This window comes from Gordionus sp. m RMFG-2023, chromosome 1 (assembly GCF_954871325.1).
Source record: "Gordionus sp. m RMFG-2023 chromosome 1, tfGorSpeb1-WG-v2, whole genome shotgun sequence".
Lineage (NCBI taxonomy): Eukaryota > Metazoa > Nematomorpha > Gordioida > Chordodea > Parachordodidae > Gordionus > Gordionus sp. m RMFG-2023.
The window spans coordinates 8,896,494-8,968,582 of record NC_088775.1 but is presented as its reverse complement, the minus strand read 5'-3'; the positions used below and the strand labels follow the sequence as shown (position 1 = coordinate 8,968,582).

Genomic DNA, 72,089 nt, shown 5'->3' with positions numbered 1-72,089 from the left:
CGCATAGTATAAGAATATTTAAAATTTTCAAAGTTTTTCCTTTTATATATTTTTTGTATGTCAACCAAACGCTCCAAATGTTAAACTTTTTGAGCTTCGACGCAAGAACATTCCAAATATGCTGGGATGGTAAGTTTATATTACTTATATTTTATATAGTTAATTCTAACTTCGTTGTTCTTATTATGTATAAATAAATGGTTCTAGAGACACCCACTAATCGACCTTCACCCCCCCCCCCCCCAACACTCCCGATGACTAAAAGCACTGTTCCTCTTGTCTTAAAGTCAGCCGCTTTTTTTGGCGACATGCCAAACTTAATAAGTTGACCGTCAAATTTTTGATTTCCATCGTTTTCTCAATAGGATAGGCACTTTTAACGTGGATGACAAGCGTCTTGATTTTATGTATGGGATGTGTTAAGCGTTACATCATTTCTCCTTCTAATTGGAACTCCTCTTATCCCATAGGCATAGCCAGGAATTTGTTAAGGGAGTAGGTAGCATTATTAGCTTAGTTTTTCTTACAATTATGAGATATCTTTAATATAATCTTGTAGCAGGCATTTGGCTATGTTACATCTTTTAAATAATAGTTTTGGGGTATTTTTAAAAAAAATTTGTATAGTAATTTTTTTAAATAACAATTAATACTTATTTTTCCTTTAAATTATTGTTTGATATTATTCAAAATATTTTTAGCGGAGAGAAGGTTGGAGTAGAGGGAGGGGGTGGGGGTGTAATGGAAAAATGTTTAATAGCTTGAAATGATACTTAATAAATTTTTGAAGAGAGGATATCCTCTTGCCCTCACCTGGCTATGCCTATGTCTTGACCTGTTAGATTTTTTTTTAATCTACGTTCCCCCTAATCTTTACGTTTTGAGAGATCCCGCTCCCCAATCCATCCATAAAATTCTTAAATATATTAGGCAGGAAAATAGCAATAAGGATTGTCAAAAAAAAGGAATCCCCTTTTCTAAAAAAGCCTCAATGCGAGAATCTAATTGAGAATCACAAGGGCTTCTTTGAAACACTTTCTTATTCGACTAGTATTTTAATTGAATATATATCTTGTTCGGTAAAAAAACGTAATCTATGTTTATTTCTAAGCCATTTTAAAGTTAAAATGTCTACATTTTTAATTTTTTTAAAAAAATTATAATATTTAGTAGAGATCTGCAAATGTAGGCCAGGCTTGTACCCAAACAGGGTTCGGGCCGGGCCTATTTTTTAAAAATAAATTTCGGGCAAGGGTCGGGCCTAATATTTTTTAAAAAATCTGGGCCAGGTCGTTTCGGACTTTAGAATTTTTTTAAAATATATCTAAATTTATCAATTTTATGCTCAATTTTTTATGTAAAATAAAAATATTTAATTGTATTTATAAAATTAGACGCCATATTACATATATCTTTGATTTTAGGAATACTAATTTTTATATAATTATAATTTTTTTAAAAAATTAATTTTTATATTTATATAAATTCGGGCCGGGCTGGCAAATTTTTTCTTAAAAAATTTTGTTCGGACCGGACCGACAAAATTATTAAAAAATAAATTAACTTTCGGGCCGGACCGGACTTTTTTAAAAAAAAACTCGGGCCGGGCATGAATTCATATTATAAAATAAATAAAATATTTCACAATGAATAACATCAATATCGGCATTTTATACCTTCACCAATGAATTAAATTTCATTATTTTATTTTTAAAATAATTTTTTTGATGCGCGTGCTCACACCTGGAGCATCAGACAGACATTTATAATCTTTCCATAAAAAATAAAATAATAAAATGGCATCGTAAAAAAGAAAGAATTGTTTAGTTTTTTGGTAAAAAAAATTATTAAAGAATAAATACAGGGTTGTTAAAAAAACCTCGAGATTTGCAAATAGAGGTCTAACCATTTCTGTGATCTATGAGCAAAATGTCAGGTTTACCTAATAAGAATTGACTAAAATAATCTGACTTTTTGACAACCCTTATTGTAGAATAAACATGTGTTTTTAACAATCACGTCAATCACTGTATTCAATATAGGCTGGTTTATTTTATTCGAATATTCATCAATGTTTTGATAGTTTTCTTTCATAATTTATTATACTAGTTTTAAAATAAAGTGATATTAGGCTAGTAACTCTCCCCCCTCCTCCCCTTTCCTCGTAAAAATAAAACCAATACCTTAGAGGTGTTACCTTGCATTATATAAATATAATAATGTAAACTTAGCCGCGAATTCCCACTAACCTTGAATGCAAGGTTATTTATGTAAGAGCGAGCATAGCCAACGATTTTATGGTAATTGTCACCCCGCAATTTTATTTTTATTTTTTAAATTCATTTTTAAATCCCGCTAGAATCTTTGTTGACTTACAGGGCTCAAATTAGTATATATATATATATATATTATAAACCACAATTTTTTTTATTAAAATATGATTTCTTTTTTAGAACTATTCTTTTTCATATATATAATTATTTCAATTTTTAATGTATAAAACATTACTTAGAGGGAAATAATTAATGTTTTGAAACTTCGGAAGAGAATTATTTTTATTTATTTAACTTTTTATTCAACGTGAATGCGACAAAATTTTCTATATAATGATTTTCGGAGGAGAGAAGCCTTCATTTCTCAGCACATTTTAATTCGAGTGTATTTCAGAATTTACCGAAATCGATTGTGGAATAGATTAAGAGAAATAGGGCGGCTAATATTAGGTCCATGTACAAATATCCCAAAGCCTACATTTCAAGAGCCTCCTCAAAATATTACAAAATTAAATGCCGATATATTAGCAGATGATTTAGAACTAGATCGAAAACGTTTATTTAGGGATACTCAAGCATCAAAATCCTATTTAGTTATAGTCAATAAAAAGGGGGTCGAAAAAGTTTTATCTCGTACAGACATGATGCGAACAAATGATTCGCGCGAAAGTATAGAATATAATGTAGCATTTGCCAGTTCTAAGATTTTAAATAATTCGATTGATCGGAATGAAGAAGATGGAAGCTTAAATTCATCCTATTTTAATTCCGTTAGTGATGACACCAATTCCACAACAAATGTCTCAAGTTTACATTTTTATAGGAACACCAAGCATTCGCAAACGGAAGGTCCTATCCCTAATTATCTAGTTAACAAATCATATAAAATATGTCATAATAAAAAAAAAGACCCAAATATTAATCAAGATGCTCCCCAGAAGTCGATAAATATCGAAGCAGGTGGCCACGTTTCCCCTCCTGTCTTAAATAACTTTTTAAATGAATGCAGGAAAAGTTGCCAGAGAGAAAAAGAATTCTATAAATCACCAATGGAATCAATGAAGAATTATAAGAATTCTCCAAAAAAGAAGTCAAGCTTTTGGAATTCAAAATTTTGGCGTCAATATGTGAATACTGAGAAATGTCAAGATAATGATGGAATCGATTATGTTTATTGTTATAAATTAGACAATAATGTGATTTTTGTTAACCCTTATAAATGTATACACATACCTGATTGATTTATATAAGCATATATTCGCTAAGAAATGGTATATTAATTAAAAAAAATATATTTCAGCTAACTTATTATAATGTTTAAAAAAAAACAATTTGCAGGTTATGTTTAAAAAATATTTGAAATAATATCGCTAAATGAGAAATAAAATAAAATAAAATTAAATTAAATTTTTTAGTCGTCTAAACTTTAAACTAAGCGTTGTTGAATAATAACAGTGCTCTCCTAAGATTTATGGTGTGGATAGGCCATTACTAGGGTACTATAACGTAATTCAATACAAAAATGATTGGAAGAATATATTTTTGTCAAAATTTTTTATTTTTAAAATAATTTAAAAATTTACACAAATATCAATAATAAATGATTTTTAAATAAAAATATATAGTTATAAAATCCTATTAGTTGTAGCGAATCTTTTTTAATAATTTTTCCAATATATTCTATTATTTACTTTTTATGGCGCGCAAGGATACTTTAAAAGGAATTTTTTGAAGGAAATGCAAAGTCTTAATGAAATCAGAATGCACATTATGGAAATATTTGTATGACATTTTAAACAAATTCTTTCTTTGTCTCAAGATACGAATTCGAGTGAGTGACTATTTTAAATTAAAATGAATCAAGAAATAACTCGATTTTTTGCAAAATAAGTGACGAAATAATTGTCCGCATCTGTGACAAATGTCCATCATAATATTCTACTTTCGAAAAGGATGGGTAATTTGATTCATTTCTCCAAAGAAGAAAAGTTAGAGGAAGATTTTAATTTAAGACGTTCTTCTCGTCTTGTTTAGCTTTGTATGAGCTATTTATTAAAAGATAATTTCTGCAGAATTACGATTCTTGAAATCACATTATTCAAAAAAAAATTAATCTAGTTATAACCCCGGGGATATGTGATAGGAATTGACAGGTCATACCTAATTTCGTTAAACTGATCGACTTGAGCCGATTTTTAAAAACAGCTAACTTAATATTTTATATATACGCAAACCTGAAGATTTTGATCATAAATGACACAAAGGTTTGGACATCTATCATTGAAAATCTCCAAGCTTAAGCAATAATTTTATGGCTAAAATATTCAATTAGACGTTTTTAAAAATTGGCTCAAATCGAGCCGTTTAAAACTCATATCAGGGACTTTCCTGGGTCTTAATTTTTTGACCAAGCCCGGCCAAGGCCCGCAATAAAAATTTTTTAGGCCCAGGCCCGGTCCTGCCTGACCCATATCTAATATTAAAAAAAATTCCCAAGCCCATAATAAGTTTTAAAAAAATTTCACACGCCCAACCCAAACCAATATCCAACCATATAATTGTATTTAGGTAATAAATTTTGTTTACAATACTGAAATTTAGCAACTGTTTTAAATAAGCTAAATTTAATTTAATAATTTTAGTCCCATCCAGCCCAAGCCCATTAAAAAAAATTATAAAAACACAGGCCCGCTAGAAAATATGATATTAGCTGCGGATGGTCTCTGACTCATATCACTCTCAATTTTTTATTTGATTGAATTTTTTAAAAAATGTCTCGAATTACTAAGTCAATTTAAAAACAAAAAGAAACAAAGTTGAATGGTTATCGTAAATATATTAAGTCCCTCGTGTGTATACATGTATAATTAATTTTATTTAAGTTTATGCCCAATTTATTGTAAGAGCGACTATAGTTATGGTTAAAAGACGCCATGATCACAGCTGTTATATTAATCATTATGATTTATTTTGCCATTTAAAACTTAGAGAGATTTCCCGGTTAATATAAATGAGACCGTTTTAGCTCTAAACGTGAAAAAAAACGAGAAAATTAAAATTTTATTGTATAACCTTTGAATTTATAACAAATAGAACACACCTTATTCTAGATCTTCACACCTTTAAAAAAAAATTTTAATTTATTAACTTTTGAAACTTTATCGAAAAATAAGAAACAATTTTTACTTTATTTTTTAGTATAAAAAAATAAAAAGATGTCCAAAATATATTTCTAGAAAATTTTTAAAAATTTCAAAAAATTTAACATACGATTTCATTATTTCGAATTTCTATATAAAATTTTGGCCGCAACTTAAAAGAAAAATTTATCGACAAAAAAATCAAATACCATGAACCTTTGTTATTTAATTATTTCTGCATCTATATTTCATTCCACGAAGGCTCAATGCATATATGACCAAAAAGGGAATGGCGTTTGTGGAGATTTAAGCAATATCATGACGGTTAAGATTTTTGTAGATAACTATACTAGTTCTCTCAACTATTTATATTTGATAGGGGCTAATATGAGCCATTTGGACGAAGACTTGATGGTAACAACGAACATGACTAAATTGGTGTTTAACAGGGTTAGACTTTTACTTATCCACCCTAAAGCGTTAGCCAAATGCCCGAGATTGCACCAACTAGAATTTATAAACTCGCTAGCAATAAATATGCCCATGGATTTTTTGATATTTGCCAGCCCAGTTTTAAAGATTTTAGTACTCAGACACAACAATATAATCTCGTTTTACTTTGGCTCTTCCTCCGGTCATCTCGTTAATACTCAAGTTTTCACCGGAATTGAGATTCTCGATTTGAGAGACAACGATTTGAGAACACTCAAAGTCGACTTGATATCCACTTTTCCCTCAATGAAATCTTTCAAATTATCTGGTAATCCGTTGGTATGCCCTTGCAATGATGTAAACAGCCCTCGTCTTAACATAATCAAATGGATTTCGAACATGGAATATATAGATCCTAGCGGTTTATGCATACATATTATTATTTATTTTTTTATTCCGTCACGATTATGAATGTTATCACTCATTCCAAAGAAAAGGTATACATTCATAATTAATAAATAGAATACGCCATATGTATAGTAACTAGTAATCAATATTTTTATAAATATGGGAACAAATAAATGATCATGCCCTAGCCTTTGATTCTGATTATGTTCATTAAAAATTAAAAAAAAATACATGTTTATTAAAATAACTTTAAAAAAAAAGTAAAGGCAGATTTAGCCATGGTTACCTGTAGGAGTCCACAATGTGGAAATCGGACTTACCCAATGTTGACAAGTTCATTAGACGTCTGTCCTCACACCTTGCGCTTGGATATTATGAGCGAACATTCATTCAATCATGTGTACATCATATTTTCTTTGCTGCTTTGTTTAGTGGCTATTAAAATAGTCTACACTTTGATGAGAGCTCTTAGTAAGTTAACCTTTATTCTTTCTTTCTCCCGTTTTACTCGCATTTTTATTTCTACATGCAAATTTCAACAAAGGAAAGGGCCATTCGAAATGGCTTCGTTATTTATATTAATAAACGAGTTAGTACATTAGTTAAGAGAACAATATCGCGCTATTTCTGGGTTTACGCTGCATTTATAGTAAACGCGTTATCTTCAAGCATTACATTATTTAACGCAGCCATATCACAGCTGATTTAGTTTTAAAAATTAATTTAAGATAAAACGAAAATAAATCGCTATTATTTTTATAATCGTATTGCATATTTTATTATCAACGCATCGCAACATATGTTTTTCAAATTTTATCATAACGTTATCATCATAATGTTCCATATTTATAAATTTATACCTATTTATTGGCTTTATTTTATAATAACGTAACGCTTGAACAAAACACGTTTACTAAAAATGTATCCTTACTATAAATGAGGCCATTACATTCTTTTTAAAGAAAAATATTTATAAAGGATGAGTCTTATTATCTTACACTCTGTTTTATTAATTTCAAAAAATATAAATATATTTTAGTTTATCTTTTATCTTTTGTTATATTTGATATGCTAAAATTCCAGGAACAAGTAGACATAATTCCGAAATAAAATTTCGAGATATAGAGGAAAAGTACAGGGCATCTTTAGCTTCTGATAAAGATCTTCAGAAAGAGGGAATATAAATGTGAATTGGAACCACGAAAAACCAATTAGAATCAGAGTTTAATACTATATATATTTTATTTATTGATCCCATTATTTTAAATTGTCATGAGAAAAAGTATAATAATTTTTTTGTGTTATATAACTGTTTATATGATAACTATTTAAAATCATTTTTCAGAGTATAGATAAAAAAAGATATTACGTTTACAGTTGACATATTAGTAATATTGAATGTTAAGTTAACAAAATGTAAAATTGTCTTTTAAATGAAGAGTTTTTTTTTAAAAAATTACATTTTAAAAGTTGTTAAATTATTTCTAGGCAAGTCCCACATTATTATACATAGGAAAAACAATTGATAATCAAATTATTTTCAGGTACATTTATACCTAGATATCAATTTTGTAATTATAACCCTGTTTCAAATTTGTTAATCTTGATATAAATATACCTATCATTAAAATAAGACTATTATGATAAAAAGATTACATTTTCTATCCCCTCCCCCTTCAGATCCTAAATACGCCACTGGCAAGTTTTATCATGTTTTATTCCATATAATCATATTATTTTGAATAATAAAAAATCTAATTTTTATAAAGTTTTAATTTAAACATAAATTTTGGCATTCAAATTAGTCTAGAATAAATAAATATTGGATTTTCAATAGCATTATTAATTATCTTATTCATATTATTGGTTTTTTTAAAACTTAATATCTCTTAATAGTCAACAAAACAGACCAAATTGCCATTAGGCTGTGTCCTGATTAGAACTCATTTTGGTATTTAATGCTGTTTAAGTTAAACAACCTTTGAATGAGGACATCCTACTTTGGTTTGTTTAGTGTTGTGGCATCGTACTCTTTCCTGCTTTCTTTCTTTTCTTGTTTTTTTTTCTCGTTTTATGTTTTTATTTTAGTTATTTAAAAATTTTTTTCCTTTTGACACGGCCCCAGACTATTCGAATTTTAAGCCAGATAAGAATAGGAACTCTCTTACAGATCTAATTTTAGAGGTTTAAATTTAATATTTATCTTCCTTTTTAAAATATGTGATACACTCCTTGTTAAATTTTATAATATTTTATAAAAGGAGGATATTTACTTGAGTTAAAATTGTATTCAGTATTATAACCTTGCTTTACAATGAACCCTGTGATATAATAAAAACTTATTACTGCGATTTAAATTTTAAAAAGTCTGGATAAATGTTCAAATTTCCCTATAATATTGAGGAATTATTAAGATGTTGCAAATTATTATTAGATTTGTAATACATTTTATAAAAAAGAATACTAATTATTGTGAAGATTATTAAATATAATAGAGGTGTGCAATGGGCGGATTTTTAGCTTAATAGGCGGGTATGGACGTGTTCTCTAAAATATTTCAAACAGCAGGCGGGGGGGGGTGGGTGGGTTAATAAATATATTTAAAACAACGGGCCGGTAAAATTTTAAATATTTTTCAAGCGAAATAAGGAGAACAGACTTCTATTTATCAAAAATTCTTTTTTTTTATTTCATTACATAGCATAATTTATAAGTTTAAGTAATAAATATACAATAAAACAAAAAATAAATAAAGAGCTAAACCAACCATTAAAATTATTTTTAAACATTGAGCAGACTAAAACAAAATTTTTAATGGTGGGGGTTCTTAAAGCAACTCACTATAGAAATAAATGAAAATTCCCTTCATCCTCCCATCCACCGCAAAAAATTAGGTAAAATTGTGAAGATGATTGATGACCTCTGTATTCACTGGTAGCAATTTTACTTATATGATTGTATTCTTATTTTTATTTCCCACACGAAGCTAATCTTTGAACTTATATATTATAGGATAATGTATATCGATCGATTCGAACTTTAAAAAAAATGATCAATTTCGAATAATTGTATTTAAAGGAACAACATTACAAAATAATCGTATATTATATAACCTAATCTTAAAGTTCTATTAAAAGAAGCATTATGCTATTGTTTAGAGATCATAATTTAAAAAAATTGTTTTAAATGCAAATATTATTATTATTATTTTCAGGACCTTGAGCTACTCTAGCGCCTTTGAAAATCACGGATTACCACGTAATTCATCAAAAATTCCGACATGCAAAAACTTATGAACACAAGTAAAAAAGTTAGAGTAAACACTTGAATAGCATATATTGTTTTCAGCCTATCCTTGACCGTTCTTTTAATGTAAGTTGTCCTGCTCTCGTCTATATCTGATCTAGCTCTATCAGCCTTCCTGTACACTTTCTTCAGCATATCTCGGTGTAATCTAACCGTTTCCAATTCTCGGTCAGCAGTCACTAAATTTCTTTTAAGGACTTCTGGGTCCTTCTCTCGCAGCATATGATCGGATATGGATGAAGACAGGATAGGCGATCCGGGGTAATCCATGATATATTCTTTATGCTCATCTTTTTGTTCTCTCTTTATTCCTTTCTTTTTAGAGAGTTTATCACGGGATGATGAAGCACCAGAGCCAGGTTTCAATATCACTTTCAAAATTTGATCGAAATGGCTTTCATCTCTTATTTCGTTCTTGTTTCCAGTTTGGAAAGCCGTGACTTGAATGCGATGGGATTCTTCATCTTCCCATCTATATTCGAAGGGTAATAACTCAACCACTACATCCACTTTATTAGAGGTAGATATTTCACCCTCAGAGGGGTGAATGGAGTATTTTTCTGGATCTGTAGAAGTTATTTTAAATTTGATGGGCATGGGTGATATATTCTGGATATTAACATATTTCTTTCGGGGTTGATCGAATGGTCCTTGAAAAGAAAGAGTCCTGTCGGGTGAAATTGATATCCAGTTGTTCATAGCTATAACTAAAAGTTTTAATAAGATGTAATAAAAAATATTTCGTGAAAAATATTTATGTGCGCAAAAATTATCCGGCCTGTGAGAACTTGTTTTAAAGGTTTAATGATTTATTAAATCCCGACACTATATTTACTAAAATTGTAGATAGAGTTTGATTAAACATTTTTTTTAAAAAAAGATTCATATCTTAGACAGAGAAATAATAAATAATATCACAATTGGTAATGTTATATTTACTATGTTTGCGTAATACGTTGTTAATCACGTTATAGATCTTCTGATTGAATATTTATATGCTAAAAATATTATATTAATCTTGTTGATCTTATCTCTAAACTAATTTAACTTATGAATTAATTCCATCGATTCTTTTTAAATATACCACCTATTTAAAAAATGAATTTTATTATTGTCATATTGTCATATTGATTAAGTTATTATAGTATATTTCATAATAAATTATTTAATGGGGTATTATTATAAAACTGATTTCAAAATTGAATAATTTGACAATTTATTTCTAAGTGCCATTTAGAATTTAGGGAATTTTAAACTAAAGTCTCAAACTGTTCCTATCAATGTCAATAATTTAAAAATATAACATTTTTACAATAATTTTAGCAATGGCGATAAACAAAAGCTAGCAGATGATGCTGCGGTCTCGTGGAAAATTTTTTCAAGCTCTCATTTTTATCTGTGGTTTCTATGGGTAATTGCTATATTTTTAGCTGGTTAAAAGGCTAAACCGAGTTTTACGTTGAAGTTATCACTTTGGCCTCGAGGTATTTAACAAAACGATAGCAGCTTAAATTTGAAAGAAACTAATACAAATTAAAACGCCTTAATGTCAACAGATTTTCTCCAGCATGTGCATGTAGATTGAGCTAGGCTTTGGTCATCAACTGTAGTAACTTCACCCCCATACCACCTATATGCCAGCTAGCCTGCCTTTAATACTTTATTTCTATTATTCATGGTATTTTATTTTTATTTTTGGGCAAAACATGTCTAAAGGGTAACTAAATTTTTTTTTATTATTATGATATGATAATATATTTTATTATAAAAATTTCACATTTAATCACGCTCATTGCACAGTAGATAAAAATAGATTATAACAATCGCGCATATAAAATAAAATATATATTCCAAATTATAAGATCCTATAAATTCCACATATAAAATTATTACTTATATTACACTATAAATTCAGTTATTGTTTAAAAAAATAAAATTGAAGTAGTCTACGATCCATAATTAGAAATCAATATGCAACTTAAATATTCAATAATCTAATAAATATTTATTCGTTACATATCTACCTTCTCCCGTTCCATTAGATCCTTTATTTTATTTTGCAAATTTAATTAATAGACAAAACAAGAGACGAAAAGGATGTTTTATTTGAAAGATTATCATTTACAATCCTCAAAATTATAATCTTTGATTGTTATGATTCGACAATAAGAACCATCTATATTTTATTATATTGCTAAAATTTTATCGCATTTTTTTATTTTAATTTATTCTTATATTTAAGTGACTGAAAGCTTTTTGTAACCTTTATATGTTTCTAAATAAAGGTAACATAACTATTATCTTTGGTATATGAATTTCATGGACATATTAAGCATTGTTTACACATGTTATTGCACCTAGCTGAAATCATTAGTATCTTGTGTTATTTCCTTTTCATTTATCAGATTACTCAAGACCATAAATCATATCAGTATATACATTTAATCCGACTTTTAAATCTTTGTGTGTATGGGCAAATGAAAACAATTAATGTCGTAATTTCTCAATGAATACTTTTTCTAATTGCGAAATTTTTAAAGTACCTTCTGATATTTATTTTATTTATATACCTCGGATCAAATAATTCACATTTTATAAGCTCTTCGCCGAAATCCGTTCGGTCAAACTATTTATGATTTGATAAATTATAGCACATAGCGATTTGCATTCTATGCTGTACACAGTGACTTCATTCTTTAGAATCCCAGGAGGCTCAAATTTTTTTATACTATTACCACTTTTTTTAGTGGTTTTTTAAAAAAAAATTAATTTTCAGGGAGCTCTTAAAATTATTCCAGTGACTCGAAACCTTAGGCCACCCCCCCCCCCTCTTATCTACTGGCCGTGCATTTTCCTTGTTCGGTTTATTCCCTTTTTTAAAGTATATCCTTTCGTTCCCAGATGCTATCTGGCAGCTTGTAATGTATTTAAATAAATTGATTTTTTATATTCGCTTAAAAGATACAATTTATAAAAATAAATATATATATAGCTGATATTAAATCATTTTGTAACTTTACAATTTTACAATAAATTAAACTAAACATTTCACAGCTTAAATCTGGAATATTTTTATTCAAATTAGTAATAATTTTTATAGCTTTATATATATAGGAAAGTTATAAAAGATACAGAAGACTTTTTATCCTCACCTATTTTCCAAGTTGATGAATATCTATTTTCTTAATTAGAAAAGATTTCCAAAATAATTGTTGCTGATTTAACATTACACAAATTCGCAATCAAAGATTTAGCTACTAATGAGGTTTTCGCTACAAGCGAATAATTATATAATGTAGCGCACTTGTAAATGGCTAAATGTCGGCCAATTCCGTTCAATCTAGAGGTGCCTGTAGGAGAAAATTTGTTAATATTAAGACGTTTTAATTTGTGTATATTAGTTACTTCCTAATTTAAGCTACTGATGGTTTTCGGTTAAAACCTGGCTAAAACCTTGGTATAGCTTTTTTAGCCGGCTAAAAATTATAATAAACGGCTAAAAATATAGTATTTGATTCTCCAAGAAGCTTATATCTTTGTCGTGTTTTGATAGGGTATAATGATATTATTATTAATAATAATATATTATTTTTAATAGAATATAGGAGAATTTATTCATCTCCCCTTTTTATATTAAATTCTTAATTTTAGCGCCAAAAGGAGTATTATTAAACAGTTGTATTTGACAACAAAGATATTAGATAATCTCTTCTCTTTTCAATTTATTGGAAAGCTTCAGATTTCCTTTTATAGGTTTAAATAGCCTTCTCTATAAGTGATCTCTGAGTTGTTTTATCATTTTTTGAATATCAGCTCAAGGAAATTCCAATAATTCAAATTTTCAAAATTGTCAGGTGTTTCATTTGTGGTGTCTGATTCTCTATGAGATAAGTTTTACATATTTAAAACCTGTATTATCTCAAATATTGATTGTTAAACATGGATAATTATTTTATTATACTGGTTGTTATATAGCGCAAATTTTTATATGTCGCATTCATTTAATTAACACAATTTATATTAACTTCACTTAATAGTTTCATTTAAATAATTTAATAGATTTTATTTATTAAAGAATAAATTCATTGTATTTTTTGGTTAAAATATTATATATATATTTTTATAAATAAAATTTTAATTTTTTTAGTTAAATCTTGTCTAACTCCCTGCCAACCTTAACATTGATATTATTGTGAATCCATCAATTCTTTTCATTCATTATTTTAAACCAATAATTCTAATTTATTAATGAATTATAAAATAATGTATAAAAATGTAAATTAATTCAGAATGGCTTTAATTTAAACTGAATCGCTTTTTTTTGAAAAAATATGGCACATAAAATAGCAATGTCTAAATGATAACATCTATACTAAATTTAAAAAAAAAATATATGAAAATGATAAGAGAAAATTTATATTTAGGATTTTAAAAATAATTATATTTTTTTCTTCTCATCTATGGCTCAAAAAATCGACATTATACTATTCCCTTTTATGATCCTCTTTTATTTGGTACTGCTAGTTTGAGAATATGCTATTATAATATGGATATAAATGGTATACTAATAAATATAAAAAAATATTCGCTAGAGCATAGATATTAGCACTTCTTTCTAAATACCAAAACCTCTAACTCGATTCAAAACAGATTAGTTGAGAATTAAATATTTCCTGGAGTAGAAAATATAAATAACAACTTTTTATTATGCCCAGAAGTTTTAGAACTATTTTACAAAATAAATGCCTATAAATTTGATGAAATCCTATTAATTAAAAAATTGACTAAGAAAGAATGGCATTGCAAACCTATTGCTAGAACTTAAGATTTTAGAACTCCTCTCTAATGCCAAAACATTCAGCTAGGCTAGCATAGTGTTAGAAATTATTATTTATTTTTTTGTAGAGAATAAACAATCTGCAATAGGGCTAGTTATTTTTTTCAATCTTTTTTTTTAAAAATTTAGAATTTTGTTTTTGAAAGTATTAACTTTTTTATTTATGTGATAAAGATATAAACAAACAGCGCGTATTGTTATTTAACGTTTTAAATTTATAGTATATAACAAAACAGTATTCCAGAAGATTATTTTTGTTGTATTAATTAACGTCTTAATTTTAAATTAAAATAAAATTACCAACATGCGCGCATCGACAGGGGCGGACTGGCCATACGATCATGTGGGCAATTTGCCCACGAGGCAGCGAGAAAATGTCAATTTTTGAGGCCGATCAGAGGAAAATATCATAAAAGAGGCCGATTAGAAGAAAAATATATTATTATGTTCACATTATTTTCTCTTATCAATTATATATTTTTAATGATATCTCTATGATGAATATCACATTCCTTGACAAATGTCATATCGTTTATTATAATTTAATGTATAAAATATCAGTAACGTCGCTTGACGCTATACATCATTGCCACGTTCTTTTCTTTGTTTTTTTTTTCAAATGAAGTAAAAACGCTTCCGTTTGAGTAGAGTGAAAGCTAAATTTTGATTAATTTATTATATTACATTTTTATACATTGATTTATTGTAGAAATAATATAGCCAACTGTTAATAATTCATTGAAATCAAATAAAATCCAGGTCGGTGAATCAGATAAAAGGATGGATGCTTGGGTGAAACATAATAATTCATCTGGCCAAAATAGGTTGAGAAGGCTGCAAAAGGTGAGATAAAGTGGCGGACACATGAAAAAGCCCTTAGATGGATATTTGGTAAAGAGAGCTTGCTCCCAATAACGATAAAGGCACTTCAATTTATAATAGATAATAAATAATTTGAGACAAAAACTTGATAATTTATATAAATTTAAGACACTAAGTACAGCTATAATATATTTGGAAATTTTTAAAATAATGGGGCCACTGTCATATCTTCAAACTAAAAAATTAGGTACTTTGTCAGCTTGAAAAATGAAAGAAATGCTAAATCTTCTATATCATCGATTATTACATCGATTCAAAATAAAGAAATAAAATGGCTGCTAATTTAAATGAAACATTTTCATCTCCCGGAGTATCGAGTACAAAATGCTCTGTAAAAAGATCGAATAGGACGAGGATATATATAGTGCAAATGCTAGATGAACGTCCTCAAGAATCGATTGACCTTTATAGGTTTGAACTATTTCGTCCTACAATTGATCAAATTATAAACAGCTTGTCGGAACTACTTTCTGCGAATTGAGAGCTTATCTAGAATTTGCAATATTTGCATCCAAGACATTTTGATGAAATAAATAGTAAAGGTATTTCTGAAAATGCCGAAAAACTGGCACAATTAGCATATATATTGAGTGTTAAATTTCATAATGATATATGTTCATTTGACAGTGTATTCAAAGATTTGGTAGCAGAATAAAAAGAAACGGACGATGATATCGCATGTACAAGTTTGGAGTCAAATGAAGAAGATGGAATATTACAATATGATAATAAATCAGAGTGTGATAATAAATGTAACAAGTGTTTAATATGCGTGTATGAAATTATTAAAAGATACAATATGCATACAAGTGACACTAATTTATTTTTGGCATATGAATACATTTTAACTTTATCATTTACGCAGGTTAATTGCGAGAAAGCATTTAGTAAATTAAAAATTATAAAAATAAGCTGAGAGCTACAAGAAAAATTGCGTTTTTAATGATGTCAGTTGAACGAGTACTATTAGCGTAGATTGAACTAGATTTTTCTGTATATTTGCGCAAAGGTTCAAAGTTAATGAGAGATTTTTTAACGTAAAAATTATATATTTTCTTAATTCTTTTATTGATATCTTATTAATATAATTTACAATATGATCGGTGCCTGATTTTATAAAAGTGCAGCAAATTTATTCTCTGTAATATCGTATAACTGCAATAATATTATATTTATAATTAATTGATTTAATATATTGAGTATGTATTTTTTTATATTTAACATGTGATGTATGATTTGATTTTATAGTGCAATATCGTTGTAAATTTAATATAAAATATATATGTGCAATGAATATTATTTTATATAGGTAATGAATATGATTTTAGATGTGCATTTTTTTAAACGATAATATATGATTATCGTATAATACTATTCTTTTTTTACTAAAAAGGTAAATCGTTTGAACTTATTTTCAAAAAATAAGAAGTAATAAAATCATCTAAATCAAAGAAGCTATTTAAGGGAACCCGGTCGAAGACCGGGCAAAAACGGGCCTAAGGCCCGCACGCCCTCATATAAATGAGACCGCTATAAAAAATGCCCCAAGGCCGTAGCGTCGCCAGTCCGCCCCTGCCGTAAAGCGATAGGTAGGTGTCTAAAGCAAATCGATCGTGGGATAGCATTCATACTGATATTTTTGATTTTGACAAGAATAACTATTTTTTGGTAGTAGATCCTTATTCATAGTAAATTGAATATGAGGAGGTCCATGGTTTAACTACACAAATTGTAATTAGTGTTACAAAATTTATGAGTAAGGTTCGATATAATGGAGACCATTTTGGATGAAGGTCCAGCTTTTTTAAGTGAAATTTAAACAATTTTGCAATACCTTTCAAACGTGACTTATGTTAGTGCCACTCTTATACTCCAAGGAACAAGCTCAGAGGATAGCATAAAGTATTATAAATCTCATATAGGTTACCAAAATGGTGTGTCACGTGATATGATCTAAGCTGTTTATATATAACAACACTTTAAAATGCATTATCATGAATGGATCTATGTTACGCAACAATATTTATTATAAGATAATAAATTTATTAAATAATTTTTTACATTAATTTCTATCCTACCTCTCTTCTACACCTCATATATACTTACCCCCTACCCCCTTGAAAAATTAAAAGAAAACTGCATCTACCCCTCTCCTCCACTAGCTAACTGATTGTATGCATTTTATCTAAAAATTTAATTGAGCCCTTTCCTCCACGCCCACTATCTAAAAAAATTCCCCTTCCCACCTTCAATAAGGTTGGAAGACTAATGAGAGTACTAATACATATGTTAAATCATTTGATAAACAATGACTAAATTTAAAAATTATCAAAATACCACATGCTTAGATTGTATTATCATATGCCAAAAAAATGATCACCCACCCCCTTCCCAATATTCTATTTTAAAATATTCTCCTATTTAAAAAAAGTAATAATTGATTATGTCTAAAAATATTATTTATTAAAAATACCGCCCTCTATATTAATATAATTGCCAATCCAACAGAATGCATTTTGCAGGCTTATGTATTCTTAAAATGTAAATATTTTAAAATATATATTCTATGTATGTGCCCTATAAATTAATTAAATTATTTTTAGACTACTATTTTTCCTTAAATAAGTTAATGCTTCTACGGTGATTGATGTTTTTTGATACTAAAATTTTATGGTTTATATTTTTATTTAAACAACTGCATCTTTTAATATTTTCCCAAATTTATGGGAAAAAAATGTTAGTTATTAAAGATTTTATTTCTTATATAATATCTAAATGTATAATAAAAAATATTTTTATTAATAATCTTAAATTTTTATTATAGGCTTTGTTATAGTTAATTATCATTTCCTTTTACTTGGTAACTATAAATTCCATATATTAACTAGCATGCTAATCAGTAGTGTCATTAGCAAGGGGAAAGTGAAGGGGCTTTAGCATCCGAAAAAATTTGAACAGCAATTTGAATTATTTATATAATACCTAAATAAAACAGTCATTTTGAAATTGTTAACTAAAAAAATATCCAGAAATTAAAATATTTTTTGACTTGAGATTGTAAAGACTACTGATGCTTACAATGTTTAAGATCTATTGAAGTGTCTATTTTTTATGTATTAAAAAAAATAATATACTCATAATTTTTTAATATCTTTGAGATAAATATAGTTGCATTTTAATATTTAATTCTTTTTATTTATTTTTTTAGTTCCTATGATACTCTATCATTCTACCATTACTCTATATATCCTTCACAATACCTCAAGTATGTATATTCAGAATATAAATATAAAAAATGAAGCATTTATTTTAATCAAATATAATTACCCTCATGCTTTCCATAAATCACAATCAATAAATATTACATGATAACATCACATAAAAAATCAAAACAATCCATTAATCCAAAACCCCCAAAATCACCTAAATCAGATGCAATAAATAAAAATAACCATGATTCCCAAAGTAGATCCAGGATACAATACCTAGCCAAAAAATTTGAAGAAGGTAAAGAAGCTGAGCTTTTATCCATCTCTCACTTATCTACAGATTTTGAAGAAGACTCACTATCTCCTAGTGTCTTGTCCTACCTAAAACCTTTACTCCATCCCCTCAGAGATCTCACTGATAATTGGAATGTTGACATATGTCAATACCTTGAATCCTATATACGTGATATTGAAAGTCCTGAGCAGGATATCACTCATTTTGATTATCTCTCACAAGTTGATGCCATTAACAATGATAGTGATAGTCATATCAATTCACCCATCGACCTAACGTTCACAGATTTAAGCTCAATTTCATCCAGCCCTGGCACTAGTAGTGTGAGTCCCTCTATTAATCATGTCAAGAGGAAAGCTCACCATCTTGAAAAATCCTTCAGCTTTGCTCAAGCTGCTCTAGTCCTCCAGGGTTCTTGTCTCATTTACTCAAAAAAAGTAGAATACTTATACACACTTATTTGTGATTTCTCCCGAATTCATGCCCAATACCACCACATTAACCCTGAAATTGCAAATCAAACCAAATCGGATGTGGAAACCCCTAAAAGTGGGAAGTCAAGTAAGCTCCTTAATATTGATGACCACCATCACCATAAAGCTACCACCTTCCGCCTCATTGAAGATAGCAATATTCAAAACTCACCTAGTACTACTTCAGCTGACCATGTTTTGTTTTCTTGTCCTATGCATTTGCCAGTGCTAATTTTACCACCACCTCTAACTTCATTGACCCCTACTCTAATAGAATCTATAGTCAATAAATCAACAGAAGATGGTATAGACATTACTAATAACAATTTGATGCAAACAATAATTGAAAGAATTCTGCATAATTATCTACACCCACAAAAAACTATTCATGATTCCATGAAAAAATTAGTCCAGTATGTCACAGATCTTGGTTTTGTTGATGAACCCAACACCTTACGAGATAATTTTCTCACACGAGGAACTGTTGATAACCCATCAGGGTGGCTCTTGCTACCAGAACACACCACTTCTAGTCACCATTCAATTTTGCCTACCAACCACAGTTATGGTAATGTCATAAAAACTCGACAAAACATTATTGAAAATTCTTTTATTCCTCCTTTGATTTCTCTGCCAAAGGTGACTGATAGCATTGAAGAAATATATTACACCACTTCAATATCCCCAAATATATTATTTGACACTATTCCAAAGATATTACCACAAGAGAACATTGAAGAAATTCTGGAATACTCTAACCCCCAGTTTGATACTTCACTCACTACATTATCATTACCACAAGAGAACATTGAAGAAATTCTGGAATACTCTAACCCCCAGTTTGATACTTCACTCACTACATTATCCCCTATAGAGAAAATTAAGGACAAATTTGAAGACATTTCTAACTCAAAACTCAAGGCTCCTCTTAGTCAATGGTCAACACGCAAGCGTAGTGTCAAATATCCAAAAACCCATTATAAAAGTAATAACCTTGGCGCCAAAAGAGTAAAATTGGTCAGAGGTACTGATGATGTTATTGAAAAATCTAACGATGAAACGACTATTGGTGGCAATGTCGATCACTTTAACATTGATGTTGATACGGAGGACATTTTAGAATTCTCTTCAGAAACCTTATTTCACAATTCATCTCAACCAGATATACTCCATTCCAAAATAGATGAAAACTTACAAATTAATATAGATGATAGATGCTCATCCTACCTCGACAAAGCAGCTCATCATCCATCAAATACCATAACTGATCATGACGCTAGCTATGAAAGCTGGGAGAGTTTTATTAAAAACGATGTTTTAGGTCCCGGTGGATGGAAATCTAAGAAACAAAAATCGATTTTTAATATAGTCACTGATCAGGAGAGCATTTTAAAATGCCTAGAGGGCGATATTTTGCCTTCAAAATGCTTGACAGATACATCCATTAACCAACCATTATTAGGTAAAAGCTGCTCACTCTTAAGTTTAATATTATTTGCTTTTAGGGTTGTTTAATTTAAATTTAAAAAAAAAAGAATTTTCTTTTGTTTTTTCCTTAGCTCTAACCTTTGGTTTTAAAGATTTAAATTTTCATTTACTTAATTAAGGTTTAAACGTTAAACCTGACAAGTCTGCCACTTTTCAACCTACGCTCCCTTTCCATTCCTTAATAAGGCGTATATCAACTGACAACTCTGACAAAAACCTTTCAAGCTTAATTCCCCGTTTATTTTTCGCATCCCTTATACTCGCTGATTCACACAACGTAGATATAATGAGCCATTCTGGGGATATTAATAAATTTAACATAACTCTTATAAACTCAGAAAGGAACTATGATAAAATCAAGAAAGGCATGGGAAATGCTACAACATTTAGCGATGTTTAAAATAGCTGTCTTTCTCATCTTTTATACATGATATGGGAAAAGGTTTACCTTTTTTAATAGCAATGCAAAATACTATAAATCTCTAATAATCAACAATCATTTTTTTTAGTATTAACCAACCCTTTTGTACAAGGTGATTTATATACTTTTTTACTTTCCTAAAGCGATAATATAATAAGATAAAATGTCCGAAATGATCCTTTCTTCCTATTTTTACAAAGGCGAAGCAAGAGCGAAATTTTTTGACCTGGCCTGTATGAAAAAAAATAATTTTTCTACCATTATAAAAACACGACTAAACCACGGTCGATGAGTAATGTATTGCAGACCTATACAAAGGATCTCATCTTAATTACGTTATCGTTTTACATGAGGTAAAATGTATTTTAAAAATGGCTTTAGACATAATAGGGCAACCTAAATATCAAATTTTGTTTATATTTATTTGTTTATAGCTAAACTTAATGTATTTAGAAGACAATCATATGAAATTTTTTTTAAATTGTACTCATATAAAACTATTAAAAATGTGTAAATTTTTTTTTAAAATATAAATCACATTTTATAATATATATTAAAAAATTATGTTTATTATTTATAAATAATTGTAAATTTATATCGCATAATTATGTTTAAAAAAAATTAATTATATTATTGATCTCAAATTATGAAAAACAAATATATATTCTTTTGAATTATGCCTCGTAATCATCCGGTTTCATAGTGTACAAGAGAAAAGTTAGGACATGTCTTAAACTAAGCGAAATGAACCATTTTACGAAATGATATTTCATAATAGATGTGACTTTAAGTGTATTTTTTATTTATTATTATTTGTGTTGACCAGCGAAATTAAATTCATTTGGCTTATTTTGAGCCAGGAATAATGAGAAGGGGGAAAAAAATAAAGTCAACCTAATCTTTGAATAAAATTGTCAGGAAAAATATATTATTTATATAACAATCATCATAAATGCATTGTTTAAAAATGTGATAATATATATTATTTAGATAAAAAAATTAATGAGCAACAATATAAAAGATAAAATTTAAAAAATAATTCATGATTAGAACCTAAAAATACGACTATTTTATTTAAAAAGAAGGTAATTGGTCAAGTTTATTTTGGCAGTCTTATTTCAAAAAAATAAATAGTTGAGATTCGTGGCTAAAAACTTAGCACGGTATATGAGCATATTAAAAAAAGGTATCGTCCCTCTAGTTCGTATTTTTTTTTATTAGGTGTTTTGTCGTTTTGCTAAAACTAAAATTTTTCCAATTGATTCCCAAAATATCCAATTGTTTCCCAAAATTTCCAAGTTAAAATAGATTTTTAAATATATTATTAATTTTTAAATATATTATTAGTTAATTTAATAGATTTTTAAATATAATGTAAGTTAATTTAATATTGATTTCCAAAATTTGTCCAATTGATTCTCAAAATTTTTCCAATATTTCCAATTGAATCCCCAAATTTTCAATATAGTTAATTTAATAGATTTTTTAATATATTAGTTATGAGAACCCTGTAAACGGGAGTAATTTGAAATAAAATTTCTCTTGAATACTCTATCCTATATATATTTTTTGATAAACGTCATTCAAATTTATAGGTTTATGAGAATATTTCATAGAAGTTTGGTAGAAATAATCGAAAATTTGTGATGCGAATTCGTAAAATTCTTTTTCCATTAGGTATATAGAATTCGATTTGAGGAGCTTTGTAGTGGAAAGGCTGGGTTCTTTTTTGTAGGACGTTTTGCGTTTGGAAATGGACAATAACGAAGCTATATAGTTATTTATTATATTAATATAGTTTTTGTAACACAGGTTTGAATCCGTTAGACTTTTTATAGATTGCGCCATTTATGTAATGTTTTAATAGTAAACGAGTTTTTCTTATTCTTTTATTTTGTAATGTAAAAAATCAAAACCAGCCTTTATTATTCAAATTAATCTCAAAATATATAATAATAATAAAAATAAACATTTTACAAAAAATAACAAAAAACAACAATTTAATACACATCAGTTTTTATAATGAATCTCCATTAAGAAAATGTCAATATTAAATTCACTTAATGGCTGTCACCCTTTTTATTTATTCTTTTAACATTGGTAATATCAAATCATCACTCATAATTTTTAGCAATATTAGCAAATAAAAATTTAACTTAAATATATTACTTATATTTTTCACTTTTTAAAACTTCGAATCTAAAAACATGGATTCACTAATAAATATAATTACCCTCTTGAAACATGGACATAGCGCCATCAAATACAGTTGGGAGAGAGTGTTCCAGCAATTCCACGAAATCTTTTAGACGTTCCAAAGTTCCGACTAGGAAATATTTGTTAACTAAGTTGAGTTTGGCCTGTTGCAAGGCTAACTCATTTCCAGGCTGGCTAAAAGGATATTATAAATTTAATAATAAAAAAATTTAGTTTGTGTCAAAAAAAGGTTAGAAAATCGTGAAATTAAAGGAATAGAAAGGAAAGAAAAAAATTAACACCGTGTTTATTTCAATGCCTCGATTTATCCGATTTTTATCAAGAATTTGATTAAAGTGTAAAATCTCTACCCCAATTAAGTAATATTTCAGCCAAAATCTTGATTTTTTTTATCCGTTTTGGTTAAATCGGTTGAATAGAAGTTTTTAACAATCCTAACTTAGACTTTTGATTCGTTTATTTAAAATGTGCAATACTGATCAGGTGGTGGCATGCCATTTTGGTTTTCCCATGTTAATAATCTATATTAACAATTTATAAGTTGAAAGAAATTTTTTTTAATTTCATTTATTATTCTTACCCTATGAAGCTAACTGTGAATGTAAGTTATAGGGGGAAAACCAGAATGGCGTGTCACCAGCTGATTTATATTCAACGGTACTTCAAAATGGATTGTCATTGATTCATTTGCAATAAATCTTGAATCATACTTCGATTAAATAGATTCGTCTAAAGTTCGACCTCAAATTATAAAATATAGCTGGAACCCAGAAGAAAAAAAAATTAAGTTTTGTCTCTTTTGCTATAAAAGAAAATAAAAGGTTAAGTGGAATAATATTTGGAATTAGAACAAGAGGATAGCGCAATGAGTGCTTTGGCAAAAAAATCGTGTGTTAAAAAATGAATACTTTAAAACAATATCTCGATTCAATGTTCAATGCTCGGGATCTCATAATAGAGACCTGCAAAATCAATTTTTTTTTCGGCGAGACCTCGCCCTCAGCTCAGTGACGATTTTTGTAGATCTTGCCCCGGACCGTGGCCCCCAAATTTTTTTAAAGCACATCATCGGCTGTGTATTATAATGGTCTATTTCAAGCAATAACTTTGATAATTTAATTTGTATTATCTCTTTTATTCTATTTAGTACAACAACAAAAATGGAATGTTTCCCACTTTTTTTATCATTTTTTTAAATATTCGATCTGGCCAAAAAGAGAAATATGAAGGATATATAACCATAATATTCTCTCGGACGGTCCTGTATTTTATTCATGTTACCAGTATTAGGATTCTATTTCATAGTTCTCTACATGAGGAGACATAACTATTTGGAGGAGGGTGGTGCATATTATCTTATTTTGTTATAAAATCGACAACATAGAGCTGGATATAATGTTGATGCATCTTAAGGAAATTTAACAGGGACTTTTCCCCTTTCATGTACTTAACGATAATCACTAAAATTACCAAGGAGGATAAAATGTGAAAAATATTGTCACTTAGATCAAAGAAATGGATATAATAGTTTTGGCAATTATAACCTCTAACTATTGATATTATAAACTGCTTGATTTTTACAAACGATTAATCCAACATTTTAACCAAAAAATATTATGCAAAAAAGAGAGAAAAAAAAATGTTGTCTTTAACAAAAAAAAATAGTTTGCACATTATAAAAATATTTTCTATAAAGAATATAAGTTTAAATAAATATTTATTTTAGATAAATTCGGATTGGTCTATTAATTATAATTTATTCTATGTTTGAATTGACCAATAAGAATTCTTTTAAACAAAATAATCAAATTGAACGCAATGGTAAATTTTATAGGTATATTTAATTATTTAAAATTTATTTGCAAACTGGCAAAATGAGAAGTGGCCGCAAAAGTAAGGTATCTGAATCCACATCATTTTAGCGTCGCACTCAGAGCCATTTTCAGCCACGCATTCATCCAAAGTCTAATTAAAAATTTAAGATTAGATTTTTCAGAGTATTTTTAACTGATTCTTCTTATTAACTAGTATACTTCATATTCCATATTATTTCTTTCTTTATATCTTTCTTGGCTCTTCTATAATTCATAACTTTTGTTTCTTGCAATTGCGCAGGCTTTAAGATTGAAATACTTTATATGACACATTTCAAATTTTAAGTTATAATTTCAAAATTCGAAAAGATTGTCTACAAAAATAATTGCTGCAAATCGAGGCATTTTTATAGTAAAAGCAACTAGCAAACACATTTAAAAAAAAATAAAAAACTGTTCATTCTGTCCTATTCTAAAACAAATAAGCAATGGCCAATAATGATATATATTACCAGATTGGTTATACATTCCTTAAATGAATTTAAAAGATACATAGGAGTCAGCTGTAGAGCTATTTTGTGGTTTGCACATCGAATAAATGGCATTAATGTGCATTCGTATAATGATAAATAAGACAATTAGTGCATATGTAAGCCATAAAATGGTGATACCTCTGACTCACATGTATATGCACTTATGATTAATGAATCGCCAATCTATTAGTATATATACATATGACATCTCCAGAGAGGTCTTTCGTTTTAATTATAGATAATTGAATTTTCGAGGCTCTACTAACTACGGGTCTCTAACTTTATACAATTATAATTCCTATATAATATTTAAATGATAACTTAAATATCTAATCAAAATTTAGATGCTCTATCATAAAAAAAATAAGTAGAATAATAGCAAAATCTACTTCTTAATCCTCATCTTAATAGGCGTTTTTTTCGCGCAATATATAAAGATTATTTTTGCTAATTTTAAAACTTATAATGAATTGCGGTATATTTTTTTTTGAAATGAGCATATGGTTTCATAAATTATCTATGATAGGCATTTTAAATTATAGATTTCTCCATTAATCCGTTAAATGGATTATACCGCAAGCCATGCAAGCTTGGAAAACCAAAATAAGCTTTTTATCGAGTGAAAAAATGCCTATGCCTTACAGATTTTTTAAAAAAAGATATGTTGCACTATAATGATAAAATACTTTATTGTCACCCATTTTATGGCGTTTCAAGTGGGGTCTATAATCGTCCCCGAACCTTAAAAAGTAGTAATAAGACACTAGTCGGTTAAAAGGTTCCCGCAAAACATTCACGTAAACGACGTTCCTAATGTCCCCTTTAGATCCTAATCTATTATATGATTTTAGAAATTAGAAAGAAAAATAATATATTATTCATTTTTTCCTAAAGGGTATTAGGGGTGCGTAACCGATATCGAATTGGATTGGGCATCGTTAATATTTTAAAAATATCGTTCCTTGAATTGTCCGATCCTATCAAAATGACGGATAAAAGTAATTTTCAATTTTGGATGTTTAAATGGAGATTTTTTTAAATAAAGACTTTTTTGAGAATGCTCAACCGGGATTTAATCAAATTTTATTCCTAAAATTCTAAATCATTTTCTTTTTTCCCTTTTGAGGTTCAACTTTTTTTTTTTACAATGTATTTATAAAAATCCAATTCGATATCTATGGGCGAAAAAATAATAATATTAGAAGATATACCATTATAATAAATATTGTCAGATTTTATGCGCAATCCACTAGTAAATCAAGATATAACATAAAAATTAAAAGTAATGAACGTTTATTAATTTGGCCAAGTATATAAAAATAACGAAATGTTTTTATAATTAAATACAAGCGAAAGCATAGGTTAATCTAAGAATTAACCAAATAGGATTGAATTTATCATATAATATTCTAAATTAAAATTAAATCAATTAAGCGTTCTTAGTTATAAAATAACATGCAAGTTGATGATGTCAAGTTAGCCGATAGGATGTTAAAGGGCTAAGTAAATCTTTTATGATTATGTCTAAAAAAATCTTTCATTCGGTTTTTTTAAATTTCGATTTCAATCGTTATTTTTAAGCCCGAAGTCTCATCCAGAAACATGTGAGGGTAGCAATTTTTCAATTCCGCTAAGCGTTCCTAAAATTGGATATATCTAGCACGTATTCAGCTGATCCTTGAACATTTCTTTTTTAGCAAACGATAAAAAGCACTTTTGATATCTCAAATCAAGATGAAGGGAGGAATTAAATTTTAATCATAAATAAAAACCTAACCAGTAAAATACGAATTTCATTAAAATGTATGCCAATGACACATAATACCTAAATAGAGTAGAGATTTGTTCATTAAAATGCATCTTTAAATGTCAAAATCAGCAGGTGTGATAAAATACTTATCTCAATCAAATATAGTTTTAAATAGATATTGCTGCACAACAATCATTAGTACAAGAACCATGCCATTTTTATTTCCCGCATTTTTTATCGAAATGGTTTACATAAAATTTTAATGCAAATTGTTTATTAGGGAATCAAAAATGGCGCGTCACCGGCTGATTTGTATTGATAAAATTTTAATGAATGCATCGTCATAGGTATTATATGTTATTGATGTAAGCATGCCGCTGAAAACTTTTCTGTAAAGCTCCCCTTCCTCCACACCCAATGATGCTAGAGACTCAAATTATAAATTACGCATGCGCAGCAAAAATAATTAGAATTTTTTTTGCCTATATTAAAATTTTAATCCCAATCAACAGATATTTGTAATAATTATTATTTCTTGTTTTTTTTATCTCAGGTCGCCTCCAAAACATCAAAAAACGAAAAATTTCATAAACCCTTTTTTTAAATATAGAAATATAAAAATATGGCTAAAACATATTTGTGAAATTTTTAAAACTTGCAAACTTTTCAATATTGAAATAACTAAAATGTCCATGATAAACGAAAGATTTGTCAGGTATCCAGCTGGTAATATTGTTTGCTAGCAGAATCTAGATTAGTTATTTAATTAAAAATACTTAGTTGAGAGAATGGTAATATTATAACAAAATATTGATATTGAAAAATTACTACATACTTAATTGGTGGTTATTAATATTTATTCTTACTTTCATGATGTTTGATGAAAAATTAATCGAGAATTTTAAATTTAATAAATTAAATTGACTTGATCCATAGGAGTTAATAGGTTTCGTTTGAATGATGTGTTCAAATAGACCACGTTGAAATTATTAACACGCGACATTTTGTATATAATATGCATCAAGAAAGTGCTACCAGTTTTGGGAATTCTATTATATACGATTATATAATGTTTATCTAATTATTTTTTTTTAAAAATATAAAGCTTGCTAATTTTGTTGGAATTTAAAAATTATTGAGATGGGAGGGGGATAATAATTTATAGAGCCAATTCAAGAAAGGAGTTTTATATGTGCAAAATATTGAAAAATATATATTTATATTATTATTATTCAAGAGGAACGAAGCAGAGCAAAAAAATATATATTGCGACCTTATATATTTTTCAAGAAAGTATATTATGATTAAAATTTTTATTTTAAGATAGTTTTCAGTTTTTTTAATGGATTAATATATTAAATCCTAATATTATAATTAGATTTTAAATATAAACTGGGTGGGTACAAGAGGTATTGTCAAAGACTCACCTTCTAAGCCAATGCCCCCCCCCCTCCCTCCATTTTCAATTATAATTATCAAGAAAGGGAATCTAAATAAAAACTACTCTCTTCTATTTAAATAAAAAAATTGCAACCCCCCCCCTCTATGAGAGAAATTAAAAATGTTATTGAAGATATTTTTTATAAGTAATTTTAGTTTTCATTTTAGAGTTAAATTTTTTCCTAAAAATTTTGAATTAGTATAATTTTAAAAATTTTAACTTTTCCATACTTTTTTAAATGATTTTTAAGTGACATATTATATATATTTTAATGGAAGGGTGGGGAGAGGGGAGGATGGGTAAGCGTAATTCTCCGGAAAAAAAACCAGAAAAAAATCCCCGAAAATAATTCCCCAGAAAAAAAATCCCAGGAAAAATAATCTCCTTGAAGATAATTCCCCGGAAAAAAAATCCTTGGAAAATAATTACCCGGAAAAATATTCCCCTGGGAAAAATTCCCATAAAAAATTATTCCCCGGAAATAAATTCCCCATTTTTTAGATTTTAAATTAAATATGGGGGAAAATTAATCCCCGGAAAAAAATTCCCGAATAATTTTTTTAAATTATCAAAAAATAATCCCGCCGCTAAAATAACGAAAATATTTCTAAAAAATTATATTAGTATTTTCTGAACGTTGAGAGTATTTCTTTTTTAATTCCAAAAGGGCAATCTTTAAATGAGAATTGGTAAATCGGTTAGTAGCTTTTATATTTTATAATTTAGTAGATAGCATAAAAAGTATAGATTTGTGACGATAGATTTTTATAGAAATATATGAAAATTATGAAAGAGGTTTTACAATTTAAAATTGAAGAGAAAAATGTGAAAGCAAATTTTTCCCTAGAAAGAGAAAGGTTATTTCCATAATCCACTTTTCATCTAGACTTGAATAGATATTATGAAAACAGGTAATTAAACCACATTATATTTACCATGAAGAGGGGGTGGGGGGGAGGGTTATTTCTAACACGCCACTAAGGTTAAAATAAATATAACATTAAAATGAATATTATGACACTATTCTGTTTAGTTCGTTTATATCAGTTTGAATCCCGGACAAAAATAACATAATGGAATTTTTTTTAATATACTATTTATTCTAAATAATATTTGTTTATTTTTATAAATATTATAATTTTAAATATATTTAATTCATCAAAGAAAACATGAGGGACTATAATCTTAAAATATAAACTTTTTTATTTGAAAGTTTCTAACTCAGGAAATGTTATTATTACATAATCCCAGTTAGTTCCCTGATATTATTATTATTTATAAGGTTGAAAGGAAAGTTATGCTCAAGAATAAATAAACTTATATATTTGGGTGTTATATTCTTTGTAATTTTGAAACAAACGATTTTCATTTAGTTTTTTTATTACTTTTTATAAAATTTTCTTTTACTATTTTAAACAATTTTGATAATTTTAATAAATTTTTATGTTTATTTTTCCGTTAAATAAGCATGCTAAAATTTTTCATGAGGGCTATTCCTACAATTATCATAAAACTACGAAATATTTTAAAAGATACAAATGTACATTATATAATGCTGAAAAATGCCCAGTTATTTTGAAATATTACAATGAAAATGACTATACATTGGAAAATACGCCTCATATTCATCCTATAAACCCACATGAATATCAAATTGAAAATGCTATAAGAACGATGAAAAGAAAAGCCTCTAAAACAAATCAAAATACTTGCTAAATATACGCATAGGAAATGCTGTCTCCCGAATCTAGAAAAAGACTTCTGGATGAAGATAGTATCAAGAGGACACTTAGAAATCACAAAATAAAAAGGTTTCCTCCTATTCCGGCCACATTAGAAGAATTAAGCATTTCAGGTTAAATCATATTTATGTCTAAAAAACTTTTTAAATGAAAATATCTTTTAATATTAGAGGATTGGGCTACAACCGGATCTCCCACGAATGAGAGATTTCTTTTGCATGATAATGGCAGAGATTACTAATGAACGAATAATTATATTTGCCACATATTATATGCTTAAAATGTTAGCCGAAACGAAAACTTGGTATATAGACGGTAATTTTAAATTGACTCCTCATTTATTTTTGCAGCTATATGTAATTAGAATACCTTTTAAAACACTGTTTATTACAGCGGAATATTTTTTGTTACAAAGAAAAACGTACACAACGTATAAAGAAATTTTTAATATTTTACTCGAAAAAGCCCAAGAACGGAATTTAGTCATAGATCCGATAACAATTTATATGGATTTTGAAAAGGCCGCAATCAATGCCGTCGAAAATACTCTAGGTTTCTTATTACGATTTAATTACATCTATATACTATCGAAATATGTTAGGGCCTTGATTTTAAAATGTATTTTGGACCGTGGACCTTGAAATTTTTTTTAATTCTATTTTCATTTTTCTGTTGTTTTTAGGAATATTTTAAACGGTTTTTTTATGAGTGTAGGATGAACGCACCCATCTCTAGTAATTAATGAAAATTGATAAAGACATAAATATTAAATAAAACCTATACAATAATTTTAATCTCTATTTTTTCAACTTTTAGGTAGAGATATCATCATCCAAGGATGTTTTTATCATCTAACTCAATCCACTCATAGGAAAATTCAAGAATTGGGCTTAGAATGATCATATCGGAATGATCCAACGTTATGTTTATTTGCTGCTAGGATCGATGGATTAGCATTCTTACCTATACACGATGTCAAACGAGGTATGGAGTATTTAAAAACCATTGTATCGGATGAAAAGAAAGAATTATTGAAATATTTTGATAAAAATTATGTGAATGGAGAATTGAGATATGGGAGAAACTCTCAAAGGCAAGTAGAGCCATTGTTCACACCTGAAACATGGAATGTGTTCAACGTTACGATTGCTGGGGAAAATCGAACAAACAATGTATGGGAAGGATAGAATAATCGATTTCAGCATATTATAGGCCACAAAAAACCTAAGATATGGAACTAATCGAAAAAATGTATATCATTTAATAAAATTATAATTATTTCTTTTCTGTAAATTTTAAAAAAAATTCATAAGCAAAATAATAATTGTTAGATTCATAAAATATAATACTCACTGCTGATAATCACCTCTGGATGTATTTTGATTAAAATGGTCAGTATTTTTCATCACTTTTGGCAGTATTTATAAAATTGGGCAGTAAAAATATAATTTTGCAAGTTTTATATTGATTTTGTATTCAGTCAGTTAAATTCTTAAAGTAGGTAAATACTTCAGTAAAATAATTTTTTTCAAATAGAAGGGATCAGATTAAATTGCAATTCGCCACAGAATTTATAATTATATTATTTAATAGCTTATCCTTATAAAAACAAAAAAGGGCGCTATTTAAGAGTTAGTAAATTGTGAAAAGCCTCTTATCTCCAACTGATATTTAAATTTTTAATATATTTCTAAAAAAAATGATTAAAATTTGTGTATTTTTTAAAAGTAAAAATTTGATTTTCAATAAATATCTAAAAGTTGATGAAAATGTGTAAAGGTGAACTAGATTTATTTAACTTTCGTTTTATTATTTAAAACCTCAAATCCTCGAAGGAATTTGACTATAAAAAACATTTCTATTTAATTAATAGTGCAAAGCAGATCCGGGTCAAAAAATGATATGAATTTATGCCGGGCCAAAATAAAAAATCAGAGCTGGCCATTATCATTACTTAACTTATAATAATATTTAGCTTAATATTACAGAGACTAGGTAATTTTTGAATTTATAAATCCGGGCCAAAATAAAAAATCTGGGCTGGCCATAATATTTTGCATAATATCAGAGAGAATAGATATCCAATTCGTTTATTTTATAAATATTGCTTTGTTAATTTTCACTAAACCTGGGTTCGGGATAAGTTCATAACATTATACATTATATTTATTACTATTAATTAATAAATTAAGTTTTTGTTAGGTTTAATATTAATCACAAGTACTATTTTATTTTGAAAATTTTTATTTGGAAGAATTTTATAGGAATTTTTGACGATTTTCTCAAAATATTTTAGGGATTTTTTTCCGGGGATATTTTTTCTAATATTGTTAATTTTATAAAAATAATTGTATATTTTATAGGATTTAAAAAATGGGGAATTTTTTTCCGAGGAATTATTTTCTTTGGGAATTTTTTTCCGGGGAATTATTTTCCAAGGGAATTTTTTTCCGGAGAATTATTTACCTGGGAATTTTTTTCCAGGGAATTATTTTCCTGGGGATTTTTTTTCCGGGGAATTTTTTTTCCGGGGAATTATTTCCTAGATTCGGGAGCATGATACAAATATTAGCAAATTTCCAAAAATGGGAATGTTTCCATAATGCTCCATGGTGGGTTATGCCTATGAAATACGCTTTCAAAATTGAGTTTTGATACTAAGTTTAATCATAAATAATCAGAGTTGCTAAAAGATACTTTTAAATGGATCTAGATAGATACATTGTCGCAAAAACGTATATAGATACAGATATAATTTTTACTATACTTTATGTAAGGTGTGCATGATTAATTTATTTCATTTGCTAACATTAAAATTTTGAAGTGGGCAAAAAAATTTATTGAGGTTATATCAAATCTGTATACAAATGTAAAATTAAAATAATGATTGATAGATTTTAATAATTCATATACAAAAATATATAAATAAATGATTATAAATAATTGTTAAATTTTAATACAAAATTTTTATAAATAATGCACTCCCATTTATCTGTAAAAAAACATTTTTAATCATACTAAACTCTTTCTACAGTGGCACTTGATGTCAGAGTGGTTATTATGTTGAATGAATAAGAACCTTATATTGGTAAATGATTAAATATTTTAAAATATTGCTACTCGTTTTAAAAAAGAATATTCAAAATTTGATGAATGTCAAAACTTATATCAATATTTATATTAGAGACCTGCAGTAAAATTGCATGTCCCAGTCCAGGTTTTATATTTTCAGGTCTAGCCAAGCCTGAATCTTTTTTGTTTAAAAAAATTTTGGTCAGACCTGGCTTGGATTTTTAAAAAAAAATGAAACTCAGAATAGTAAATTTTTTTTATAGCCTTGGATTAAAAAAATATACACATTGAGTATTTTAGATAGTTTTTCAGCGAATATGAAATCCATATATAATATCTTCTAATTATCTTATCACTTTATTTGTCATAAAGGAGTGAGTTTAAATCATCACACTTTCAATTCGACTGATTGATGAATTCCCTCATTTCCATCATATAAATTATTTTGTGCTCTCTCCCTGGCATCATATATAATTGCCTGAATTTGGGAGAGGGAAAAAGAGATAAAATGATATTTATACAAAATAAATTTTTTCCTTAAAAAGTGCATAATATTTTTAATATTGAGAGTATTAAATTTACATTCCCTTTATGTTGTTGTTTTATAAATGATTGAATATCACCTAAAATAATTAATTTGAATAATATTTTACTATAAATATTTTATAAGGATAAAAAAAGGAAAATAGGAAATATGATAAGTGAATCAATGTGATATAATGTTTGTTCTAAGATATACAATTTTTAAATATATTTTATTTATTATTCAGCCCGGCCTGGGTTTTTTAAAAAAAAATTAGGACCAGGACCTATATATTTAAAAATATATATGGTTCAGCCTAAATACCTGGGGTAAGCCTGAAGGTCTCTGATTTATATCATCTAAGGATACACCCAAAAATCTAATATTAAATTATTTGATTTCTTTCCAAGGATTTCTTATATAAAAATTATAATATAAAATTTACCATGTTGTCATCATCCATAGCATAAAATAAATGTTATCTTATTTGTCTTTGTGATGAAATATATTTATTATTGAATGAATTTAATTCAAATATTATTATTTATATAAAAATACATAAAATAAAATTATATCAAATTGTATCTAAAGATAAATCTAAATAGTATGCATATATAAATACTTTTTAAAGACATATCTAGATCAGGATTGATCAGCGGGAGACTCCCACAATTTTTTAGTTTACACGCAGACAATTCTCTCCCACAAAACTACTGCAATTGGAAATCTCCCGCAAAAATCAACCGCAATTTTTTAATTTCTCCCACAATTTTTTTTAAAAGTATTTTAACGTTTTTTATAAATAATAATTTTGAGAGTCATTAATTGATTATTTTTATATTTTTAAAATAAATTTTAAATATTTATTTGAAAAACATGTCTAGTTTGTAAATTTCTTTCCTATTTTATTTTTATCTAATAATAAATCAACATCATTTCATTCATATAAGTCAGTACAGGGGAGTATATCAACATCGATTGCAATACAAAGATATTCTCAAAATAATACAGATGCAACTACATTTGAGGAAATCGTATACATCTATGATGTAGTTCCACATTCACAGAGCTATATCATCACAATGTGGGTCGAATCTTTTTTTCATGATATTTAACGACTCCAATATAAGTGCAAACCTTACTTGTGGTAGAACAAAAATGAGCAAGGCTATCACAAATGTTTTAGGATCTAAATCCAAGAGGTCAATGGTAGGCGATTTAAAAAATGGGCACACCCATATGCAATTCTAACAGATTCATCTAATAAGGGAAATATTATAACATTTCCCTTGATTAGCTATTTCAATAAGAATAAAGTCTCAATAAAACTGTTAAATTTTTTTTCCTCGGATAGTGAAAAATCCAACGATGTAGCTAGCCACATAATGGTAAATATAGCTGATTCAATGTTATCAATGATTTGCATGTCAGCTTTCTGCACTGATAATGCCTCTGTAAATTTTAGCAAAAACCAAAGTTACCGAATTGAGGCAGCACAATAATGAATTAATACCAATTGACTGTATATGCCATATACTGCATAATTCTTGCAAGAAGGCAATGAATGAACTATCTGTGGATGTCGAAATAATTATGATGAAATGTTTTAACGAATTTAGTTCATCAACTAAAAGAGTTAATGAATTAAAAGTGTTGGTGAAGTGGTCTAACTTGGAATGGTGAGAGGTGTTGCGATATATATACTTAAAGTTAGATGGTCTAAAAGCAGAGGAGAAATGGGTAAAAAAATTTCGTAATAACGATAAATCCCCTTGCTTGGAAAAAATATGCTAGTATGTCTTCACCTTACTTCATTCTAATGCCTCATCCGAACACATTTTTAGCCTGATGAGGACTGCATTGAAAAAGGAGAGAAATCGGATTGCTTTAACAACATTAGAGGCCGAGCTAATGATTAAACAAATATATATGTCATGCCAGGAATTTTATAAATATCTCAATAACGACGGTAAATATTTATTTCTATTATTTAAATATCAAATAAAATTAATTATGTTTTAGCAATGGGGCCATAAAATTTATTGTCAATTTTTAACTGTAAAGATGAACACATCTGCAGCATAATTTTGTGAATCTTTGTTAAGATTTTTCTGATTGCAACTACACATTAACAGCATGTAGTAGATTTCCTATATGTGAAATCATTTCTAAATATATCTCCGCCATTCATTATTGAAAAATATTTTCAAAATGTTAGGACAGCTTTTACAATTTTTATTTAAGAAATATTTATTTAAAGGTTTATATAATTTTAAAATTCTATCAATGGTGGAACATATTGCAACCAACATTGTGCTGACTCAATTCTGTAAATACACTCTGGTTTTTTCCAAATTCACTGAGGCATTATCATATCTGAAAGCTGACATGCAATTTATTGATAATCCGAATCTGCTATATTTACCATTATATGGTTAGCTAGGTCTTTGGATTTTTCACTATTTGAGGGGAAAAAATTTAATAGTTTTCTTGAAACATCTTTAATTTTGTTAAAATAGTGGAGGATAATATTTCCCTTATTAGATGCATCTGTTAGAATTGCTATGTATGCCCATCTTTCAAATCATCAATTGACCTCCTGGATTTAGGCCCTAAAACATTGATGATAGCCTTGCTCATTTTTGTTCTACAAGTATAGTTTACATTTATATTAGAGTCGTTAAATATTATGGGAAAAAGATTCTACCAACATTGTGATGATAAGTATCTCTGTGAATGTTGTATTACAAGATAAGTGATTACAATTGGGCAACTGTAGTTGCATCTATTTTATTTCTTATTTTTGGAGTACCTTATTATGTAATTAAGTGATACGTGATAATTAAGCGCCTGTCCCTATAATGTTATACACACAAATGGTAGTCCAATTGCGGTCTTTTTGCGGGACATTTGCATAAAATATATTTTTAATTGTAAAATTAAAATCGTTTTTTTTATAAAATTTTATCTTGTTTACATTCTTTAATATTTAAAAAAGATTATTTTTTTTTATAAATTAATATATTTTAATAAATCAAGATGTTATTTTATTTTGAAAAATAGTTACCGAACTTGTATTTATATAAACTAATTATAAAAAATAATAGGCGGATAATTAAGTCAATTCAAAATCCCAACCGAAGGCCTAGCAATTTCTATATTTCTACCACAATTTTTAAATTTCTCCCGCATAATGAAATTTTGACCTGGTAACCCTGATCTAGATACAAATACCACATTTTTGCATCTAGATACTTGAACAACTCTGTAAATAATGTATTTTAAATGCTATGTATCAAATTATAACAATTCTATTAATGAAATTGATTCTAAGATATATTAAATCCCATATAAGTTTTTGATTTATTTATAATTTTAAATATTACTGATACGTGATATATAGCACTTTTGCCCTCTAACGTTGAAGATTCAACAGAGCTACGCTAGGTTTTCCTCATTTCCATCTAATTGGAACAATTTAATTTGGGTATAAAAATAAAAATATGAGGAGCCCTCCACACGTTTGTGGGCAAGCCACACGTACTTGTAGGCACAACATTTCGAAAAATGTTGCTTAAACCTCTATAGGCTTTAATTTAGAAGGAGTGGGACAAAGAAAAAACCTATACCCGAGAACTACAGTATAATTTAATTACTTAAAAGGTGGGTGATGGCTGATTTTAAGCTTAATTTCTTTAATGTAAGTTATATCTGTAAATAAATATGATTAAAATAAAATAATATTTACCTGAACCAAACCCATATGTGCTTAATAAAAATTCCAATTTGTAATTTTTAAATTTATTATAAAAAATGGTTAATTTAATAATAATAACAAATTAATGTATGAATGTATATAAAAAACAATTTAAATATTGCTTTAAATAAAAACCAAAGACCTTCATGGGCCTAATATAATAACTTCTAGTGAGTGTAGGTTTTTGAAATTTTAATGGGCTAGGACCTAAATTTTTCATTTAAAATTAAAACAGTTGCTAAAAAAATATAATAATTTTTGTTTTCTAATAAATAAATTTCAGTATTGCAAACAAAATTATTTACTAAATACACTGAGAAATTGTTTATATATAAATTAAATTTTTGAAACTTATTATGGTTAGGAATTTTTTAAATAGTAAATATGGGCCTAGTCTATAAAAATTTTGTGTAAGCCTGGGCTGGGTCTGATCAAAAAATCTAGTCCCATGAAGGTCTATAATGAAAACATATTTTAAACTGAAATTACTTTAAAATTTAAGCATTTTGTTTAAACAATTTGCAAAATCCTACCTCAATTTACAAAGCTTCATAAATTATTTTATAATCTTTTAAATAATGCTGAATTTAGAAGCATAATGTGGTTAACTAAAACATATTTTTAAAAAAAATTAATAATGTTAAATTAACATCAAAATAGAGCAATTGCCTAAAGTAAAATGTCCAAATCCCTAAATAAATCATTATAAGATTAAATTTTGTGATCAATCACTTTCACGTAAAATTATATTAAACTAAATATATATTAAAAAGGTTTAAATTTACCTAAAAATATATTATGTTTCATAAGTTCACCAGTAATTTTAGCATATTGTTTAAAAATATTCCAATTAGAATAAAACGTGCATATCACAATTAAAAAAATCACGAGAAGGAATATTTTAAATTTTTTGAAAAACATGATAAAATAATAAACCGTTTTCCAAATTGAAGATTGCCATTCTGTTAGGGTTTATGTGGCCTGTCTAAGCTGACATGACCATGAATCACGTGATTGTCATAATCTTATATTACCCATCTTATGTTAAAATTTTAAAGCAGATGATTTTCAATTTCCAATTTAATCTTCAAAATCGTTATCCTCCATATTTTGTATTCAATTACTTTTTTATTTGTCATAATACATATATAATATAAAATTTCAAACCTAACATTTTTATTTACATGATAATAAAAATAGAATGTTATAATTTTAAAATAATAATATACATATAAATGCTATATATTTTATTTCCCCAAAATTAATTTAAATCATTCATCAATAAATCTTTTGAAAATTCTAATCTTTTATTACTATTAAAATCAATAGTTTCGAATTTTATCAAATTGCGCTAACACCACTTGTTCCACGACTGATCAGCATGTTTCATAAAGTTCTCTACACCTTATCAACAATATATAAATAATTAGAACTTTTGTCAATCATTCCTTACTGCCAGGGGCGTCACTCTCCGTTAAATCTTAGGGCTCAAAGAACATTCAAAGATTATTTTTAATTATTTTCACAATACTCTCTTTTTTTATCAAGCATTATCTAAAATTACCTTTTTTTTAGCGAATATTATTCAAAATTACCTCCTTTTTACTTTTAAGCTAACATTGTCCCAAACGATGGCTACGTACTAATCCAGACTCGGCCAGTGGGAAGTGTAGCCTGGGAATCACAAATAAATCAAGAGATTTCAGAGTTCAAACAAAACAAATATATAAAATAGTATATTAAAAAAATATTATTATGAATAGCCATAATATAAATGGATATATTTTCAGTAGATAACCTTATTGAGTAAAACGATGAGAAATAAAAATTATACAAATATTTACTAACATTATGCAAAATAAAAAGTATATGCCAATAAATATGAATATTGTTTGGAAGACCATTTTGGCACGCTTTTTATAAGGTAGGAGCCTTAAGAATAAATATAGAATAATATTTAAATAATAAATATAGCATACCATGTATCCTGGGCTAACCTATAAAAATAAAGAAATCAAATTTTAAATAAATTATAAATTTAAAATTATAGATAAGTTAATGTCAGACGATATTATAACTATATAGTCACTAACCTTATTTACGATAGAGTTGGCCTAAAAAATTAAAGATAAAACATTAAATAAAATAAACATGCAGAGTTAATATCAAGTACATTGCCTTATTAGGTAATTCTTTTCGTTGAGATGTGAATATCTTGTTTAAATATTTTTTAACTCGTGGAAATAAATGCATTAGATAGCAAATGATCTAGGGAATATATCCTAAAATACAAGGAATATTTGTTATTTTTTATACACATATTTGCTTCCAACAAAATGTTTTTTTGTTATATTTGGATTTTAAAAATAAAGAAATGAAAAGAATGAGTAAAGGAAAAGAAAAGAAAAAGTAAGTGTCCTAGTATGTTAGGTATTAAAAGCGTGTATTCCCATTTAATTTTGTTAAACGTCAATCAGATGGATTGTATACATCTGATTGGGGAATAATTATTATTATTATATGTAAAGAAGAAAAAAATAATTATAATATATATTTTTCGAGATATATTTTTAATTCATTTTTAAAGTTTTGAAATTTAAAAGGAAAAAATTATTTTATAAATTAATAAGCTAGTATATTTTTTTTGTTAAGATATTATGATTCTTTTTGTGTCAATTTTTTGATGATTTTTATAAATTAATAAAGTGAATTAAATATATTCTTTCTACGATACTTTTAACTATACTTTCAAAGTAAAAAAAGGAAATTGAAAAGAAGGAAGTGGAATAGAAAAAGAAAGAGAAGAAGTAAAAAATGGTAAGAAAAAAGGTAATGGAGAGAATAGGGGAAAGAAAAAAGGAAAGAAAGAGGAAGGGGTGGGAAAAGAAGAAGGGAACGAAAGGAGATAGGGCAAAGAAAAAAGAAAGGGGAAGGAAAAGATAAATAGAAAGGAATAATAAAATGGAAAGAAAAAGCTGGAAAGGTGAAGACAAAGAAAAGGGAACTGTAGAAGATAAAGTAAAAAAAGGGAAATAAGAAGGGAGAGAAAAGGGAAAGGAAAAGACGAAATGGAAGAAAGGGAGAAATGGAAAGAAAGGGAGAAATGGAAAGAAAGGGAGAAAGCGAAAGAAGAGAAGAAAGACGGATAAAGGGTTATGGCAGATAAAGAAAAGAAAAAGGGAAAGGGAAAGGGAGAGATAAGGAAAAGGCGAAAAGAATAAGAAAAAATAAAAGCAAAAAAAAACGATTAGGGAAAAAAAAGGAATAGGGGGAAATGGGAAAGGAAGGTTAACGAAAAAGGTAAAAGATAATACGAATGGAATAGGGAAAAAGGGAAAAAATTTACATATTTCCTTATAATATATCCCATAAAATTTTAACATAACTTTCCCTCTAAATACTAAAATAATATATAATGATGAAAAAGCTGTGATAGTGGAGGAATTATTAAATGTTTGAAATATCCTGTAATATTATTTCTATTGTCATAATACTAAAAAAATTGTGTATTTATAGATTTTAAAAATATTAACTTCAATCTTTCATAGTTTTTCTTTATATTTGTTGTAAAAAAATCTTTATTAATTCAATATAGTTTTTGTTTATATTCGTTGTAAAACTTATCAAGATTCAAGCTTAGATTAATTTTGAACTTTGTATATACAATATATAAATCTAAAAGAGATTTTATAAATAATATAAAAATTATAAATACTTTTTTGGATTCATATGAGAGAAAAAAAATCTAAAGAGTCAGTTAGAATATGAAGAAAATGTGTGCTAGGGGCAAAATTATTGAGTGTTTAAAATAACTTGTAGCAGAGTTGTACATTTGCTCAAAATAAAAAGATCTTGATCTTTGAAGATCGTAAAATTTGAAGATCTTTTATTTTTTAAAAATTGTGTAAGGATCTTCAAAGATCTTCTTGATATTTATTTTTTTACCCCTTTATTAAAAGCCCAGATGTTTTTCAATTTTATTAATATAATATTTCTTTTATGTTTTATACCTCTCCTCCTGCCTTGATGAAAATTGAAAAACATCTGGGCTTTTAATAAAGGGGTAAAAAATAAATATCATGAAGATCGTTACACAAAATTTTTAAAAAATAAAAGATCTTCAAATTTTACGATCTTCAAAGATCTTGCGCAAATTTTTGAGCTAGATCTCGCTCAAAAATCTTCAAAGAAGATCTTTTGTACCACTCTGACTTGTAGTATTATTTCTCTTGTCTAAATATTAAAAAATTTGTATATAATATGATATATATTTATAGATTTTTTAAAAATATTAACGTAGATCTTTCAGTTTTTCGTTATATTTGTTGTAAAATAATCTTTCATAATTCAACAAATTTATTATGTATATCAATTTGAAAGAAGTTAAAAATAATAAATATTTTTTTAGCTCCATATGATTGTTAAAAAAATGTCCTGATGAGTAAGGATATAACGTAATGAGGACATGACTTATAGAGGACATGATGAGGCCATCTCAAAATTATAATATAGATTACCTTTTTTTAGTGATATAAATAAAAAATAAAAATTTCGAAGGGGTTATTCAAATTTTCAAGGGGCTCGAGCCGCTGCGTACCTCCCACCTTTAGTGATGATACTGCTTTCTGCCAGCTTAACGTAGTTCCGTTCTACCCAAACCGGTTGCGAATCTTCAAAATCTCGTATCTATCGTGATTCATTTTTTGGAGATTTTGCAACTTTTCTATTTCATTACTGGCATCCAGTCTTACCTAATTAAAACTTGTTTTTCTCTACCCGCCTAACATCATTTTTGCAGGACTTCGACTAGTTATACTATGTTCACTCATGCGATATTTATCCAAAATCTTAAAGTATTATTCAGAATATCTTCCACTATCTCGCGTAGCTCTATTCTTTCCTTGAGCGTGCGAATCGTTCTTTCAACTTGGCCATTCCTAGGATGATAAGGTGTTGACTTAATATAAATAAATATTTTTGTTTGAAAAAAAGACTTAATTATTATTTATATGAATTGAGGACCATTATTGAAAACAATTAGCCTATGCATCCCAAATCTTGCAGACCATCTCTTCAACTTTCTAATAATTTGATTGGTAGTCGCAATCCTCCGAGATACCTTTACCAATTTTTGAATAAGAATCGACTAAAACGAACCATGATAAGAATCCAGTGGTCTTGCCAAATCTATATGCAATCACTGTTCCTGACAAACAAAGATAATTTAACAATTTATTCGTTTCTTATATTTTCATTTGAAATCAAATTTATAAAAACATCATTTAAAATTATTTTTAAAAAAGAACCCCGTCCGAGCTTTAAAATTTAAAAACTCAAAATAGTCATGCTTAAAATGTAAATTTTATAAATATCCAGGAGGGTTTTTCTCTTTCTATCTTTCTGTTGTATATATTTTGATATAATATGTTTATTTAGTTGTATATATTTTGTTATGATGTTTATTTAAATAAACGCAAAAAGAGTTAATATAAAGTGTTTATTTTTACTGTTCCGCTGTTATATACGAGAGATATAATTATTTTTCTTGTTATATAAGAAACTGTAAATATATTTTATATATAATTATTTTTTGTATTACGAAAATTAAAATCTTATCTTCTAATCCCTACAAACTATTCTAATTCTGATCTAAAACCTTACACTTTTTTTCTTTTTTCTTTTTTCTTTCTTTCGTCAAGCTTAAAAAATGGATTTAAAAAAATGTAGGAAGGGAACATTATCAGTCGATAACTCTAACTTTTTGAATTCATTTAACTTACGAGAAGAAAATACTCTAGATTTACTTCACTAGAAAATATAAATTGAAAAATAAATAAAATCTACTTTATGCTTTAGGTTATAAAATCTACAATGATAAAAAGATGCTAATGCTAAAAATTAAATAAGCAAAGGGTAAATATTATCTGAATAAAATAAATGCCAAAATTCGACTGAAATCCTGTTATATCCCCAATTAAACAAGATTTATGGGAATAAGATATTTGGTGGGTATCTTGGCCTTTATGGCTTTGTTACCCATCGCTTTAATATTATGATAATAATACAATTGAACAATTTTAAGTGTAAGTATAATATTTAAAAAAGGTAATAAGGGCGGAAAGATATAAACAAACGACAATGTTAATTATTATATATGGCGTGATATATATATAGATAGATTGGTTATGTGGTGATGATGATAGGTGTTACGTGGGGATGATTCGTTCTAAATATAGGTTCTTGTGTAATATTTTTTGAAATTGTTCATGTAAATCTTGTTGTTTTAAATTAGAGCTCGTGAGCAGAATAGATAGCTCGGTAAATTTTCAGTTGTCGTGGAGGGATTGGAGAGAGAGTCTCGAAATAAAAATGGGATGCCAATTATTTTAGTACCAAAAAGGTTTTGGATCTGGATAACGTTGTGAATGGGTTCGTCGAAGATGTTAGCATTATCGAGACTAAAGAGCAGTTGGGCAGTTCTATGACCTCTCCATGTGCGCCCTGCATCTTCAGTCGGTTTATTATCAGGACCCACTTTATATTTTGCAAGACAACTGTAAAGTGGGAGAGCCCCAGCTTGATGAGAATCTAGATTAACATTATTCCGAATGAAGGGAACATGGACCTTTTTCTTCTCAACATCTAGTATGTTAATGAAGAGCATGTGAAATTCATGGGAAGTATACCCTCTCTATTGTTTGCTAAGAATGTCCATACTCCTACTGCTAGTAGCTCTTTCGCATTGATGTGGGCGATAGTTTGTAGGAGGATATTAAATAACAGCCTCCTGGTACGATATCGACATATATTCAAAGGAGAGGCTGTTAGGGCTATCAGAAGCATCCGTGCACACTATGTGATTAGTGTGGGCATACGGAGATTGGGTGTTGCAGTGCGTTGATTATAACCTCTTTTGAAAGGCTAAGAAGGTGCCAACCACCAATGTAAGAATCGCATAGTTTACAATAATATATTAAGGTGAGAATAAGCGTGACACACCAGTATTAGTGTAGGCGATGTGGTTGACCACCCATAAAACTTATAGGATCCATATTCTAATTGTTGATAAGAGTGTCTTCTGAAGGTATCGAGGCAACTGGCGAGGCAAGATCGGGTGCATGCATCTGCCGAGATGGTCTTGGCTTTGTGGTCAATAAGGATCCCCAGATAGGTGATAAACGGTATCGGATGAAGATACACATTTCACTTCAGCGCTTGTCAGTCCCCATCCTTCAGTATGCATCTAAGTCGGGTTTACCATTTTACTTCGATCTCATTATCGCCATAGATGAGGATGTCATATAGGTAGTCGTAGTACAAAGCCTTTCTGGCCCTTTCACACAGGCATCGGAAATAAGGCTCTGGAAGCAATAAGGACTAAAGATAGCATCCACAAGAAGGACCTTGGAACGATAGGGCCGTCCTTTGAATCATATTCCGAAAAACTTCCTAACTTGGGGAGCTAATGGAATGCTAAAGAGGGCCGACCTGACATCGATTTTGCAGGCAAACTTGCCTTTTCTAGTTTAGCTGCTGACATGAGTGATATTGACTTCAAATTGAAGGGATAGTGATGGAAGGTCATATTATATATCCGATAAATTACTAATTACTTTCGGGAACCCGTCCGATTTACTGATACGTAGAATGGGGAACAGATCTGATCCATGCTATCGGGTTCGATTACATCCGATTGGAGGAGCTGAGTGAATATTTATTAATACTTCTCGGTTAACCAGATATCTCTGGTGTCCAGAAAGTACCTCCTTTTATTAATATTGATACGATCTGTATCGAGCCTTGATTTTAGTCAAAATAATTTTATGCAAGCCTCTTAAAAAATGCAAAATATAGATTCCTCCTAAATTCTTTTATTTTTATCCCTTTAATCATGAGTGTTTTTAGGAACATCGGTCCCTAATCCCTAAAATTTTATTTCAATTGGGCAAGAAAATTTTAACAAGGACAGGGGAAAAAACGAGTACCTTTTCCAAACAAAAAACTCAAAATGAAATTCTAAGAAGGAATTCTCTTCTTTTTTTATTTATCTTCTAGAAAATATACTTCCGTATATTTATAAATAGTTTCTGTAACCTAAAATTCAGCCTTGTTGAGTAATCTAAAAGTGGAATGGATGGAAAATAATAATCGAAAATAACACAGTCGTGTAGAGGAGAGTGTCACATAAGTTTAACACTACTAATATCTAATTTTTCGGGCATCGGATATAAGAAGGATTTTAACATCTACCATTTTTCCCTCATTCATGATAAAATAAATGGAATCCTCTTCCTGGTTTCCATTACAAATAATTGTTTCCAGTAAGATTATATTTATTTCTAATAAATAGCATTGCCAAATGATTGGAAAACCTTTTGTTGTAATTGTGGTAATATGCAAATTTACTAGATTAAGAAAAACGCCAGACAGGCAAATTACTTTTAAACAAAATTACGACGCCAGACAGGCAATTACTTTTAAACAAAATCTACGAAGCCGAAAGATATTCAAATCTACTCAAGAAATAAGAATTAGATCTCGGTACAAATTGAGACTATGCAAATGTTGATTAAAGAAAAAGGATATATAATGGAGAAATTATGATGCGAAAAAGAAAGATTAAATTATTATTTTTAACTTAAATTTACTTTTTAATTTTCTTTTTTCTTTTATTTTGATTATGTTTTTCACTTTGTATTTAATTATATTTATTATTATTTAATAAAGGATTCAACTATAATTTTAGTATATATTTTATTTTATATTTAGGTTTTGATTTCCAATGTCAAATCTCGCTTTCTTGACACCTTTTATTTGATAGACAGGGTAAATATTAGTACAACTTCCTCATATTATAGAAACAGGTTAAAATTTTTGGATATATTTAGTTTATGAGAATAATATAATCTTCTTAATAAATTTACTTTTCAAGAAAACATTAAATAAAATTGAGAATTGAAGAAATAAATAAAATCTAGTTAAAATAAATAAATCGACATAATATATGGTATGAGGTTAGAATTAATCATTATAATAAAAATATAACAAATGCTAAGAATAAAATAAATAAGGGTTAATATTACCACTATAAAATAAATGTTATTTTATTAAGAAGTGCATATTAAACTATCAAAGTATGTTTTATTATCGTATTCTTCTACATATATTTAAGATAAAATAAATAAGATTAAAAATATTTCTGCTATATATGGATATCCTTATCCTGTATAAAAGAAATTATTACTGAACTTTTATTTAAGGATCTTAAACCTGAATAGAAAGTAAGCCTTTATAAAATTCAATTCCTTAACTTGAACAAAACCTTAACCTTTTATAATTTTTTCCTCATGGAACCAGAACCGAACCTATATTTCAAAATGTTTACACTGCCAATAATTGAATCTGTATTACAAAAAATCAATTAATAAAATTTACATATTAAACAAAAATAGAAAAAATTTCTCTAATTTATCGGAAATGCTTCCCGGAACGTTCCAAAACATGGTAAGGAGCGGGAAGGGGCCTATTATTTTGACCGGAATGAACAGGAATGGAAAATGACTTTCTTTCGGGTTTCGAAAATAAAAGTTTTCTCTTTTGATATATTAATTAAAAGTAATAAATATTTGAAATATACATTTTTTTCCATTTATTAAATTCATGATCTATGTAATATGATGAAACAAATCAAATTTAATGAAATTTAATTAAATTAATTACATATAAAAATGAACAATTTGTAAATTGTATTTATGTCTCATAAGAAAAAAGAATAAAATTTATTTTTACACGTTATATATTTATATATATTTATGTGACGCACATTACTTCATTTTTTTAAAAATATAAATAGGAAAAATCTAATATCTCCTTATGGAGCTTATTGCGTCTAGACGTAACATGACAGGTGATATTGAATTAGTAGATTTTCTCAATTTCCATACAAAAATTTTGAATCCCTTTAAATATTTGTGCATAAGCCTATGCGCATAAATGGCTGTAAAAATTGGTCGAATAATACAACGTTTCTGGCATTTTCTCCCAAATTTCTATCTTCTCAGGATTTATTGGCAACGTGTCTTTGAAGATTAAGATCGAATAAATGCAAAGGGTGGGGACAATACTCGCGAATTTGAAACCCAGTAAGCAGACAAGCAATGCTTGATTGCGCTTGCCTTTTTTCAACAGAGCACATCGAGATAGGGTGGTACGACTCCTTTGATACACGAATCTCCTTATCGCGATATTGTAGATAATATTGATGATAACCTACCATTATATATTTTTTTAAAATTATATAGCAATTTCGATAAAAATGTAGAAAGAACACTAATATAATAATAAATAATGAAGGAATTTAGTTGCGCGATTTGTTATATAAATTACTTTAAAAAAATAATTAGATTATTATTATACTTGAAAAATTTTAATATGCACCAAAATGTTTTTAATATTTTCCATCTAGACGACCTGGGTTTTCTTTTTCCTACTGTTTTTTTTCTATCAAGGCAATTTCAGAACAATTATAGATGTTCATCAAAAATATTTTATTTATATAAATTATTAATACAGTTAGTACCATTACCACAAAATGTAGCTTCACTACTTGTAGGTGGCCTTCTAAAAAATACAAACTATAGATACTATTTTTAAAATGTAGCACTGATATGTCCTATTTTATTTATTCAAATTATAAAAAGAATATCATTTTAAAATAAATTAAATTTTTTTAAACACCCGCCCATATTTTGAGCAGGCGTGATCTAGTTTTCTAAAATATTTGGGGGGGCGTGCGGATTAGGAAATTTTTTTTAAGTACCGGTAGGCGAGTAGATTTTTAATATTTTCAGGCATAAGAATCAAAACAGACTAAATTATTAAAAATAGTAGTTATATTTCATATTGCATATTTTATATGTTTTAAAATATATTAAAATAAATAGTCAAACCAGCCATTAAAATAATATTTAAACATCAGGTGGGTGACTATGATAACGTTTAGTTAAGTAACATACCAATATGATAAAGAAAATGGCTTGAAAGACTATATTCGTGCCAGCAACGTATTTATTGTGTGAATGATTGTATATGTGTACAAGCGGAAACAAATAGTCTTGTACATGTTTTAGACCCGTTATATTATTATGCTTAAAAGCGAATAAGTCGACGGAGATGCGGATATGGTTGGTATATACTGGAAACATTATACTAACGCTTATTATTATAAAGAGGGTGGCCACATATTTTATATTCCCTGCTACGCAATAAATTCTGTGCCACTGGAAATAACCTATCATAAAGTATCTCTCCACACCCAGCGCCATTATCAATAAGATATAGAACACCTTTAAAGTTTTGGCCAGGGATTCTAAAATGTACAATATCAACGTGAACCAAATGAAAATAAAAAAGGTATTTTCATATCTGATTAGTAACTCGCTCCCGATCTATGTAAATAAATCGCTAAAATTGATGCATAAAAGGGTGATGTTTATTAGCCGCAGTAAAACTAACAAGAAATAAGAATTCGTTCTTTTAATCTTAATCAGAAAGGTCAAGGAGAAGATATTGCCCAACATCCCGTGAAGAGCGATTAATGGTATCGCGAATTCAAAATAAAATGACTCCACCGCAGTCAATTTAAAGCGGCGTTCTGTCTGATTGAAGCGGAAGAATGATATGTTACTGACATTCATTTTTGATTTTTTTCCCCATATCTTTTTAAAAATAAAATGATGTTTTTATGTGAAATAAATAATTAAGTTATTATATGGAAGGAGGAAACAAAATATACGTAGAAAGGATTTTAATTAATCTAATAAAATATATTATTGTTGAAAATATTTATAAGGTATGATGCTCAATTAATAAATTTTTGTCTTAAAAACTGATTTTTTGTTAAATTATTTATTAACCTTTTCCCCCTTAATACTTCTTCACCTCCCCCCTTCTCCCAACGAAATTTATAAATATTTATTTTTCATAACGATCATATAATCACTATATAATGTCGTCGGGTTTTTTGCGAATCTTATTTTATTGGCAAATCATTTAAAAATATGAATTATTTGTAGCGCGGATTTATTTATAAATAAAAATTTATCACATTTGAAAAAATTTTCCAACCTACGGCCCGACATGCCCCCCCCCCCCCCAATCTGAGGTGTCCCAAAAATTATTTTTACCGTTCCCATTCGCCGCGCCTACTTGCCAAATTTAATTTGAACCGAGTCCCAAATATTTTTAACTTTAGGCCCGAGGGCGAGGCCGCGTTTCCGGCCAACATTTACTGCCTTTTGATATGTATACTTTGATGGAACCTAAAATTAAACAAGCGATATAATTTTTTTATTTCCTTCTCATATTTCGATTTTGAAATCTATTTTTATAAAAATATACTCTCACATTATTTAAAATTAAAATCTATATTTAAAAAAAATAAAATAAAATCTCAAACATTTATTTATGATTGTGTATATTATATCCTCCGTATTCCTTGATTCATATTTGTTGATGTTAAATTACCATATAATGTCGTTCCGGGAAACTTAGTTTATTGGCAAATCTTAAAAAATTATGAATTATCTGTACCACGGATTTATTTAGAAAATAATCTTTATACACCTCATTATATCGAATCATATAGGGTCACACATCAGACACTTTTTCCAGGCTAGATCTGAGCGGTGAGAAATTATCGACGGCCGGCTGTAGATTTAAAAATCTTATAGGCGGCCGGCGGCGGTATTTAACCGTCGTCAACTTAGGCAGCGTAATCGGCACATCTGCTTAAATTTTTTATAATTATTTTTTAAATAAATAATTTAATTTTTTTAAAAAAGCAATGTTAAATTTAAAAAAATATACATAGAGAATATCGGTATATTTTTACATCTTTTTTGAAAAGAAAACGAATTATAAATTTAAAATAAATTTTGTAATTTTATTGTTAAATAATTTTATTTAAATTTTCCAGGATAATCACTTTGAATTCAAAGTCAATCAAGGGGGGGGGGCATTTTTCACTAAGTGTGCTAGTTGTCGGAACTTGAAATGATTTTTGGTAACGTGGAAAGATTTGGAAATCATAGTATTGTGATGATTTAATAAATCAGGTTGACGATTAAATTAATGGGCAAAGCTTGATCGTGATGTTGAAGATTTTGTTAAATGCTGCAAAAGTTGCCAGGAAGGCTCACAGCCAAAGAACTGGCGTTATCCAACTGGAACATTCCCACACGACCTGGAAACGAATTCATAAGGCCTTGTATCTGCAAAGTATTGATTAATTTTACCAGACGCCTTCACCAAATGGGTTGAAGTTGCAAATTTTAACACATATTAATTCGGCAAGTGTAGTAAATAATCTGCGTAAATATTTAGCTAGATTTGGGTTACCTAGTTACATTGTTTCAGATAACGGTACTCTGTTTAATTGATCTGAATTCAGAACGTTTCTTTTTAAAAACATCATAAAACCTTTTAGACTGACTCCTTATAGTCTAAAATCGAATGGTTTGGCTGAGCGCTATATACGTATGCTAAAGACGCATTTCTATCCTGGAAGTAGATGCGAGAAAGTTATATTTAGCCAATGTTTTAATTACTCACCGAAATAGGCCAAATTGAACTATCTACGAGAGAAAGGACTGAAAACACATTATAGAAACAAAAATATTATAAAGATAGGAAAACGGAGCCCCATTAATTTGAAGAGAAGCAAAAGGTTTGGTTAGAAAGGACTGCGGAATGTCATGAAGAGACAACGGTTCAACTGAAAAATGCGAAATCGTATGATGTTTAGTCTGAAGGTATTGTAAAAAACAAGCATGCAAACCATCTAAGGGATGCACATGTACAAGCTAAGGAAATACCCATAACAATGACGGAAAATTTGGAGAATGTGGAACATAATGGAAATACTACTCTTAAAAATGGGTTTCGAAACCCCCACTACGTTATCACGACGAATTTAGTTTGTAGTGTCTGTAATGTATTAAATAAATTGTATTTAGTTTTAAGATAATATTTATACAATTATATAATAATTAATTGATTATTGAAAATGTAGTTTTGATGAATATATAAACATATTAATGTTAAAGTAAAATTATCTTTTGATCTTTACATTTTGATAAAATAAAATAATATTTTATTCTTATATAACATTTTATATCTTAAACACTCCACAGGAAGCTCCAATATCTTATGTTTTATAGGATCGAATTTATTTCAAAACATTGTAAAACATAAATCATTATCTACAAAAAATTTGGTTTCCTTGGTATAAAGAATTGGTTTAGAAATCATAAAATTGGGGAAATTTAGGATAATATTATAATGATTGGATTAAGATAAGTCATTAATATAGGCTATTTTAGAGATGGGTCATCAGCTATCTAATCATATAATTAGGAAGTATTATCAAATTTATATTTTATCATGTTATTTTAATTTCATTTATAGAATTGCAATCTAAAATATTATAGTTAATAGAAACTAACTCAGCTCTAGTCACCTGGAACACCTTGGACAAGTTTAATCATGAGGTAGCAGATAAATCTTTTAAAATTTAAAAGAATGTTTTTGCTTCAAATCAAAACAAAAATCTTTTAAGAAATACTAAATAATTGTCTTTGTTCAATATCTCTTGAAATTGGGTGTTTACGTTTTGCCCTAATTTTTTAATAAAAAAAACGTCCCTTGTTTTAATTGGAGGTTGCCTTTTAATATCGTCGATTCAAAATTTTAAATAAGTTCTATAAAAGGATTTGTCTTTGAAAATTATAATCGTCTGCCTTCTTATTTCTTTAATTCACTTTAAATGAATTCATGGTACTTATGCATTTGCATAAAAATATATTATTGACCAAATATCAGACAAATAGCTTTAATTTGCCTTTTTTTTAAATATCCTCTATGCTTATTATTATTGGCTCAGTTTCATACATTTCATTAATTTTTTATCCAAAGTCATATAGGAACTTTCATTATTTCTATTTTTCCTTAAACTTTCCTTATTTTATTTTATTTGATTAAATTTTTTATAAAGAGACTTTCTCAGCTTTTCAATTCAATATTATATTAATAATGTTAATATTAATTCTTTTAATAAATATTAAAGAAATTAGGGTTATGATTGTGAAATTTTTATTAAACATTTTATAAAGAATTATAGACAAAATATAGATACTAAGTATAATACAGATGATGAAAATAAAATTGTATATTTATTATTTTAGCAGTGATATACACTTTGCTAGTGTTGATTATTGAAATATTATTATGAGGTCGAAATTAAAGAAAGGAAAGTAGGGGAGAGAAAACGTAATATGTTAAAACTGTAATGAAGTTAGACACTTTGCTAATGCCTAGGAAGGAAGAAGTAAGAAAAACAAGTGGCAGAATATGTTTATAATGGCATTGCAAAAATATATTATAAAAAATAAAATTTTCATAATAGGAATCTTTCTGCAAATAAATTCACTATTTTTATAAAAAAAAACAGGGATATTAAGAATTGAAATACTAATAATAATAAGGATGAATGGATAAATTAAATGAAGATCTATGCTTTAGAAAATTGGAGAAGATTATAACATTGATAGGAGAGAATTAAGGAATGGATAAGATATATATAATTCCAATAAAATGTTGAAAATAAGAGACAAGTAATTCTATAAGGTGAAAAAATATTAAATTGGAAAATTTGTTAAAATTGGAGGTTATATTTTGATTATTAATATCTGAAGCTGAACATTATAAAGGGAGAATTAGAAAAGAAATTATTTATGAAGTTGAGGTAAAAATAAAAATTAATATAAAATTTTTAAAATTAAAAAAATATTATAAAATATGGAAAACGGGAAAGACAAAAAGAATTTGGAAGTTAATAACTAAAATTTTGGGAGTTAACAAAAAGATGTAAAATAAATAAAAAATTATTTTTTATAAACAGTTGTTCAAATAGAATAAGCATGTATCAAAGCTTTATAAGCTTACATTACTATAATTGCTCCGTCAGAACAATTTAGGCGTTCGTCAAGGTATGTGAGCCTACATTTTTGGATAAAGGAACAGGGATTAAAATTAGATAAATATTTGATTATAATTGTTCTACTGGAATAATATTTGTAGGCATGCATCTGAGCACATATAAGTCTAAATTTTTATAATTGTTCTGTTAGAACAATTGAATAAGTGTATTTCATAGTGCACAAATAAGTCTCCATATAAAGGATATCAAATTTGAACATTGAAATACCATTATAATGGAAATATTAAAAATTTTATTAACTATTTTTTCGGAAATGCGTTCCGGAATGTTCCGAAACATGGTAAGGAGCGGGAAAAGAACCTATTTTGGCCTAAATGAACAGGAACGCAAAAATTCTTCCGGGTATTGAAAATATAAGTGTGTTCGCTTTTGATATATAATGAAAAATAATAAATATTTCCCCATTTTTTTCATTTATTAAATTCATAAAATATGATAAAACAAATCAAATTGAATGAAATTCAAATATAATTGATTACATATAAAAATGATAAATTGTCAAATTGTAGTTTTATATTTATGTATTTTTTAAAAAAAAGGAAAAACCTAGTATATCCTTGTGGAGCAGCTTATTGTGTCTAGATGCAACATGACTGGGGATATTGAATTAGGAGATTTTCTAAATTTCCGTACAAAAGTATTGAATCCCTTTAAATATTTGTGCATAAGCCGATGAGCATAAATGCCGTAAATGTAAAAATTGGTCGAATAATACTACATTTCCGGCATTTTCTTCCAAAATTCTATCGTCTCAGGACTTATTGGCAGCGTATCTTTGAAGATTATGATTAAATAAATGCAATGGATGGAAAAAATACTCGCGAATTTGAAACCCAGTAAGCAGACAAGCAATGCTTGATTGCGCTTGCCTTCCTTCAACAGAGCACATCGAGATAGGGAGGTACGACTCCTTTGATACACGAATCTCTTTAACGCTATATTGTAGCTAATATTGATGATAACCTACCATTATATAGCAATTTCGATAAAAATAGAAAGAACACTAATTTAATTATTATATAATAATAAAAAATAACGGGATTTAGTTACAGAACTTGTTACAAAAAATTACAAAAAATAATTAGATTATTATCATACTTGAAAAATTTAAATCAAAATGTTTTTAATATTTTCCATCTAGCCGACCTGGGTTTTCCTTTACTTTCTGATTTTTTTTCTATTAGAGCGATTTCAGTACTATTATAGATGTCCATCAAAAACATTATATTTTATATAAATTATCAATATTTTTGGTAACCTTACCTCAAAAAAGTAGGTTCACTACTTGTAGGCGACTGTCTTAAAAAACGAGCTATAGATATAATTTTTAAAATGCAACCTGATATGTCTTATTTTTATGCAAATTATAAAAAAACAAAATTATCAGTTAAAATAAATTAAATATTTTTAACACCCACCCATACTTTTGTCGGGCATGATCAATTTTTCTAAAATATTTGGAGGGCGTGCGGATTTGTAAAATATTTCTAAGTAATAGGCGGGCGTGGGTGAGTAAATTTTTTATATTATAGCGATAGAAAAAAACAGACTCCAATTTATTAAAAATAAATCGTTTTATTTTAAAATATTGAATTTTAATTAAATATATTTTAATATAAAGAGATAAACCGATTTTAAATAATTTTTAAACATTAGGCGGGTGACTATAATAACGTTTAGTTAAGTAACATACCAATACGATAAGGAAAATGGCTTGAAAGACTGTATTCATCCAAGCAATCGTATTTATGGTTATGTATATGAACAAGCGGAAACAAATAGCCCCGTACATGTTCTTGGCCCGTTATGTTATGTTTAAAGGCGAATAAGTCGACTGATAATCGGATGTAACTGGTATATATGGGAAACATTATACTAACACTTATTATTATTAAGAGGGTTGCCACATATTATATATTCCCTGCCACACAATAAATTCTGTGCCACTGAAAATAACCTATCATAATGTATCTCTCCACACTCAGCGCCATTATCAATAAGATATGGAAGACCTTCAAAGTTTTGGCCAGGGATTCTAAAATGTAGAATATCAACGTGAACCAAATGAAAATAAAAAAGGTATTTTCATATCTGATTATTATCTTGCTCCCGATTCATGTAAATAAATCGCTAAAATTGATGCATAAAAGGGTGATGTTTATTAGCCGCAGTAAAACTAACAAGAAATAAGAATTCGTTCTTTTAATCTTAATCAGAAAGGTCAAGGAGAAGATATTGCCCAACATCCCGTGAAGAGCGATTAATGGTATCGCTAATTCAAAATAAAATGACTCAACCGCAGTCAATTTAAAGCGGCGTTCTGTCTGATTGAAGCGGAAGAATGATATGTTACTGACATTCATTTTTGATTTTTTTCCCCTATCTTTTTAAAAATAAAATGATGTTTTTATTTGAAAAAAAATTAAGTTATAATATGGAAGGGGAAAAAAAATATACGTAGAAAGGATTTTAATTAATCTAAAATATATGATTGTTGAAAATATTTTATCAGGTAATTTCCCGAAAATTTCTCTTATAATTTCCCCAATTTTTATAATGGATTTATTTTAAATCAGCATTATTTTTATAATATTAACATTTTCCTAATTTTAAAAATGGTCCTAGGATAAAATAAATACGATTTTTATTATATTTTATAAAAACATTATTTCCTCGCTTTCATATCTTAAGCAGGGTTGCCATATCCCCCCTCCCAATATCAGCGAGAGACTCCCGCAATTTTTTGGTCTACACACAGACATCTCACTCCCGCTAAACTAACACAATTGGAAATCCCCTGCAAAAATCTACAGCAATTTTTTAAGTTCTCCCGCAAATTGTTTTTTTTCATTCAAACGTTTTTTATATATATATAATAATTGAGAGACAGTAATTGATTATTTTTATATTTTTTAAAATAAATTTTAAATATTTATTCGAAAAACATGTCTAATTTGTAAATTTCTTTCTATCCTGTTTTATTTTTATCCAATAATAAATCAACATCTCATTCATACAAGTCAGTACAGGGGTTAAAAGATTGCAATACAAAAATATTCTCCAAAAATAATAAATAATACAGATGCAACTCCATATGCGGAAATCGTATACACCTATCATGTTTCAACATTCACAGAGCTATCTATCACCACAATGTGGGTCAAATCTTTTCCCCATAATATTTAACGACTCCAATATAAGTGCAAACCTTACTTGTGGTAGAACAAAAATGAGCAAGGCTATCACAAATGTTTTAGGATCTAAATCCAAGAAGTCAATTCTAGGCGATTTAAAAAATGGGCACCCATCATATGCAATTCTAACAGATGCATCTAATAAGGGAAATATTATAACATTTCCCTTGATCCTTAGCTATTTCAATAAGAATAAAGTCTAAATAAAACTGTTAAAATTTTTTTCCTCGGATAGTGAAAAATTCAACGATATAGCTAACCACATAATAGTAAATATATTTGATTCAGGGTTATCAATGAGTTGCATGTCAGATTTCAGCGCTGATAATTCCTCTGTGAATTTTGGCAAAAACCAAAGTGTATTTACCAATTGAGGCAGCAAAATAATGACTTAATACGAATTGACTGTATATGCCATATACTACATAATTCTTGCAAGAACGCAATGAATGTACTATCCATGGATGTCGAAATAATTGTGATAAATGTTTTAACGATTTAGTTCATCAACTAAAAGATAATGAATTAAAAAAGTTGGTGGGTGTGAGTTGTTGCAACATGTATCTATCAGGTGGTTATCATTAATACCTGCCATAGATAGCATTTTAAAATTTTATAACCCTTAAATAAATACTTCTTAAATAAAGATTTTAAAAGCTGTCTTAAAATTTTGAAAATTTTTTTCGAGGATGAAATGTCAGAAGCATATTTGATTAGTTTCACGTGTAGGAAATATACTTCATGCAATTAATATACAGTTGCAATCAGAAGATTCTTTACAAAATCATGCTACAGCACTGTTCATCTCAACAGTTATAAATTGATAATGAATTTTATGGCGCTATTGCTAAAAATATTATATTAAAATGTTAAAATAATACTCTAATTAATATATTCTAAATGAAGCAGATATTTTTATTAAGACAATTCTAGAATATTTACAATTAAAATTTGACTTTAATAACTATTTACAAATGTATTAAAATTATGACCTTGGAAAAGAAACCATCATTGATGGTTTTGTAATTTAATAAATATGTTAAAAATACCGATAGACATTGATGTCTTGTTTGAGGAGATAGTAATACTCTCTATTTGCCAGATTACTTAAAGTTAGATGGTCTAAATGCAGAGGAGAAATGGGTGAAATTTTTTAGTAATAACGCTATATCCTCATGCTTGGAAAAATTATGCGAGTATGTTTTCTCCTTACCTCAATCGAAGCGCATTTTTAGCCTAATGAGAACTGCCTGGAGAAAGGAGAAAAATCGGATTGCTTTAACAACACTAGAGGCAGAGCTAAAGGTTAAACAAAATTATAATATGTCATGCGAGAAATTTTATAAATATCTCAATAATCGTTTATAGTTCCATTATTTAAATCTCAAATAAAATATAATTTACATTATAACTATTTAATTTTCCCTATTTTTTTTATATTTACAAAATCATATTTATACATTCTCAATAAAATAAATATATTTTTTACCTTTGTAAAATTAATATTTTGTATATTCTGGCAAATCAAAAATAGAGAGCATTGCAATCCAAACAAAACATCAATGTTTATACGTATTTTTAAAATATTTGAACATTTTAATAAATTTTTAGCAATGGCGCCTTAAAATTTATTGTCAATTTTTAATAAATTATGAATACATTTGTAGCATAATTTTATGAATCTTTATTGAAAAAGATTCTTCTGATTTCAACTTCATATTAACAGCATGTAAGTAGATTTCCTACTTTCAAGATGTTAGGACAGCTTTTATAATTTATTTAAGAAATATTTTTTAAAAGGTTTGTAAAATTTTAAAATTCTATCGATGGCGGGTATTAGAAACATGTGGCAACCAACATTTTGCAAACTAAAATCTGTAAACACACTCTAGAATTTGCCAAATTCACTGAGGGAGATCAGAAAGCTGACATGCAATTCATTGATACGAATCTGATACATATACCATTATATGGTTAGCTATGTCTTTGGATCTTTCACTATTTGAGGGAAAAAAATTTAATAGTTTTATTGAAACGACTATAATTTTGTTGAAATACTGGAGGATCAAGGGAAATGTTTTAATATTTCCCTTATTAGATGAATCTGTCAGAATTGCAATACTTATATTTAAAAAAGATCGCTAGTTTTTTTTTATAAAATAAATATATTTTAATAAATCAAGATGTTATTTTAATAATAAAGATAGTATTTAAAAATTTTTGTCTCGTACTATAATTACCTGTTTTATTTTGAAAAATAGTTACTGATTTTGTATTTTATTATAAAAATTAATAGACGGATGAATAAGTCAATTAAAATCCCTGCCGTTGCGGGCCTTTGGCCCGCAGATAATTTTTTTAGCAATTTTTATATTTCTACTACAATTTTCATATTTCTCCCGCAAATACCAAATTTTCCCTGCATTTTGAAAATTTTGACCTGGCAACCCTGATCATAAGTTATAATTGGGTATTGTTTTTAAATATATGTTCATTTCCTTATCTTTATTTGCAAAATTATAGAAGATACTTGTTAAAATTAAATACCTATTCAAAAAAAAAAGCAATCGATTCAAATTTTAGTCACAAAAGTTAAAAATATCATCAAATATGTAAAATCTAACAATATAATTTCAATTTTAAAAGAAAAACAACTCCTAAGAAATAATAAAAAAATTGTTTCACTAAAGTTGCCTAGCCCAACTCGTTGGGCAGGTATAGTTTTGATGATAAATAGCTTGTTAAAAAATTAAAATATTCTACAGGAGATGGTAATTCTTGATATATTTACTGATCGAGATAAGAGACTTACTCTTCTCGATAAAGATGGGTTTTTTAAATGATCTAATGCAAATATATACAATTTTATAAAAGTCATATTTACACAAATATAGTGGAAGGTTATAAAGCCAATTTATCTAATGTCCCTCAAGCATTTATTCATAACAGGGAGACATTTAACGATTATAAAACAATATCAAATCTATTGTTGCAGAACAAGATTTCAGAAATTGAGCAGTTTAAGCCGAAAAAATATATGTTGCCGGGACATCAGCTCATATATTTGACCCAAAGTTTTGCGGATTTAATTTAAAAGACAATGAAGTGCAAAGGGATTAGATATCATTAACCGATTTTCTGGATATCTAGATTTAGATAATCTAGAATTAGGATAAAAAAAAATGATAATTTTCGAAAATTAGTTTTTATAAGAGCCAAACTCCATTTTATGGGAAAAGAAATTTCAGCAAATGACAAATTGCTGGATTCTAGAATTTTAAGCTCTGATCTGGAATCATTTTATTCTCCAAACGTAGATAACTAACAAATTAGTTGAAATTAAATCATATTTGTTTAATTATAATGTTTATGAACTATATATTTTTAATCAAACATGAAAAATAAAATCCTTATTGACCTGTAAAGTTTTATCAAAAAGATAGTTTTCCATTTTTTCCTGTTGTTTCTCTATTTTACCGTTATTTCCCAATTTTCCCCCATATTTTCCGGGAAATTTCCCCTAAATATAGTTTCCCGGGAAATATTACATCCCTAGGAAGTCACATTCGTTAATTTTTGTCTTAAAAACAGATATTATTCACCCCCCCCCCCCTCTCCCTAATACTCCTTCACCACTCTGCCTCTCTCGACGAAATTTATAAATATTTATTTTTCATAACGATCATATAATTACTCTATAATGTCTTCGGGATTTTTAGCGAATCAGCTAATTTGTAAATCTTTAAAAAATTTGAAATATTGGCCGCGCTTCCGGCCAACCTTTGCAGCCTTCTCTTATATATCTCGGTGGAACCTAAAATCAAACATGTGATAGATAATATTTTATTCGCTTCTTATATTTCGATTTTTATAAAAATTTAGTCGCACATTATTTAAAATTTCGTTTTTTAAAAATAAAACAAATCCGAGTTTAATAAATTTACAAAAACGCAACATTGCCAAATTTAAAAAAATGAATTTTAAAAAAAATCCGGGAAGGAACCATTACGAGTCTATTAAACGCAATTTTATTTATTTTTGTGTTTTCTCGATTGAACGTACTAAAATAAATATTCTCTAAAAATTTAATTATCACATCATTTAGAATGTTAACTAAATTAGAAATCTCAGTCAATTACTATTTATTAACTTACAAAATTTTTAATTAAACATCATTAACGGTTTTTTGAATCGTTGGCAAAAAAAAAGAAAGAGCAATATTATGACATGTACAAAATTGATTAAAGGTATGTATTGGTATAATGTAACTCAGGCGCGTACGCAGGAATTTGGTCTGGGGGGGGGGGGTATAATTAAATTTTTTAAGAAATATTATTGTTTTTTAAAAATATCAAGCATAAATTTATTAGGACTAATAACTATTTCTAATACACAATTTTTAATTAATGTGAATTATATAAAAATTATATGTAAAGAATCACTTAAATGACCCAAAATAGAAATTTGAATTTTTTGAGCTTTAAAATTTATATATAAAGTATAAAAAATTTAAATGTTTGAAATATAAATTAATACACAAAAAGCTTAGGGAATAATTGTATTTTGTATGTTATATATTTACAATGTAAAATCCAATCTTCGTTGGGATTGAGCTAATTTATGAATATTCAAAAGATCCAAACCTTTCAATCTACTTTCAAAATGTGTACTTCTTGGTATGTTTTTCAGAGGCGTGCAGGCCCGGCCCCCGGGCCGGACCAGATGGCCGGGCCCGAAATTTTTAAAAAAAACACCCGGGCTGAGCCTGAATATTTTAAAAAACACATCTAGGCCGGGCCTGAAAATTATTTTTAAGAAAATATCCGGGCCGGACTGTATATTTTAAAACAGCCTATATTTGAAATCGTTATTATTAGCTATAAAAATCAAAAATAAATATAACGGATTTTAAAAAAATCCGCGTCGGGCCTGAAAATTTTATTTTAAAAATGGCCGGGCCGGACCGGGCCTGAAAATTGAGCTTAGCCGTAAAAATCTTTAAAAAAATCTGGGTCGTGCCATGCAAATGGTACCTCTGCAGGGCTCTGTTATGCTTCTTAAAAAAGAGAATGTTCTCTCATTAGTTTACTATTGGGAAGAGTTGCTAATATATATAAACCCTTTTAATACATTGGGAATAGAATCTAAAATGTGTTTGAAATAATGTAGAGCATCCATAGCATTTTTTGGGACTGTATCAACCATAGTTAATCTTATAAACATAGTTATTCAGCTAATAAGGCATCATAAGATACTTTAACATCTTCATGATAAAATCCAACAAATATTTTTTTTTTCTATCACCATCTGAAAAAGGTTGGGAAGGCTTTTATGGAAATAATATTTGCAGATTGATAAGTGCTGCATAATGAATTAAAAACCATTCATTTATTTGGTTTATAAAGGTATTTGTATCTAAGATATACTCTTCTACTGATCCTATATTAATGTTTTAACCATGAGCTTGCCTTGCGAACATTCAGAAAAATAGAAATGAGCGGTAACTAGATTTATTTTGACCAGAACTGAACAGGAATAACAAAACAGTTCCGGTCCTGAAAATAAAAGTTCAATTTTATATTAAATTAAAAATAATAAATATTTAAAATATAAAATTTTTTTATTTATTAAATTAAATTCATGATCTATAAAATATGATAAAACAAATCAAATTTAATGGATTCAATTAAATTAATTACATATAAAATTGAACAATTTGTAGATTGTATTCATGTCTCAAGTAATTAATACATGTTATATATTTATATAAATGATTTTTTTTTAAAAAAAAAATAGGAAAACCCTAATATCTCCTTATTGAATTTATTGTGTCTAGACGTAACATGACTGGTGATATTCTCAATTTCCGTACAAAAATATTGAATCCCTTTAAATATCTGTGAATAAGCCGATGCACATAAATGGCGTAAATGTAAAAATTGGTCGAATAATACAATATTTCGGGCATTTTCCCACAAATATTTAACTTCTCAGAACTTATTGGCAACGTGTCTTTGAAGATTATGATTGAATAAATGCAATGGATGGGAACAATACTCGCGAATTTGAAACCCAGTAAGCAGGCAAACAATAATTGATTGCGTTTGCCTTCCTTTAACAGAGCACGGCGAAATAGGGTAGTACGAGACCTTTGATAAATCTCCTTATCGCGTGTAATATTGATTTTTTTAATAATTATATATCAATTTCGATAAAAATATTGAAAGAACACTAATATAATAACAAAAAATGACAGAATTTAGTTAAACAATTTGTTACTTAAAAAAAATAATTAGATTATTATACATGAAAAATTCAAATATGCACCAAAATGTTTTTATATTTTCCATCTAGCCGCCTGGGTTTCCTTTTCCCTCTGTTTTTTTTATTAAGGCAATTTCAGAACAGTTATAGATGTTCATTGGAAATATTTTTGTCAAATTTAATTTGAACTGCCGGAATATTTTTAAATAGTCCATTTACAGTCTTTTCATATCCTGAGGGAACCTAAAATTAAACATGTTATAGATAATATTTTTTTCGCATCTTTTATTTCGATTTTGAAATCCATTTTTATAAAAATATACTTCCATTATTTAAAATTTCGAGTTATTATTTTAAAAAATAAAATAAAATTTACAATTAGTTATTTATGACTATCCTCCGTATTCATTTATTCATATTTGATAATGTTACATCACTATATAATGTCGTCGCGAGAATCTAAGTTTATTGGCAAATCTTACAAAATATGAATCATATGTAGCGCGGATTTATTTAGAAAAAAAATCTTAATCATATAAGGTTATACCCTACGAATATCAGAAACTTTTTCCGGGCACTCTTTAACTATTTATAGACCTGGGCACTGACAAAACTATTGATGACTGGCGCTAATTTTAAAAATCTTATCGACAGCCGGTGGCTTGCTGCTTTATAACCGCCGTCAACATAGGCAACATAAATTGGCGCACCATAAATTATTTATAAAATATATTTTTTAAATTGATAATTGAATTTTTTGAAGTAAAGTTAAATTAAATATATAAAATATACATTAAATAATATTGATATATTTTTAAATCTTTATTGAAAAAAAAAACTATTTATAAATTTTAAATCAATTTTGTAATTTTGTAGTTATCATTATATTGAAAAAGATTACACACCCCTTACTTCCAACCTTTCCTAAACTTACTCTGCAATTAAATTGAAACGATTGGATGATGTTAATTTTCTTTATATAATTTCAACAATTTTGTATAAAAAAAACTAATTTTATAATCGTCAAAAATATCAGAAACGAAACATTTCATGGTAATTTTTTAATAATCAATTTTATAAGAAAAATAAAATAATTCCAAATAATGTTTTTTACAATTATATTCGAACACGAAAAATATAAAATCACGTGTTCTTCAATGTTAATTATAATCCAATCAACCTTATTTAAATCGGTTGATTGGCATTATATAATAAAAATATAAATTCGTATAGAAAAATACGACAATTATCATGCTTAATAATAATTTTATAATTATCCATACATAAGGATAATCACTTTAATTTAAACGTCAACCCAGCGGTAAAAAAAAAACTCTATCACTAATTGTGCTAGTTGCTGGAACATAAAAAGGTTTTTAGAAACGTGGAAAGATTTGGAAATTATATTTCGTGTTCTCTCCAAAAATTTAGAACATCCATATCCTGTTAATGACATTTTTTGATATGGCTTTTCCTGTTAGAAACCACTTAGAGGTGAATCCTAATTTGTATTGTTATAGAATGCTTATTGCAAACCCTGTCAAATAATTTTTGTATTTGATATTTCATCTTGATTTTCGATCTCTTTATTTACTGATCTAATAGCATCATATACTCTTTAAACTTTAAATTTACTTTAAAAATTTGCTCGTTTAGATATTTTGTCACAATTTTTAATATTTAAAATCTTAGATATAACTTAAAAAAGCCAACACCTAAATCATTTCTCAAAACAAAGTAAATTAAATAAATTAAAATATTATTATAATATTCATAAGGCAAAATTTTTTTTACATATCTTTCTTTCTTTAATTATCAGCAATACAAGATTTAAACAACCCTCAATAAATAAAACTATTTTCCTCTTCTCTCCTCTATTTTCCAATTCTTTTCAATTAGATTTTTATTAGCCCAAAATATGATTTCGTAATTAATAATTGTGGACATTTAATTTAATGTTCTCACTTTTATATTATTGCTATTATTCATCATTGAAACCACAAAATTATGATAACCAATCATTAGAATAAAAAGGCATAAAATAAGAATTATTCTTAAAATTTTATGCCTCAGCCGGGAGCCGCTGTTATAAATATAGACGGCTCATATTTCAAATTATATACTAAGAGCGATTTTAAAATTTGAAGAATCTGATCTGACTAGAAATATATCCCAACAGATATAGAGCATTCACACTGCGTTCAGAGAATTTTGGATTGAATTTTGGATTGAGAAGTTAATCATAATTTATATAAATTTCTATTAAAAAGTTTATGAAAGAAATTATTTGAAATTCAAAACGTGTGTATATACCCTCCACGTGTTAGAATATATTTTCGATCAAATTTTTCTATTTTAAAAAATATCCTTAACTAAAATTTAAAATTGAAATATTTGACTCGTGTATTGAATATCCCAATACAACATATATATATAGATGAAAAAATTCTCAAAAATGAGATTAGAATTGTCTGAAATTTCTAGGATTAGAAAGCATTATATCAATTAATGGTTTTCTCACAAATTTATAAGCGCGCGCTATTAAATTGTTCGAAATTTTAAAATCTTTCTATAAAAATTCTGGAGTTATCAAGCAGCGCCCTGACTTTTCTAAGGCACCTGCCAGGGAATCGGCTCAAAATTCTGCCAGGAGCGAGCGGTAATATTTTAAAAAAAATCTGAGCCGTGCCTAAAAAAATTCCAAGGCCGAAATGATTAATTTTAAAAAAAAATTAATTAACTATCAAATCGTATAATGGATAATTTGGCATTTTCTTAATGCTCATTTATCTTCAATTCTTTTTAAAATCGCTAATTTTATGAGGGAAAAAATCAAAATCGTAGGGACCAAGCCTTAAAATTTGACTGAAGTAGAAGGTTTGGAAGGACGAACTTTATTATCAGTTTTGAAAACATTTTCCAAACTTCGGCCCGGAAAATTATTTTGCACAATATGTCCCACCTGGGCGACCCTAAAATATTTTTTACAGGACTGACCCGCTGCGCCTTCTAGAGCCCTATCAATTTAAAATTTTTGAACCGAACCCGACCCCACCCAATATATTTTTTGAATATTAGCCTGAAGGCGTGGCCGAGTTTCCGGTCAACATTGCAACCCGCTCATATATATCCAGTAAGAGCTTAAAAATAAACACGTGATAGTTAATTTAGCAATTTATACGCTTCTCATATTTTCTTTGAAATCCATTTTATAAAAAAAAATACCGCACATTATTTAAAATTATTTTTTCAAAAAATAACTCAGTCCGAGTTTAAAAAGTAAAAAACGCAACATAGCAAAGCTTAAAAAATGGATTTCAAAAAAATCCAATAGGGACTTTCTCTTTCTTACTATTGTTAAGGTTAAAAAATGAATTTAAAAAAATGTAGGAGGGGAATATTAAGAATCGATAACTCTAACCTTGGATATATTTAACTTATAAAATGCTCTGTTTAATAGATTTACTTCATATAAGAAATTTTAAAGTGAAAAACAAATATATATTATGCTTGCGGTATTAAAATCTATAGTGATAAAAATAAATTTGATGTTAAAAATTAAATAAGCAAAAGGTAAATGCCAAAATTCGACTGAAATATTATTATATCCATACTTATAAATTTAATGTGGAGAAAAGATATTCAGTAGATGGCCTTTATGGCTTTGAAAACATTCGCTTTATTATTATAACTATAATAATACAATTTAAAAATCGTCGAAATGGGTGGTTTAGATTTATATCAATTAAATCTTATATCTCTTTCTTCATTTTAGGCATCGCGTTTGATGAACAACTCCAGATATCTTATTTTATCACTTTTAAAGATAACCTTTTAAATTCGGCCTTGACAGCTTGGGTATCTTTATCTCCACCTGAAGCTGTTTTACCTACAATCTTAATACCCAATCAATTTTCGAACCCTTAATTAAAAAAATATTTTAAATACTCTCATCAAACCCCCCTTTGGAGTATACAACTATTACAAAATGCTGACTGTACTGGCGGTTATGAATGTTTGTAAGCATTATCAAGTCGCAATATCTTATCAGAATAACAATTAAGAGTTGCCATAGGACATAGAATTGGATATAACATAGTTCAAAATCATACATGCATCAAATGTAAAATATTAGTTGACTCCTAAGGGAGACATCGTCTAAATAATTATATAGTCAAGGAAGGTATACAAGACATGCATTAATTAATTCAGCTATTAGCCGTTTTCTTACCAGGGCCCGAATACCAAACATCCTGGAGCCTGCGAATTTATCATTAGATGATGGCTCATTGTGCCTTGGTCATTAGGGAAATCCTTAATTTGGGACATTACATGCGTATCTTCATTTCCAAAAAATTTAAATTCTAATCCTGTTGATATAGCCGAGAAAAAAAAACAATTGAATATTCCAAATTAACAAATTATATTTTTTTACCAATTGTTATTTCTTCCCATGGACATATGTGTCAAGTGGAACTTTAAAATTTTTTAAAAATATAGGTGGAAAAATAAGAGCCCTTACATCAGAGCCTATAGTATATTATTTTTTAAAACAAAATATACAAATTACTATTAATACAATTATTCATGTTTTGGGGATACTTGTAGTCTCACCTCCATGTGTATAGAGCATGAGGTTTTATTTTTTTTAAATTTAAAATTTTTTTTTTCCGGTCATAGGTTACTTTAATATTTACTGATATAATATGTTGTCAAAATGTAATAGCAAATAATTAATTTTTTTAAAAGATAAAATTAATAAAGGTGAAAAGAAATAGAGTTTACGGGAAAGGATAGAAGGTAAAATAAAAGGAAGCTAGGAATATTATTCAATGAAAGAGATGAAACTTAGATAGTTAGAGCGAATAATGGCCCCGAAAGTAATTAGCAATTATCGGAGACGTCAAGGATTAAATTTGGCCTTATTATTAAAAAACAAATCTTTAAAATTTAATTAATCAATTAATATGATCCCTCGAGGAATGTGATATCTTAATCTATATTGTAAAAAAATCAATGATACCATTTTAAATCGAGCCGACAATATTAATAACGCTACTATCATGACATTTTTCAATCTCATAAATCTTATCAAACGTCTTCCTTTTTTTAAAAAATTTATCTTTTTGAAAAAATACTTCCATATTAATTAACAGTTTCTATAACCGAAAAATCAGTTTTTTGAGCAATCTAAAAGTGGCATGGAGGAGAAATAATGATCGAAAATAAAATAGTCATGTTGCGAAGGAGAGTATCGCATAATCTTAATACTACTTACAATAATCAATTTCGGGGCATCGAATATAAGAAGGATTTTAACATCTATCACCTTTCTTTCATTCATGATAAAATAAATGGAATTCCTCCCTGGTTTCCATTATGAATAATTGTTTCAATAAGATTTATGTATTTCTAATAAATTATAGTTTTGCCATTCGATTGGAAAACCTTTCATGTTTGTTAAACTCTCTCAATTATAGAAATGATTTCAAACTTTGTGATAAAAATTAAATTTTGGATAGATTTAGTTTACGAGAATAAAATAATCTCCTTAACAAATTTACTTTTCAAGAAAATATTTAATTAAAGTGAGAATTGAGAAATATATAAAATCTAGTCAATATAGATAAATCGGCATAAATCATGATAACTAAAACATAACAAATGATAAGAAAAAATACAAAAGTAAATATTTTAAAAGGTACATATTAAACTATTAAATTATGTTTTATTCATCATATTCTTCTATATTTATAATAAAATAAAAAGGTAAAAAATATTTATGCTATATATGGGTATCCTCCTAATCCTGTATAAAATAAATTATTACTGAACTTTTATTTAAAGGTTCTTAAACTTTAATCCAACCTAAGCCTTTTTAAAATTCAATTCCTTAACTTGAACCAAACCTTAACCTTTATAATTTTTTCTTCTTGGAACCAGAACTGAAATTATATTTTAAAATGCTAGACACTGGTAATAATTGAATCTGTATTACAAAGAGTCAATTATTTAAATTTACATATTAAATAAAAAGAGAAAAATTTAGTAATATTTTGGAAATGTGTCCCAGAACGTTCCGAAACATGATAAGGAGTGGAAATGGGACGTATTATTTTGACAGGAAATGAACAGGAGCGTAATTTTGTTTTTCTTCCGGGTTTCGAAAATATAAAAGTTCTCTTAAGATATATTATTATAAAACATTTTCTTCATTTATTTAAATTAAAATATTAAAAATGATAAAACACTAAAATATTAAAACAGTAAATAAAAATATATAAAATTTCTAGATAAAATAAATATATATATTATAAGTATCTAAGGCTCTAAAAAGAGCTTAATTTAATAATGAATATGCTCCTAAAAAACAAGTATAATTATGTTTAAAAATTTCTAGTTGAAGTTTCTGTTTAAGAAATATGGATTCGCGATTTTCGTTAATTTTCGCTATAAAATTTTTTAAAAAAAATATTTAGACTGGGAAAAATAGCCGTTAGTAGATATGACTATTGGCTGAAATATAAAATTATTGAATTTTGAATATTTATTAATTTTTTTATTTTCCCCGCTAGTAAGTGGGTTTGAATTAATTGATGAAGGAAAGGAGGAGACGCAGGTTGCGTCCCAAATAAGGGATTTCCTTTTGGACAAAATTTATAATCTATAAAATATGATAAAACAAATCAAATTGAATGAAATTAAATTAAATTATTTACATATACAAATGAACAATTTGTAAATTGTATTTATTTTTCAAAAGAAAAAGAAAAATTATATTTAAAGTAATTATTACACGTTATATACTTATATAAATTTATGTGACACACAATACTTCATAAAACCTAGTATCTCCTTTTGGAGTTTATTGCGTCTAGACGTAACATGACTGGTGATATTGAATTAGGAGATTTTTTCAATTTCCGTACAAAAATATTGAATCCCTTTAAATATCTGTGAATAAGCCGATGCGCATAAATGGCGTAAATGTAAAAATTGGTCGAATAATACAACATTTCTGGTATTTTCAACCAAATTTCTATCTTCTCCGGAATTATTGGCCACTGTTTGATGATTATGATTGAATAAATGCAAAGCATGGGAACAATACTCGCGAATTTGAAACCCAATAAACAGGCAAGCAATAATTGATTACGTTTGCCTTCCTTCAACAGAGCACGGCGAGATATGGTAGTACGACTCCTTTGATACACGAATCTCCTTATCGCGATATTGTAACTAATGTTGATCATGACCTACCATTATATGTTTTTAAAATTATATATCAATTTAGATAAAAATGTAGAAAGAAAACTAATTAATATATAATATTAAAAAACAAAGGAAATTAGTTGCGGAATTTGTTAAAAAAAATTAATTAAATTATTATTATGCATTATAAATTTACGTGATATTAAGCGCCTATCCCTAAAGCGTCATATAAACAACAGAGCAATGCTTGGTTCTCTCGTGAAAAAAGACCATCAATGGGATAAATGATGGGAATCATTAAATAATTTAGAGGACCATCCACAATTTTTAGAGAGGCTGCAGTTATCTGTGCGCGCAAGAGGTAAAGTCACTTACTTAAACGCCTATTAGAAATAAAATGAGAGGTAAAAAGCCCATGCCCGATTAAATAAAATTTGATTAAATAAAATTTGATTATGTTAATTTTATTTTTATTTAGCCTTGTAAGAACCTACAAAAAAAACTAAAAATAAACATAAGATAAATAAACTTAAAATACTGATACAAAGTTCTTTATATCCAAATATATTCATCGTATTGGAAAATCGCAAATAAATTAAAAAAAGGTGAAAAATTTATTGATAACCCTAGTTTTATATCTATATAAATTGGTACGTATAATAAAAATTTAAAAATTTGTTGAAATAGTATTAATCATATAAAAGGTTTAATTTATGATAAAATTAAAGGTGTAAAAAAACGTATAATAGACATTCAAAAAAAATTGAAATAGTATTTAAAGTTCTCTTCTCTTCTCTTCTTTTCTCTTCTCTTCTCTTCTCTTCTCTTCTCTTCTCTTCTCTTCTCTTCTCTTCTCTTCTCTTCTCTTCTCTTCTCTTCTCTTCTCTTCTCTTCTCTTCTCTTCTCTTCTCTTCTCTTCTCTTCTCTTCTCTTCTCTTCATACAAAGGGAAATATTGAATCAAATAACCAAAATTAAACGTGTAAAAGAGTTTGGTCGAGGCATAAGGTTTGAGTAGGATAGTTTAAATTTTAGCTGCATAGTTAAATGGAACTGGATCAAGGAAAGAGTCTCAAGAGATCAAATTAAGATAATATATCATTTAGGAATTCATAAAAGGTAGTAAATTATTTAGTTTAGGTTTATTTAATTTAAGAAAAGCATACCAAATGTCGAGATTACTTGGAAGAAATTAATATAAGTTTAGACATGTAGATAGGCTAATATGACATAAAAACAACCATCCTAAAACGCTTCACATAACCATTTAAAGCGTCAAGATCTAATTTCAGGATTATTAGGTGCGGGTAAATATGTAGGATAGACTAGGTCATACATAACCAGGTCTAT

The 72,089-nt window shown here is 27.7% G+C and overlaps 3 protein-coding genes across 6 annotated transcripts; 1 reads left to right on the top strand and 2 right to left on the bottom strand.

Moving 5' to 3' along the window:
- Positions 1-9,481: 9,481 nt before the first annotated feature.
- On the bottom strand, positions 9,482-10,258 carry LOC135931255 (vesicle-associated membrane protein-associated protein A-like). The gene has a single exon (XM_065468234.1). The coding sequence runs from the start codon at positions 10,256-10,258 to the stop codon at positions 9,482-9,484; it is 777 nt and encodes a 258-aa protein (XP_065324306.1).
- An 8,260-nt stretch (positions 10,259-18,518) lies between these two features.
- On the top strand, positions 18,519-21,614 carry LOC135931280 (uncharacterized). Of its 2 annotated transcripts, XM_065468279.1 has the most exons (3): positions 18,519-20,717; positions 20,863-21,185; positions 21,308-21,614. In XM_065468279.1, the coding sequence occupies exons 1-2, from the start codon at positions 18,644-18,646 to the stop codon at positions 21,141-21,143; spliced, it is 2,355 nt and encodes a 784-aa protein (XP_065324351.1). In that variant the 5' UTR covers positions 18,519-18,643; the 3' UTR covers positions 21,144-21,185; positions 21,308-21,614. The 2 variants fall into 2 exon arrangements, with proteins under 2 accessions (XP_065324351.1, XP_065324350.1); XM_065468278.1 differs by having other exon boundaries at positions 20,863-21,614.
- A 979-nt stretch (positions 21,615-22,593) lies between these two features.
- Positions 22,594-39,023, bottom strand: LOC135931905 (heparan sulfate 2-O-sulfotransferase 1-like). 3 transcript variants are annotated; one of them, XM_065469220.1, is made up of 7 exons: positions 38,950-39,022; positions 28,404-28,555; positions 28,142-28,227; positions 26,415-26,562; positions 25,249-25,346; positions 23,398-23,555; positions 22,594-22,933 (listed from the first exon to the last, which is right to left on the bottom strand). In XM_065469220.1, exons 1-7 carry the CDS (start codon positions 38,972-38,974, stop codon positions 22,716-22,718), a joined length of 885 nt encoding a protein of 294 aa, XP_065325292.1. In that variant the 5' UTR covers positions 38,975-39,022; the 3' UTR covers positions 22,594-22,715. The 3 variants fall into 3 exon arrangements, with proteins under 3 accessions (XP_065325292.1, XP_065325293.1, XP_065325294.1); XM_065469221.1 differs by having other exon boundaries at positions 22,597-22,933; positions 28,404-28,527; positions 38,950-39,023; XM_065469222.1 differs by having other exon boundaries at positions 22,597-22,933; positions 28,404-28,527; positions 38,799-38,953.
- Between the last annotated feature and the right edge of the window lie 33,066 nt (positions 39,024-72,089).

What these genes read in the sequence shown, in the direction of transcription:
- LOC135931255 (XM_065468234.1), bottom strand. Translation starts at nt 10,258, where the DNA reads ATGAACAACTGGATATCAATTTCACCCGACAGGACTCTTTCTTTTCAA.
- LOC135931280 (XM_065468279.1), top strand. Translation starts at nt 18,644, where the DNA reads ATGATAACATCACATAAAAAATCAAAACAATCCATTAATCCAAAACCC. An exon ending in CATTAACCAACCATTATTAG is followed by an intron (nt 20,718 to 20,862) that starts GTAAAAGCTGCT and finishes TACTTAATTAAG; the next exon opens with GTTTAAACGTTAAACCTGAC.
- LOC135931905 (XM_065469220.1), bottom strand. Translation starts at nt 38,974, where the DNA reads ATGGCAATCTTCAATTTGGAAAACG. An exon ending in ATAAAATGGGTGACAATAAA is followed by an intron (nt 25,347 to 26,414) that starts GTATTTTATCAT and finishes ATTTTTAATTAG; the next exon opens with ACTTTGGATGAATGCGTGGC. An exon ending in TATGTCCATGTTTCAAGAGG is followed by an intron (nt 22,934 to 23,397) that starts GTAATTATATTT and finishes ATAACTATATAG; the next exon opens with CTTCGTTATTGTCCATTTCC.